The 72089-nt window shown below is 32.1% G+C and overlaps 4 protein-coding genes and 4 long non-coding RNA genes across 15 annotated transcripts; 5 read left to right on the plus strand and 3 right to left on the minus strand.

Annotated features, from left to right (window-relative positions):
- Nucleotides 1–2987: 2987 nt before the first annotated feature.
- Nucleotides 2988–11037, plus strand: LOC112796358 (small RNA-binding protein 11, chloroplastic). 4 transcript variants are annotated; one of them, XM_072235131.1, is made up of 7 exons: nt 2988–3360; nt 4192–4468; nt 4599–5742; nt 9417–9529; nt 10177–10245; nt 10340–10446; nt 10534–11037. In XM_072235131.1, the coding sequence occupies exons 4-7, from the start codon at nt 9436–9438 to the stop codon at nt 10621–10623; spliced, it is 360 nt and encodes a 119-aa protein (XP_072091232.1). In that variant the 5' UTR covers nt 2988–3360; nt 4192–4468; nt 4599–5742; nt 9417–9435; the 3' UTR covers nt 10624–11037. The 4 variants fall into 4 exon arrangements, 3 of the variants coding, with proteins under 3 accessions (XP_072091232.1, XP_072091233.1, XP_029153629.1); XM_072235132.1 differs by lacking the exons at nt 2988–3360; nt 4192–4468 and adding an exon at nt 8830–8923 and having other exon boundaries at nt 5055–5742; XR_011880999.1 differs by lacking the exons at nt 2988–3360; nt 4192–4468 and having other exon boundaries at nt 5211–5742; nt 9729–10245; nt 10534–10873.
- An 87-nt stretch (nt 11038–11124) lies between these two features.
- On the plus strand, nt 11125–13055 carry LOC140184401 (uncharacterized). Its single transcript, XR_011881000.1, has 3 exons — nt 11125–11837; nt 11954–11994; nt 12634–13055. It is a non-coding gene; the product is annotated as an uncharacterized lncRNA (long non-coding RNA).
- Nucleotides 13056–14698: 1643 nt separating this feature from the next.
- LOC112796360 (uncharacterized) lies at nt 14699–16264 on the plus strand. The gene is made up of 2 exons (XR_003199140.3): nt 14699–15019; nt 15943–16264. It is a non-coding gene; the product is annotated as an uncharacterized lncRNA (long non-coding RNA).
- A 459-nt stretch (nt 16265–16723) lies between these two features.
- On the minus strand, nt 16724–18654 carry LOC140184402 (uncharacterized). The gene is made up of 3 exons (XR_011881001.1): nt 17942–18654; nt 17785–17825; nt 16724–17145 (listed from the first exon to the last, which is right to left on the minus strand). It is a non-coding gene; the product is annotated as an uncharacterized lncRNA (long non-coding RNA).
- Nucleotides 18655–18741: 87 nt separating this feature from the next.
- LOC112796359 (small RNA-binding protein 11, chloroplastic) lies at nt 18742–25007 on the minus strand. 4 transcript variants are annotated; one of them, XM_025838776.3, is made up of 7 exons: nt 24398–24827; nt 22968–23115; nt 20855–20948; nt 20250–20362; nt 19534–19602; nt 19333–19439; nt 18742–19245 (listed from the first exon to the last, which is right to left on the minus strand). In XM_025838776.3, the coding sequence occupies exons 4-7, from the start codon at nt 20341–20343 to the stop codon at nt 19156–19158; spliced, it is 360 nt and encodes a 119-aa protein (XP_025694561.1). In that variant the 5' UTR covers nt 20344–20362; nt 20855–20948; nt 22968–23115; nt 24398–24827; the 3' UTR covers nt 18742–19155. The 4 variants fall into 4 exon arrangements, with proteins under 4 accessions (XP_025694561.1, XP_025694563.1, XP_025694562.1 ...); XM_025838778.3 differs by having other exon boundaries at nt 23355–24749; XM_025838777.3 differs by lacking the exon at nt 20855–20948 and having other exon boundaries at nt 24398–25007.
- Nucleotides 25008–33508: 8501 nt separating this feature from the next.
- Nucleotides 33509–34191, minus strand: LOC112796361 (protein transport protein Sec61 subunit gamma-like). Its single transcript, XM_072234657.1, has one exon. It carries the CDS (start codon nt 34189–34191, stop codon nt 33982–33984), a length of 210 nt encoding a protein of 69 aa, XP_072090758.1. The 3' UTR covers nt 33509–33981.
- A 19160-nt stretch (nt 34192–53351) lies between these two features.
- LOC112796362 (small ribosomal subunit protein uS13c) lies at nt 53352–57950 on the plus strand. Of its 2 annotated transcripts, none has more exons than XM_025838781.3 (5): nt 53352–53944; nt 55227–55374; nt 57035–57163; nt 57233–57457; nt 57537–57950. In XM_025838781.3, the coding sequence occupies exons 3-5, from the start codon at nt 57062–57064 to the stop codon at nt 57696–57698; spliced, it is 489 nt and encodes a 162-aa protein (XP_025694566.1). In that variant the 5' UTR covers nt 53352–53944; nt 55227–55374; nt 57035–57061; the 3' UTR covers nt 57699–57950. The 2 variants fall into 2 exon arrangements, with proteins under 2 accessions (XP_025694566.1, XP_025694565.1); XM_025838780.3 differs by having other exon boundaries at nt 53360–53944; nt 57032–57163.
- Nucleotides 57951–58635: 685 nt separating this feature from the next.
- Nucleotides 58636–59600, plus strand: LOC140184403 (uncharacterized). The gene is made up of 2 exons (XR_011881002.1): nt 58636–58703; nt 59391–59600. It is a non-coding gene; the product is annotated as an uncharacterized lncRNA (long non-coding RNA).
- Nucleotides 59601–72089: the final 12489 nt, after the last annotated feature.

Below are 72089 nucleotides of genomic sequence, written 5' to 3' on the forward strand. Positions count from 1 at the left end.
TCTCCCTAATATTACATTGTAGGCCGTAGAATCCTGAAGGACGACAAACTCGACCTATACTACCCTTATATTGACACCTTCCCCTATAGTGAAAAAGAGGTCCACAACCCCATAAGGCTTAATATAATGATTTCTGAGCCCAACAACCCTCGAAAGATGGGGTTTTAAATGTTGATCCTTCAACCCAGAGCATCGAATACATTTCTAAAGAGAAGGTTCGAGTCCACACCGATGTTGACGAGGATCCTTTTCACAATGCTATTACCCAATCTGGCCTTGATAACCAAGGGTTTGTCTTCATCCAACGCGGCGATCTGGAAGTCTTCTATCGTGAACTGGACTGCTGGGTGTTGGTTACTTTGAGAACTTCAGAGGTCGGGGCTTTAGCGTCCCTTTTGACAGCATTGTTGGATCTTGGCAAGCCATTCCTTCCAACCACCACGTTGACTATAACTAGGTCTCTGTCTTCCGTACTTTTTGGAGGTCTGGAGTTCTTTGAGTTTCTGATTTTTCGATCTTCATCCTCGTTATGTCGTCTTGGCGACCGTACGTGTTGGACGAATTCAGGAAGCTTACCATCCTGGATTGTTTGCTCCAAGACATCTTTCAAATCAATGCAGTCCTCAATCTTGTGACCATATAACTTGTGGTAGTCGCAATACTGGAATTTGTTTAATGATGCTTTAGGTCGGATCTGTCTTGCTTTTGGAAATATACCTCGATGAGAAACTTGCTGATAAACCTCGGCAAGTGAGGCCACTAAAGGGGTGTAGGAGGCAAACTTTTTGACCTGAAGAACTGGAGGTTTTGGGGATGAGGTTTGTCTCAAGCTCCTGCCTTTTTGAGGAGACGGTGCTAGATTCTTCCTTTTGGTGGAAATCACCTTTGAAACGTCTTCATCTCGCATGTACACCAAAGCAATTTGGTGGATTTCTTCCATGGATTTTACATCCTTGGAAAGTGCCTATGGAAGTCTCCTTCCAACAATCCAGCAATTAAGCACAAGCATACGATCTCTGAGGTTCGCGTATTCACCTCCAAGAGCGCTTTATTGAACTGATCCAGGTAATTCCGGATACTCTCACTCACCCTTTGTTCCACTCCCAATAGGGAGATTGAGTGTTTTACTTGAGTCTTCCTGGTAGTGAAGTAGGCTAGAAATTTGACCTTGATATCGACAAAGGAGGAGATCGACCCATAAGGTAGTGTATTAAACCACACCATGGCTAGTCCCGACAATGTTATCGAAAACGCCTAGCATCGAATTGCATGATCCCTTCTAAATTCATTCTAGTCTCAAAGGCGTCAATATGCTCCTAAGGATCCGTCTTCCCATTATACTTTAAGTCCGTAGGCTTGTCAAATGTTTTGGCAATCATACTTGAAGGGCATGGGAGGCAAATGGGGTTTGCCCCCATTATGACGTGTTTTCAGGATTCTATGTACCTTTTAGAAGCAGCACTCCTCTGCGAAGTCTACCTTCTTTTATACTAGGCAGAACGTGACTCCTCCCGTGTCCAAGAATCATTGTGACGTCGGGGGGGACCTTCTGTCGTCTCTACGACGTGGTGGAGAAAGTAAAGTCCGTCGGTGATCCCACCTTTATTTAGGGTTACCGAGATGTGGCTCCTCCTGTTCCCTGGCTGGACGACTTTGGGAACGAGATTGCCTAGACAATGAGTGTTTTTCCAACTGTCGTTTGAGCTCCAATTGGTAGCGCTCCAACTCTTGCACCTTATGTCGCATTTCTTGCATGGCATGGTAATAGTCATTTCCTAGGCCAGTGAAATGATGGGTTTTGGGGTTAATTGGTTCTTGATTTTTGTAACCTGGAGGGACTTCCTCTTGACTTGGTGTGACATCAATCTCATGTCCATCTTTTCATTGTTGATTTTTCAACAAGGTTTCTAATTGATTATAGAGTGGACCCGCCGTTCAGCCACAATTCCTGCCAAACTGGGATGCCCACAAACGATGCCAAATGTTCGTGCTCGAAGTGAGTTCACAAGCTGAAGAGGTGGAGATTGGAGATTCCAACTTTGTCAAGTGTAGAACCAGGTCAGGTAGGCAACCTACAAGACACTCTGATACTAAAGTCAATAATGTATTAGGTGGTGAAAGTCTTTTCTCGTGTGTGCTTACTTGTTGGTTGCTTTTCCCTTTTAACTTCGCCCTGTAGGGCTGCCGTTTTTCCAGCATTTAGTGCTTATTATAACGTATTATTGTCGAGATTCGATGGTTACTGACTTTGATGACATAACCGTTGTGGTATCTTCCCATTATCCCTTGAAATCGGTCATGGCCTAATCATTTCGTCGGTTATGTTCTCTTTTGTCTAAAATAAATACATCACTTAATAATATACTAAAAGATACAAATAATTTTAAAGTCTCAAACTATTATTATTATTATTATTATTATTATTATTATTATTTGTGGTGTTTGCAAATTTTTAGTCTTTATATAGGTCGATATTTCACGTGGATGTTGTTGAAATTATTAGTAATACTGACGGCATATTTTGCTGAAATTGGAGTTAATGTATTGTTTATTTTTTTTAAAATCAACGTGTGTTACAAATATTTTTAAGAATACAAAAATATAATTTTCTATAAAATTTACATCTAATAAAGTAATTTGTTTGACAAACATCTCTAATTTGTGCAATACACGGCTATTCTACTAGTTTAGTTATATATGGAAATGAGATTTAATTTTAAATAAAAGAAAAGCAAACAACATAGAATTAGAGGTGAATTTTTAAGAAATTTTTTTTAAAAAAATTATTATAAAAAATAATTTTATATTTAAATATTTTGTATAAAAATATTTTTATTTATTAATTATATTTGAGTATTTTTTGTGACTATATTTGAGTATAATAATGTAAAAATAATTTTTTGTTTATTTATTATGTAAAAAAATTTATTTAAAAAAAAAACCCCGCGCATCATCGATACCAACAGTCCAACACCCATAGAAAAATTTGGGAACTTTTCAATCTCATTTGCTTCTTCCAATCACCAAAACCCAAATCTCGATTCTGGGTTCTGGTTTCTTCACTCAATGAAATGAAGCTAGAAACAGAAACACGAACACGAACATGAACCAATGATGCTGATTATGTGTTTGATACAACAAAGTTAGCAGTGGTTCCTGTTCTTCAATTTGCGACAAAGGTTACAGTAATGGCGTGGAGAAATGGGTGTGAGGAAGTGGCCCAATCGAAGCCTCTGTTCCTCACGATCTACACCGTTGTCATAATTGGAATCGTTGTTTCCTTCTTCTATGTCTTCTCTGCAATTTACTCTTCCAACAACTTGCTCTCTTCACCTTCCACTGTCTCTTCTTCCTTCTCTCGTGAGTTCCTTTCTTACTTCTTTTACTTCTGCTGCTGTTACTCCTCCTTTTACTGTTTCTCTATGCACTCTCGATCATATGTGTGTCTTTTGCTTTCTCAATAAAGGTGTGTTTGGAAAAGCAATTTTTTAAGCTGAAGAAAGAGAGTAGATGATCATAGAAATCAGTTTTCAGTTTTTTTCTTCAATTATGTAGAAGATTTGTGAAGTAAAATTTCTTTTATGCCTCTCCAGAAATCATGCCTTTGCTTGTTGCCCTGCAAGGACTTGCTAGTTTTAGCTTGAATCTGCTGTACCCTTCTGAATTTTAGGACTGTAACAATGTTGCTGTGTGCTCATCATAGTGTGTAGTGTTCTTATTGTTGGAAGTCATTTTTCTGTTATCTATTGTTGACTTGTTATATGTATAAAAATTGCAGCTTTTTGTGGCCGTGCTTGGTAGTTTTAGCTTAAATCTAGTATACCCTTTTAGCATGAAAATTCATTCTTCCCTTAAAGAAGGTTTGTTTCGTGTTACATGGGAAAGGCTAAACCCCTACATTCTGGAAGAGCTTACTTATTGTTCAAAAAGACAAAGATGATCAAATCTATCACCTCTTTAGGCTCCGATTTGCATTTTTGTGCACAACAAACAACGTTTTTCATTATAGTTCATCAATGCAATTATAATCTGTGAACTTCTTTTAGTTGAGTTGTCTTTGTCTGCTAGTAACTTAGTAACCTTCCTATTTTTGTTAATGGTGTATTGTATAAGACATTTGTGAATTCTAGCCTTGTTTTTCTTCCATGATGTTTTCAAAGGACTTTGAAAGTTGATTTCTTACTTTTCCAGATGATAATCAGCCTCCTAGGGATCAAACACTCAACATTTCCCAGCCAGAAGTGATTCATAATGTGCCCCCACCTTCTCTGACAGTCTCTATGGGATGTTCCTCCATTCGACAAAAAGATGCTCGCTTTGGAGACTTTCCGACTGACCAAAGAGCTGGTTCAGCAAAGGGTGAAAGATAATGTTGTAATAATGACCTTTGGTAACTATGCATTCATGGATTTTATTTTGACTTGGGTGAAACAATTGACAGATATGGAAGTCACTAATTTTCTTGTTGGTGAGCCATTCAAGCCTTATTTTGCTTTCTCATGCTCCTTGCTTAGATGTGCAGTGATGCCTTGCGAGAAATGCATTTCTGGTATTTACACCATCAATTGATCTTTGTAAAATGTGTTTGATATCTCCAGTTTTTGACATGGGCAGCCATATGAGCAGAGTGGATGTCGGCTGGGGGTCTCCAACATTTCATAAAATGGGAAGAGAAAAAGTTATTCTAATAGATGCCATACCGACATGGTTTGGATGAAGATGATCTTCATTTTTACTTGGTCATTCCGTTTTGAATAATATTTTAATTCCAAAAGAAGTAAAATTTGTATTGACTAGAATCTTTTCCTTTCATCTACTTTGTATGCAATGACAGAGGTTTCATTCAGTTTATTTTCCAGGTTGCTATAGCATTTATTCAGTCCCTCATTCTGATGAAAATGATATGTTGGTGAGCCTACAACATAGGAATTTTCCATTGGAGACCCTCAGAGTCGTCAAAAAAGCTGGCAAAGTAATGGAAAGAAATGCTGCTAGCTGATGACAAGATATGGGATCAGAATGGCTTTAATGATTTCGTACGCAAAAGCCTAGGACCATCGGTTGGTGCATTTGATGGAAATCTGAAGCTGGGAATTTTGCCTGCAAGTATTTTCTGTAGTGGCCATACATATACAGACATACGCCCTTCATGTACTGCAGGCTATGTATCAGCAGCAACATTTCAATATGGAGGCACTGAAACCATGCTTTTCCATGATCCACCAGAATACTATAATCCTCCAGGTACTCAGTTGACGACGAGGTAGGAGCATCCAGCAGCGTTTGGAGAACAAGATGTCTTCCATTAGTTGATCCGCCTGGGGTGGGCTACCGGTAGCTTCTCGGGTCGGGTTGGATAACCTAACCCATGACCCCAAAAAAAAGAGCTGACATGTGAAGCAGATTCGGATAAGGAAGAGACTATAGCTTATCAAATAATGAAGAAATACCCCACCCCGTTTCTCTCACACTCTGGAACAGTGGAACCTGACCCAAAACCCAGCCAGCCACCATCACCGTCCCTCATCGCCGAACTTTTCTCCTCCGGTACAGGGTACTGTCGCCGCCGGTGGGGACAAAGCGTGGGTGCCGACGCACTCTTCTCTTCGCCACCGCACGAAGGACGCGTGCTCTCTCTCTGTGTCCGAGGCCAGCATCCCTCTTCGTGCCGTCTGTTGCTCTCTGTCCGAGGTCACTTCCCCTCCTCCGTTGCCATCACTTCCCATTCCTCTGCCGCCGCCAGTAAACACTGCTGCTTCAGTTTATTTTCGCTTGTTTTGTTCTTTTGTTTGGTTTTCTGATTTCTGATTGAGTTTGTTAATTTCTGCTTATTTTGAGTTACTGAATTTCTGAGATGCACCTTCATCCCTCCCCTGCTTCTTCAGTTTTCTTTTTGGGAGTTAATTGCTGTTCTCTGGATTTCATTATGTTGATTGACGATTGTTGTTTTTCTGGGTTAGTTGTTATTTTCTAAGTTAGTTTTTTCGTTGTTCCCTGACTGGATTGTTGTTATTTTGTTCTGACTAATGGGTTAATTATGGTTGATTATTGGTAATTTTCTGAGTTATTTTTTGTGCTATTGTTCTAATTCTCAGTTAATTTATTAGTTGTTAGCTTGTTTGTGAGTGAAATTAGTTAAACTTAAAAACTTGTTTGTTATTGTTGTTTCTTCTGGTGGCGGATAAGTGTTATCCTTTATGTGCTTCACTGCATTGTCAAGTTTTGTTATATTCATTCTGATTTCTGAGTTGTTTGGTTACTGATTTTTCTGATTCTAGCGTGTTAATAGTGTTTTGCTGGGAATAAGTGTGTCAATATGTAATTGAGGTACTTGTGCTCTTTATTGGATCCGGCTCTGATTGATGCTGTAAGAAGAAAAAGGCATCAACTGGTTAACCAAGCTTTTTAATGAAATTTTAAGGTTAAAGAAGATGCCTGACAAGTGGAGAAAGAGTATTTTGGTATCTATCTATAAGAATAAGGGGAATATATAAAATTGCGGAAATTATAGAGGGATTAAACTTATGAGTCATACTATGAAAATATGGAAAAGGGTGATAGAACGGAGGTTGAGAAAAGAGACACAAGTAACAGAAAACCAATTTAGATTTATGCTAGGCAAATCTATCACTGAAGCGATATACTTATTAAGAAGGATGATGGAGAGGTATCGTAGTAATAAAAGGGATCTACATATCGTGTTTATTGATTTTGAAAAAGCGTATGATAGGGTATCAAGAGAGGTCTTATGGAAGATTTTAGAAAAGATGAGAGTAAGGATCGCATATATTCGGGCAATTAAAGACATGTATGATGGGGTCACAATTAGTGTGAAGACTCAAGGTGGTGTGACAGAGGAATTCTCTATTGGTATAGGATTGCACTAGAGATCATCTTTAAGTCCATACCTTTTCACATTAGTCTTGGAAGTACTCACAAAACACATCCAATAGCCTGTGCCATGGTGCATGCTTTTTGGCGATGATATCGCCTTATGGGAGAGTCAAGGGAAGACCTAAATAAGAAGTTGGAGTTATGGAGAGAAGCTTTAGAAGTGTATGGTCTGCGCATAAGCCGTAGCAAGACGGAATATATGGAATGTATGTTCAGTCTGAGAAGGGAAAACCCCAATATAGAGGTGAAGATTGGAGAAAGCATCCTACGAAAAGTTAAAAGATTTAAGTATCTTGGGTGCATCATATAGGATAATGGAGAGATTGAACAGGATGTAAATCATAGGATCTAAGCAGGTTGGTCAAAATGGCGGAGTGCATTTGGTTTTATATGCGACAAAAAAGTGCATCTAAAACTTAAAGGTAAATTCTATCGCACCGCTATAAGACCGGCTATGCTGTATGGTACAGAGTGTTGGGCGGCTAAAGGGGAACATGAACATAAGCTGAGTGTGATAGAGATGAAGATGTTGAGATGGATGAGTAGTCATACGCGAGTGGATAAAATAATGAATAAAGATATAAGGGAGAGAGTTGGAGTAGCACCCATTGTGAAAAAGATGGTTGAATCGCGTTTCAGGTAGTTTGGACATGTGAGAAGAAGACCAATAGAACATCCAGTCAGGAGGGTGGATGAGATGGAAGATGGTCAAAGGACGAAAGGCAGAGAAAGACCTAAGAAGACCATCCATGAGGTGGTCAAACGAGATCTACATGTAAACGATCTCTCTGTAGACATGATACATGATAGAGCACAATGACATCGTTTGATTCATGTAGTCGACCCCACTTAGTGGGACAAAGTTTTGTTATTGTTTGTTTGTTTGATTGATCCGGCTCTGATATTTTTGGAAAATAATTTTTTTATAATAGAAAAAAATCTGTTTTCAAAACTGATAAGCTTTGCTGTGCCAATGTTGCAAAATACATAGCATCATCTAAAGCTGACAAGAAAATTGTTGAAAAGTCTTGAATTATATGAACCTGTGTTAGGTTTGCTTAGTAGCATATATGACTTAATGTTAGTTTCCTTAATAGTGTACTTTATATGGGAATGCCTTAATTAGTCCGAAGAATATCAAATAATTGATCTTAGCTAATAGTGAACACTTGTGTTAGTTTACTTTGTGATGATTATGATTTATGATGAGGAGCATATATGTGCATTTTGATTTTTTTAAATATAAACTTTGATGTTTAAACTAACTATCAGAAAAAATCAGGAATTGATTGTTGTTTTCGTTCAGCTTTAATTATTGTTGATTGTTGTTAATTTTTTTAGTTAATTTTGTACTATTGTTCTAATTCTGAGTTAATTTCTTAGTTGTTGGCTTGTTGTTGATTATAAATTAATTAGAAATTTTTTATTTTAACAATGAAATATAATGTTCATTTTAAAAATTTTAATTATTTTATTTTATTTTTAATTAAATCGGTTCAACCACAATTTGACTTTGGTTAGACTATTGAACTATTGAACCAATCACTCGACTGGTTCATTGACCGATTTAGGTCTCACAACTTTGGTTTTAGTTTAGGACTTGGGTTTTTGTGTTTTCTTCATTAACCTATGATAACCTTTCTTTCTTTTTTGGTCCACTAACCTTTTCTTGGTCATAACCTATAATAATCTACAAGGACAAACATGACTAATTTATAATTTTTAAAAGACAAATTTGATTAAAAAAATCTCTCAAAAACTAATTTAGAAGACTAATTTAAAAAACGAGTGATCTTTTAGGGACTAATTTGACCATTTATTCAACCCTATATTAGTTTGCTTTACCCATTATCCTCTTGCCCCTGGGCCCAGGCCCAGGCCCAAGCGTTGATCTGTTTTGTCTTTCTCTGAATGAGGCTTCTCGGCTCTTGCTAGCTGACCTCGCTTCCCTTCTTCTCCGCGGCGGCCTACTCTCTTTTCTGCTTAACAGCTGCCTCCTCTTCTCCCCTCTGCCGCCTCCTCTCCACCGGTCTGCTCCGCCTCTCTGCCTCTACCTCTGTTTTTTTGTTTTTGCTGCTACACTGTTTTAATTTTTATTGTTAATCAAGTGCTAATGTTGCTGCTGCTATCGTTGTATTGTTGTTGGTCCTGCTGTTGCTAAATTGCTGACTAAATTATTGATAAAATTTCTGATCACATTATTGATCAAATTAGGTTGTTATGTTCAATCCTTTTTTTTTTCTGGTCATATTATGGTATATACAATCTTTGTTGAGGGTGCCTAAATGCTTATGCCACAGCATTTGCAAAAATAGTAGATACAAAAGCTTTAGATTGGGATTTTGATAATAAAATTTAATATTAGCTTTGTTATTTATGATGGTTGATAATAAAATTTAGTATTAACTTTGTTTATTTTTTATTTGGTACTTGAGATTAGTTACATGAGATTTTGGTGGATAATTTTGGATTTTTTTTATGAATTGTAATAATTGAATATAAATTATTTTGTTGAGTGACAGTTGAAGTTGAAGCTGAAGCATGGAGGGTCTGCGGCAAATATGGTGTCAACAGCACCGGTCTCTTTCTCAGCTTCTTTTCCTCCGATCAATTTCTTCCAAGATTTTTGTCAAAGGTACATAGCTACACACACCCTTTTCGTTTTCCTGGGACTCTCCCTCTCTTGTGTAGTATCATTATTACTATTTGCAAACTTGAGTACCAAAAATTTAGTTTGATTTTTTCAATAGTCTGCTAATTTGAGCTGTTTTCTTGATTATCTTAAAGTTCTGTTCAAGCAATTGCTTTTACTATGGACATTTGAATAACTGCAGAGCACGGCTGGTTATTCCTGCTATTGGTTTTAGCATTGGATTCAAATGGATTGATTCAACATTGGGGGTTTATACTTAATGAAATCTGTTTTGCACATCATTGCTGTAAACGATGATTTCAGAAATAGAAGTAAAGCAAATGGTCCCAGAGCAATTAGAAAAAGGAAATAATAGCATATTACAATGCAACTAAGTAGTTGCAGCCGCCAGCCGCCTTTGAGTAGGAATCAAGCAATAACTTGCATTACTTTAGATTGTGGTATATGGAAAAAGGTTTAGTTTGAGTACAATTTAGCCATCTTAATGCCAATCCTGTTTAGCGTATATGATTTAATGATTTCTTTATTTATTACTGTTATAGAAGTGTTTGATTTGCCTTTGCCTCGAATTTTAAGTTCTCTCGTTTTGCTGTTGCTGTGACATGAACTGAATGAAAATCTTGGTGCAGGTTTAGCATTTTCTACCACAAAAGAGAAATTAGCTGAAGCCTTTTCAGAATATGGCAATGTCCTAAATGGTATGTTCTTCTTCTATTGTCACTACAAGCATTGAACATGAATGTCCCATATTAAAATCTTAATGTACCTGTAAATGTCATTTTCCTTTTCCAGCTGATATAGTACTGAACAAAGCCAAGAACAGATCTAAGGGTTTTGGATATGTGACCTTTGCTAAGGAGGAAGAAGCCCGCAAGGCACAAATGGCTATGAATGGAAAGGCAAGAATCTAGTACCTTTATTTTTCTCTTCTGTGAAATGCCAAAATTCATAAATGAATCAACCCTTTACTTTTTCTTTTGTTGCAGATATTGCATGGACGTGTTCTGTACGTGGATATGGAACCAAATAAGAAACCAGAAAAATCATCTTTTGACAAGGCAACTACTGATGGTTGATTTGATCCTCAGTGATGCTTTGCATAACCACTAATTATTCTGACTCACAAGGGGAAACTTGATACATTCCAAGCCTAAGATTAAATTGTGAATTTAGTAGAATTCTCTTTAGAGTTAGCAACTGGCTTGAACATAATGTATCAGAATGGGACCTTAAACATGAGAAGAAGGAGCTGCATCTCCTCTCAGTGTTTTGCATATAACAATGTTGTTTTGTTCACATTGTATAAGTTCTCTCTATTTTGATCCACCAATGATGTTAAGCGTGGTAGTGGTTACATTCACACCTAGTAACGGGTCCCTGGTTGCTAATCATGCTTGTTGAGAAGCAAATTTTTATGTAAACACCTTTGCAAAGCATGGCATGCTCGTAAAGGATGAGATCTCAATAAATCTCTGTTTATTTTCCTAGTAGTCATGCCTGTCACTTTAAAATTGACTTTATTTCACTATTATGCATACTAAAAAGTCGCTTGAGCAATTAAAATATATGTTTAATTTGAGAGACTGTATCGGTTATTATATGATGAGGTTAAAATACAATTTATTGTATCCGGATTGGGCGTTATATAATATGCTGAAACTTAAGAGAATTTTGTAAACTTATTTCCATACAATTTTGCGTGAGTAAAATTGTTACACTCGTTTTTCCGAGAAGTTTTACAAAACCAAAAAAGATAATGCATATCCAATTAAAAGGGTCTGTCTAAAATCAGCCCAACTCTTTTGAGCTTATTTGATGCACCATTAAATTTGAAGCGTTAGATTAAATTGATAAACGATCTAATGGTTTATATTTAAATTATTATTAATTTAATAAAAATTACACTTAAAGACAACAACTTTTTTGATATTTTAAATTGGCCCAATATAAAAGTTTAGAACCAAACCCTTCTTTGCTGCAGCTATGCGCCCCTGCCTCTTCCCTCCACCCACTTTCTCCGTCTTCTTCCTCAAACAATGAACCTCCGTTTCTTCTTCTACACCCTTTCGGTCTACCTTCTTCTTTTTAGCGATGTCCCTCCGCTTCTTTCTCTACTCAATGTCCTCTACCTTCTTCCACAACGACTCCATTTCGTTTTTCTTCTCAAATTTCTCAAACCTTTTTAGGGTTTTGGTCAAAATAGGTTGAACTTTAGTGGAGCCTCGAGTTGGGAACAAGTTCCGTATCGGTCGGAAAATTGGTAGCGGATCCTTTGGAGATATTTATCTTGGTGAGCTTTCTTTCCTCTCTCTTTTTATTTGTTTTTTCTGTGCATGTTTGAACTTCGAATTTCTGAAATTTCCGATTAAGTTTTTCAGATTAATTCATTTTAAAAATTTTGTGTAGGTAACAATATTCAGACAAATGAAGAGGTTGCAATTAAGTTTGTGAGTACTCTGATCAATCTTTTATTGACTCTGTTATGGTGTTGTGAAAATTGTTGGTTGGATTTAGATCTAATTGATTATTGAATACCCGTGAGCTATCAACAGTGAGTGGAATAGATTCAAAATGTATGTTGATGATAATATATATAACATTGATGTGACACTGAATGTGCAGAAACTAGTAGATGTATTGGGTATATATTTTGTGCAATATGTTGGCTCCTCATGTTGCTTATGTCTTGTACCTCTTTTTTGTTACAGTCACTATTAATATGTCTAATTTTATGGCGCCCCTTACCTTCTTGCAGTCCTTTTGGACTCCATTCGCATTGTTAATAACCAATTTTTTTTATCCATCAACCATGACTTCAGCATATTCTTGCTTTTCAGATGATCAACCTGTTACAAGCAATTGTGAAAACTCCTCATTGTATGTGTTGGAATGGTTATTACCAAGAATTGGATTTCTAGATAAGATTATAGTGAAGGATGTAAGAACATTATGTGTAAATCTTGATTTTAACTTTTAAATTAATCAGATTTGGCTTTTATTAGATTCATTTTTTACTTTTTGCTGAACTTGTAGGATGGTACTTTTGTTGATTCATGAACTATTGGGTATATATTTTGTTTGTGCAGTTAGCAGGTCTGGCTTGCAAAATATTCCTTAAGACTATTGCATTGGGTGGTCACTCAACTGAAGTGGTCAGGCTTCAATCAAACACTGACTTTAGCAAATTCCATGGGTGATATTCCAGCTAATGAACCTTATCTGAGAATTTCCGTGATCTACTGTGCTAGTCACATGAAAGTAATTGAGTTAGGTGAAGGTTGAATCCCAATGGTGGCTTTTGCAGAAGAATTTTGAATTGAGACCTTGTAGTAGAAACTCATAATTTAATGTACCAAGTTATGTAATAGAAACTCTGTTTTGTGTTGTAAATGGTTTGGTCTAATTTGACCAAAGTCAATTTACGTGTATGAGGCATAAGCTTTGCGCTATTAGCATGAGTGCCAACAGATACCAGAAAAAAAATTAAAGCAAAGAAGCTTTTGCAAAAGGGGTTTCAACATATTTTACTTGATACATGTGTCAATGAATCATTCAAATTTTCAAAACTTAACACTTGACCAAAATTACAAAAAAAATGCCACTAGTCACAACAACCACTACAATATGAGTGAATAAACATACTCTTGATTCAGTTAATTGCTTGTTGCAATTTATGTTATTTGATACTAATTTTCAGATTATTTAGTAGAAATAGAATATGAGCATACTTAATATGCAGAAAACACTTTCAGTTACATTTCTGTTTTATGATGGTTGTGAAGAAAATTGTTCTTGAGTGATCTCAAGACTCAAGACTCATTCTATATAAATTCTAAACTGCATATCCATAAGGATTATTACAATATTTTATTTGAAAACAATTGAACACATGCAGATTCTACCAGTAATATCTCTAAATCAATGAAAGTTAACAACTATTGGTTCTCCCTACTGTTACTTTTAAAAATTTAAGCAAGTAAACATCCTTGATATTATTTAGTAGATACACACAACCCAGAACCTCTCAGAAAATTACAGTACTACTCAGATCCACTTCTTCTTTAAGAATGGAAAACTATGTAGAATTTGTTTTTTTTCCACTTCATTCTCCCTAATTCCTCAGCAAAATACACATTAAAAATAGAAAAGAAAAAGAAACTATGGTTGCTAGCAATTGCTTTAGATAGAGATCACGGAGATCAGATCCTTTTGTAACATTGCAATGCTTAGACACAATAGGAACTCCAAAAGCCTTCCAATTTGGAGTTGATTTCCCATGAGTTTGCTGCCTGACAAGATTTGTTAAAATCCAAAGTTAACGATGATAAGGAGAAACACAAGTAAACAATAAAAGCCTATGCATGGCATACAGATTATAAGTGAGCATATGAACCCAATTTTTGTTTATAGTATGGCAGTGAGCATTAGAGTAGTTCAAACCGTCAATTGCAGAGGTAAATTAAAACCATCTAATTATGGGAGATGTCAAATAATGATGATAAACTTTAACAAGGTATTTGAGATATTATATGATGACATTTCCTTTTATTCTACCAACAAGCTTCATAGTTCAGTTCTGTTATGGTTTTCTATATCCCGTGAGTTTACGGTCAAAATTTGGCAACATATTTATAGAAAGAAGACATAAAAAATATATATTGGAAACAATATATCATGGATACCAACAATTCCTTAGCAAAACTGTTTTGATCAAATAACATAATGAAACTCAAAGAAGAAAAGAACTGGCTTCAAATTAGATTTTTAAACTGAACAGATATACCTCAGCTACCAATAAGATTTTTAATGAGACCAATTTATAATGAATAAGCAAAACTAACTAATAACCATTGAATTTTCAAAAACAATCACAATACTAATTTCTGAATTTACAAACACACTAAACTCAAAAATTATTTATTGAGTTTATTACAAAAGCTCAAAAGAGTTGAGCTTACTGCAGACAAATTCAATAAACTCTTTTGAGCTTTTGTAATAAACTCAATAAATAATTTATAAATATAACCCAAATGGGGTTTAATAATAATTATTAAAGTTTTTATTTTTATCACAAATATTTTAAAAATTCATTTAGCTACCTTCACCCTAAATTTGCTACCCTAAATTCATTTACCCACTAACACACTCTCTACCCTCGTTCTCTTCCCTACTATCAGCCATCAGCCACAGCAATAATCCCTATCCACTGCCATCAGCTTCTCTTTCTCTTCCCTTTTCACAGAACCCATTGCCATCAACAATAATCCCTACCCACTACCGGTCAGCCTCTCTTTCTTTTCCCTTTTCACAAAACCCACATCTACTGCCAATTTATTTGAGAATTCCCTTTTCAGCTTCAGAGTGTCGTCGTTCTTTCTGCCTTCATCGTGCACCATGTCTTCCCATCGTCCTCAGCGCCGTCTCCCCCTTCATCGCTACACTTCAAGAGTTTCAATGGAACCTCAGCCTCAGGTATGAACTTGTTTCATTTAGCTCATTTTATTTATCCCTTTATGTTCTGCTGCATGAATCTATTTTGATGAAGTCATTCAATTGAGTTTTGTTCTTATTTCATTCGATTAGTGGTTTTGTTCGGTTTACTTGATTGTTTAAAATTTCTGAGTTAGGGTTCAAAAATTTTGATATTTGTTTTTATGATTCTGATTTCAATTTCTGGGTTTGTCTCTTTTCATGATGTTTTATTTTTTATTTTCTATTGCTGCTTGATTTCTGGTCATTATTTCAATTTTCGGGTTTATTTGTTATTGTTGTTTATTTTTTTAGTGTGTTTGTAAATTCAGAAATTAGTATTGTGATTGTTTTTGAAAATTCAATGGTTATTAGTTAGTTTTGCTTATTCATTATAAATTGGTCTCATTAAAAATCTTATTGGTAGCTGAGGTATATCTGTTCAGTTTAAAAATCTAATTTGAAGCCAGTTCTTTTCTTCTTTGAGTTTCATTATGTTATTTGATCAAAACAGTTTTGCTAAGGAATTGTTGGTATCCATGATATATTGTTTCCAATATATATTTTTTATGTCTTCTTTCTATAAATATGTTGCCAAATTTTGACCGTAAACTCACGGGATATAGAAAACCATAACAGAACTGAACTATGAAGCTTGTTGGTAGAATAAAAGGAAATGTCATCATATAATATCTCAAATACCTTGTTAAAGTTTATCATCATTATTTGACATCTCCCATAATTAGATGGTTTTAATTTACCTCTGCAATTGACGGTTTGAACTACTCTAATGCTCACTGCCATACTATAAACAAAAATTGGGTTCATATGCTCACTTATAATCTGTATGCCATGCATAGGCTTTTATTGTTTACTTGTGTTTCTCCTTATCATCGTTAACTTTGGATTTTAACAAATCTTGTCAGGCAGCAAACTCATGGGAAATCAACTCCAAATTGGAAGGCTTTTGGAGTTCCTATTGTGTCTAAGCATTGCAATGTTACAAAAGGATCTGATCTCCGTGATCTCTATCTAAAGCAATTGCTAGCAACCATAGTTTCTTTTTCTTTTCTATTTTTAATGTGTATTTTGCTGAGGAATTAGGGAGAATGAAGTGGAAAAAAAACAAATTCTACATAGTTTTCCATTCTTAAAGAAGAAGTGGATCTGAGTAGTACTGTAATTTTCTGAGAGGTTCTGGGTTGTGTGTATCTACTAAATAATATCAAGGATGTTTACTTGCTTAAATTTTTAAAAGTAACAGTAGGGAGAACCAATAGTTGTTAACTTTCATTGATTTAGAGATATTACTGGTAGAATCTGCATGTGTTCAATTGTTTTCAAATAAAATATTGTAATAATCCTTATGGATATGCAGTTTAGAATTTATATAGAATGAGTCTTGAGTCTTGAGATCACTCAAGAACAATTTTCTTCACAACCATCATAAAACAGAAATGTAACTGAAAGTGTTTTCTGCATATTAAGTATGCTCATATTCTATTTCTACTAAATAATCTGAAAATTAGTATCAAATAACATAAATTGCAACAAGCAATTAACTGAATCAAGAGTATGTTTATTCACTCATATTGTAGTGGTTGTTGTGACTAGTGGCATTTTTTTTGTAATTTTGGTCAAGTGTTAAGTTTTGAAAATTTGAATGATTCATTGACACATGTATCAAGTAAAATATGTTGAAACCCCTTTTGCAAAAGCTTCTTTGCTTTAATTTTTTTTCTGGTATCTGTTGGCACTCATGCTAATAGCGCAAAGCTTATGCCTCATACACGTAAATTGACTTTGGTCAAATTAGACCAAACCATTTACAACACAAAACAGAGTTTCTATTACATAACTTGGTACATTAAATTATGAGTTTCTACTACAAGGTCTCAATTCAAAATTCTTCTGCAAAAGCCACCATTGGGATTCAACCTTCACCTAACTCAATTACTTTCATGTGACTAGCACAGTAGATCACGGAAATTCTCAGATAAGGTTCATTAGCTGGAATATCACCCATGGAATTTGCTAAAGTCAGTGTTTGATTGAAGCCTGACCACTTCAGTTGAGTGACCACCCAATGCAATAGTCTTAAGGAATATTTTGCAAGCCAGACCTGCTAACTGCACAAACAAAATATATACCCAATAGTTCATGAATCAACAAAAGTACCATCCTACAAGTTCAGCAAAAAGTAAAAAATGAATCTAATAAAAGCCAAATCTGATTAATTTAAAAGTTAAAATCAAGATTTACACATAATGTTCTTACATCCTTCACTATAATCTTATCTAGAAATCCAATTCTTGGTAATAACCATTCCAACACATACAATGAGGAGTTTTCACAATTGCTTGTAACAGGTTGATCATCTGAAAAGCAAGAATATGCTGAAGTCATGGTTGATGGATAAAAAAAATTGGTTATTAACAATGCGAATGGAGTCCAAAAGGACTGCAAGAAGGTAAGGGGCGCCATAAAATTAGACATATTAATAGTGACTGTAACAAAAAAGAGGTACAAGACATAAGCAACATGAGGAGCCAACATATTGCACAAAATATATACCCAATACATCTACTAGTTTCTGCACATTCAGTGTCACATCAATGTTATATATATTATCATCAACATACATTTTGAATCTATTCCACTCACTGTTGATAGCTCACGGGTATTCAATAATCAATTAGATCTAAATCCAACCAACAATTTTCACAACACCATAACAGAGTCAATAAAAGATTGATCAGAGTACTCACAAACTTAATTGCAACCTCTTCATTTGTCTGAATATTGTTACCTACACAAAATTTTTAAAATGAATTAATCTGAAAAACTTAATCGGAAATTTCAGAAATTCGAAGTTCAAACATGCACAGAAAAAACAAATAAAAAGAGAGAGGAAAGAAAGCTCACCAAGATAAATATCTCCAAAGGATCCGCTACCAATTTTCCGACCGATACGGAACTTGTTCCCAACTCGAGGCTCCACTAAAGTTCAACCTATTTTGACCAAAACCCTAAAAAGGTTTGAGAAATTTGAGAAGAAAAACGAAATGGAGTCGTTGTGGAAGAAGGTAGAGGACATTGAGTAGAGAAAGAAGCGGAGGGACATCGCTAAAAAGAAGAAGGTAGACCGAAAGGGTGTAGAAGAAGAAACGGAGGTTCATTGTTTGAGGAAGAAGACGGAGAAAGTGGGTGGAGGGAAGAGGCAGGGGCGCATAGCTGCAGCAAAGAAGGGTTTGGTTCTAAACTTTTATATTGGGCCAATTTAAAATATCAAAAAAGTTGTTGTCTTTAAGTGTAATTTTTATTAAATTAATAATAATTTAAATATAAACCATTAGATCGTTTATCAATTTAATCTAACGCTTCAAATTTAATGGTGCATCAAATAAGCTCAAAAGAGTTGGGCTGATTTTAGACAGACCCTTTTAATTGGATATGCATTATCTTTTTTGGTTTTGTAAAACTTCTCGGAAAAACGAGTGTAACAATTTTACTCACGCAAAATTGTATGGAAATAAGTTTACAAAATTCTCTTAAGTTTCAGCATATTATATAACGCCCAATCCGGATACAATAAATTGTATTTTAACCTCATCATATAATAACCGATACAGTCTCTCAAATTAAACATATATTTTAATTGCTCAAGCGACTTTTTAGTATGCATAATAGTGAAATAAAGTCAATTTTAAAGTGACAGGCATGACTACTAGGAAAATAAACAGAGATTTATTGAGATCTCATCCTTTACGAGCATGCCATGCTTTGCAAAGGTGTTTACATAAAAATTTGCTTCTCAACAAGCATGATTAGCAACCAGGGACCCGTTACTAGGTGTGAATGTGACCACTACCACGCTTAACATCATTGGTGGATCAAAATAGAGAGAACTTATACAATGTGAACAAAACAACATTGTTATATGCAAAACACTGAGAGGAGATGCAGCTCCTTCTTCTCATGTTTAAGGTCCCATTCTGATACACTATGTTCAAGCCAGTTGCTAACTCTAAAGAGAATTCTACTAAATTCACAATTTAATCTTAGGCTTGGAATGTATCAAGTTCCCCCTTGTGAGTCAGAATAATTAGTGGTTATGCAAAGCATCACTGAGGATCAAATCAACCATCAGTAGTTGCCTTGTCAAAAGATGATTTTTCTGGTTTCTTATTTGGTTCCATATCCACGTACAGAACACGTCCATGCAATATCTGCAACAAAAGAAAAAGTAAAGGGTTGATTCATTTATGAATTTTGGCATTTCACAGAAGAGAAAAATAAAGGTACTAGATTCTTGCCTTTCCATTCATAGCCATCTGTGCCTTGCGGGCTTCTTCCTCCTTAGCAAAGGTCACATATCCGAAACCCTTAGATCTGTTCTTGGCTTTGTTCAGTACTATATCAGCTGGAAAAGGGAAATGACATTTACAGGTACATTAAGATTTTAATATGGGACATTCATGTTCAATGCTTGTAGTGACAATAGAAGAAGAACATACCATTTAGGACATTGCCATATTCTGAAAAGGCTTCAGCTAATTTCTCTTTTGTGGTAGAAAATGCTAAACCTGCACCAAGATTTTCATTCAGTTCATGTCACAGCAACAACAAAACGAGAGAACTTAAAATTCGGGGCAAAGGCAAATCAAACACTTCTATAACAGTAATAAATAAAGAAATCATTAAATCATATACGCTAAACAGGATTGGCATTAAGATGGCTAAATTGTACTCAAACTAAACCTTTTTCCATATACCACAATCTAAAGTAATGCAAGTTATTGCTTGATTCCTACTCAAAGGCGGCTGGCGGCTGCAACTACTTAGTTGCATTGTAATATGCTATTATTTCCTTTTTCTAATTGCTCTGGGACCATTTGCTTTACTTCTATTTCTGAAATCATCGTTTACAGCAATGATGTGCAAAACAGATTTCATTAAGTATAAACCCCCAATGTTGAATCAATCCATTTGAATCCAATGCTAAAACCAATAGCAGGAATAACCAGCCGTGCTCTGCAGTTATTCAAATGTCCATAGTAAAAGCAATTGCTTGAACAGAACTTTAAGATAATCAAGAAAACAGCTCAAATTAGCAGACTATTGAAAAAATCAAACTAAATTTTTGGTACTCAAGTTTGCAAATAGTAATAATGATACTACACAAGAGAGGGAGAGTCCCAGGAAAACGAAAAGGGTGTGTGTAGCTATGTACCTTTGACAAAAATCTTGGAAGAAATTGATCGGAGGAAAAGAAGCTGAGAAAGAGACCGGTGCTGTTGACACCATATTTGCCGCAGACCCTCCATGCTTCAGCTTCAACTTCAACTGTCACTCAACAAAATAATTTATATTCAATTATTACAATTCATAAAAAAAATCCAAAATTATCCACCAAAATCTCATGTAACTAATCTCAAGTACCAAATAAAAAATAAACAAAGTTAATACTAAATTTTATTATCAACCATCATAAATAACAAAGCTAATATTAAATTTTATTATCAAAATCCCAATCTAAAGCTTTTGTATCTACTATTTTTGCAAATGCTGTGGCATAAGCATTTAGGCACCCTCAACAAAGATTGTATATACCATAATATGACCAGAAAAAAAAAGGATTGAACATAACAACCTAATTTGATCAATAATGTGATCAGAAATTTTATCAATAATTTAGTCAGCAATTTAGCAACAGCAGGACCAACAACAATACAACGATAGCAACAGCAACATTAGCACTTGATTAACAATAAAAATTAAAACAGTGTAGCAGCAAAAACAAAAAAACAGAGGTAGAGGCAGAGAGGCGGAGCAGACCGGTGGAGAGGAGGCGGCAGAGGGGAGAAGAGGAGGCAGCTGTTAAGCAGAAAAGAGAGTAGGCCGCCGCGGAGAAGAAGGGAAGCGAGGTCAGCTAGCAAGAGCCGAGAAGCCTCATTCAGAGAAAGACAAAACAGATCAATGCTTGGGCCTGGGCCTGGGCCCAGGGGCAAGAGGATAATGGGTAAAGCAAACTAATATAGGGTTGAATAAATGGTCAAATTAGTCCCTAAAAGATCACTCATTTTTTAAATTAGTCTTCTAAATTAGTTTTTGAGAGATTTTTTTAATCAAATTTGTCTTTTAAAAATTATAAATTAGTCATGTTTGTCCTTGTAGATTATTATAGGTTATGACCAAGAAAAGGTTAGTGGACCAAAAAAGAAAGAAAGGTTATCATAGGTTAATGAAGAAAACACAAAAACCCAAGTCCTAAACTAAAACCAAAGTTGTGAGACCTAAACCGGTCAATGAACCAGTCGAGTGATTGGTTCAATAGTTCAATAGTCTAACCAAAGTCAAATTGTGGTTGAACCGATTTAATTAAAAATAAAATAAAATAATTAAAATTTTTAAAATGAACATTATATTTCATTGTTAAAATAAAAAATTTCTAATTAATTTATAATCAACAACAAGCCAACAACTAAGAAATTAACTCAGAATTAGAACAATAGTACAAAATTAACTAAAAAAATTAACAAGAATCAACAATAATTAAAGCTGAACGAAAACAACAATCAATTCCTGATTTTTTCTGATAGTTACTAGGGGTGGGGGCATGGTTTGGATTTTTAAAAATCCAAACTGGATCCACTTCAAAACCAGTTTTATGGTTCAGGAAACCAAACCAGAACTGGATTGAAGAGCAAAACCGGTTCTAAACCGGTTTGAAAAAACAAAAACCGGTTCTAAACCGGATTTAAAATTTAAATCCAGTTTTATTTACAAACCGGTTTTAAATCCGGTTTTACATGCAAAACCAGTTTTAAATCTGGTTTTTTTAAAATCCAAATCTAAAATCCAGTTTTTTTATAAAATCCAGTTTTAAAACCAGATTTTTGGTAACCAAAAATCCAGTTTTAAAACCAGTTTTTGAAAATCCAATTTTAAAACCAGTTTCTTCAACCAAAAATCCAATTTTAAAACTAGTTTTTAAAAATTTATGAAAATTACTATCCTGTACCTCAAAAATAATAATATTTACTCTTCATGTATCATTGCTCATCATAATAATCATATCATATGTAATTTTATTTATTTATTTTGGTTCACCAAAAAAGAGTGGCTTAGCTAATAGCTACTACGGTATGGTACACCAATTTATATTAACTAATACTGTTACTACTTACTACCATTTAAAAGGTAAAGAGTTGAAAATTTATAGTTATTTATATGAGGATGACTAATAAATTAGCTAGTACTATATGCGCCTATGCACATTGGAAAATCTTGTTATTTATATATTTATTATTATTTATTATTATTATTATTTCATGGATTATGAAGCATATATATGCACAGCAAAAGTAGAACGGGTCAAAATACAACACTATATGCATAGTGTAAAAACTAAAGAAATAATTTTCTTAGTTGTTGATTTATGAAACTCATCAGATCAAAGCTGTGTTTTTTTTTTTAAATCAATTACAATATATATTATAGAGAGACAAATTGAAAAGATCACTATGCATAGATCTTATTAACTCTGAAGAAGCTAATGCAGCATTCCAAAAGGTTAAGGAATCTCATGAAAGGATTGAAACACTTAAGGAAGAATTTATTTCTAAACATTCAATTCAACTAGACCAAGGCACCGAAACAGATATGTCCCACACTATGACAGAATTGTTAGTGAGGGAAGGAATGATACAAGCTCATGCCCAAAAACTATCTAGACCTACCTAACTGTAATAAATTCATCTCGCTCTTCATTCCCCAAGATTATTGAGAGGTAGCAGCATGGCCAAACTAGAATCTATATCTAGGTATATGTGACAAGTTTATCAGTACTGGTTCTTCATTCCCTATACTATTGAGACAAGTCGCAGCACCAGTTAGTCTAATTGGATCTAGGCTTTCTATTGATTGAATAATAGATTCCACCACTTACAGTTCAGCTAGCCATAGATGATTCTTTAGATTTTTCTGTCGCCGTATCCTTTTCGGAGTTGGATGTCTCTGCAGTCTCTGTTTGACTAGTTTGTACCTGACTTGTAACCTGAGATTCTGATACAATTCCCAGAACAACCAGCACAGACCTGGACACAAATTCAAAATTTAAAATCAGTAACAAATTGGCAAATACAAGAAACAGAGATCCAACCTAAAGCAAAAAAAGGGGAACCCACACAATTGACAACCCCAAAAAGAAAAAAAAGAATCAAAACTATTAATCAGGAAATAAAGTAGAAAAAAAAGACAGGTTCAAGATGATATTTAATAGTGAATGTGAAACAAAAGTCAATTTCACAGCACTGTGCCAAGTGAACTCATGAACCTGGGAAGTGTAGACTGTATATCTGGCTGGCTAGCATAAGCAACCAATGGTGCACCGAAACAGATATGTCCCGTTAGATGATTCAGAAAGGTAAAAAGGCTAATGTTAGAAGCAGAAAAACTTGAGACAAATATAAAAAGCTTGGAAGAGGACAAGGAAATGCTGTTAGATGATTCAGAAAAAACCAAGAAGCTGCTGAAGGAATTGGAGGAGGAAATCAAGAGAGTTAAGCTTCTTAACAGGAATGTCAGAATGCAAGAAAATAGTATCCAATCAAACTTCACTGAAGCTAGCAATAATCTTGAGAATCTTTCAGAAAAATTGAAGGATGTGAAGCCAGAGGAACACTATACACCTTACAAGAAGAGAAGTGGTGATTTCTTAGCTGTCATGAAAGATGTTGAGACAACAAAGGAAGAAAAGGAAGATTATGCCACAGATCTAAGCAATATGACAGGGGAAGATAACAACAAAAAGGAAGATTATGCCACAGACCAAAGCGATTCGACATGTGAAGATAACAAGTCCAAGTCAGAAGATAACATCTCATATAAAAATATACATATGCCAAATCATACTTATTTTAAACATGAAAAGATCCAACTTCAACAAAGGAACCCACACTTATAACACTTGAATTTCTTCGTTTGTTTGTTTCAATGGAAAAATGTGTTAGGCCAAAATCCACTCTGTTGATTAGCATCTCCAAATACGTGTGGCTGATCCACATTAGCACCACTCATCAAATTGACAAACCAATTTTCCTTATAACATTAGCATTCAATCATCACAATATAAAATCACATATTCATGAAAATCAATTAAACATTCGCCACAACATAATCAAGCACAAATCCAGCAACACAAACTCAACCAATGCAGCTTCATAATTTCAGTTTATATATCATATGATTGAGCTTCTAACTACCCTAACCCTTATTCTTAGTAGCTGATTTCTCTTAGTATAATTCTCTTGGTCTTAAATCACAAAGAACCTGGAAATTAATCAAACTTAATAAAATAAAATGAAAATAGACAAAAACCTGGCACAGAGAACTAGAACAGGGGCTACTGCTTGTTCTGCTTGTGCTGGAACTAGATTCAGATATGTCCCACACTATGACAGAAATTGTAGAGTTGATTGATAAGCTTGATACAATGAAAGCTTGATACAATGAGTCAGCGACGGTGAAGAACTGAAGATGACGGGGGAGAAGACCAAAGGCAGAAGAAGAGAAACAGTCAAACAGAGGTGAGACCCGTTCAACGTTGAATGAGACGGTGCTGGTGCCAGTTGCCTGCTTCGGTGCCGGCTGCGGTGGAGAGTGGAGACTCCCCGATCGAAAGAGAAGAAGCGAAGGAGTAGAAGAGGAAAGTTCACCGAATCAGAAATCCGAAATTAGGGTTTTTTTAAGATTTGGATCTTAATGTGGATCTGGATCTGGATCCGGATTTAAAACCATTTAAATGGATTGGATCAAAAACTAAATTATAAAATAAATACAATTTGGTTTGGATTTTTTTTTTAAAACTGATTTTTTTTTAAATGGTTTGGTTTGGATTTGGATTAAAATCCAGAATTTGGATTTTTTTGCCCACCCCTAATAGTTACATGTAGTGACACAGACATAAATGCATGTATTTGAAAAACTCTCTTTATTGTTCCAGTAATAGAAAAGTTTAAGGAAGATAGAGTCTCGAACTGAACAACTATATCTGAGGTTTGAAGTGTTAAACAGCCCAATCAAAAGAGTGAGACTTCAGAAATAAAAACACTTCTATTCTATCACTAGCATAAATATCTTCATCAAGGCACATTCACATTCAATTAATAAAACGTATCTTCTGCTACAGGACCTGTAGATTTAATAAACAAAAAATATATCATGTATGCATTGTGACAATTCAGAAATGGCATAGATATTTAGAAGGACAATATATTAATATTAGCCTTAACTAATATGAAAGAGCAAAAGCTAACTTCCAACCCTGCTACGACATTTGCACATTTGGATGCTACGACCGTACTATCAAGAGGATTGGCTGCCAAAGGTATCTATCCAGCTGTAGATCCTTTAGATTCAACGTCAACTATGCTCCAACCTCGGATTGTTGGTGAAGAACATTATGAAACTGCACAAAGAGTTAAACAAACTTTACAGCGTTACAAAGAAAAACAAACCTGAATACCCTTCTTTCCAGCATTAAGTCATTAACCATAGAACCATAGCTATAGTCTGCTTGCCACTTGCAAAGAAAGAGCTTTTTAGAGTAAAGTCAGGGTAAAGCACAGACATGGCATGCGGAGAATCTATTTTTACAGCTGATTCTGTCAGACCTTATTCTGTAACAGCTCCTGAATGCTTTACCTCCTAGTCTAAAGTGTTCAATGCTTATGCTTATGTTAAAAGGATCTTAGGGGCTATCTTCCTATCATTCCCATTTTGGAATCCCTTGCTCAGATATAGTTGTTCAGTTCGAGACTCTATCTTCCTTAAACTTTTCTATTACTGGAACAATGAAGAGAATTTTTCAAATACATGCATTTGTGTCCGTGTCACTACATGTAACTATCAGAAAAAATCAGGAATTGATTGTTGTTTTTGTTCTGCTTCAATTATTGTTGATTGTTGTTAATTTTCTTAGTTAATTTTGTACTATTGTTCTAATTCTGAGTTAATTTCTTAGTTGTTGGCTTGTTGTTGATTATAAATTAATTAGAAATTTTTTATTTTAATGATGAAACATAATGTTCATTTTGAAAATTTTAATTATTTTATTTTATTTTTAATTAAACTGGTTCAACCACAATTTGACTTCGGTTGGACCATTGAACCATTGAATATGTCCCTCCTCATGTCAACATATTTTATTGTTTAGGAGGAATTACACTTACTTGCTTTTTAGTCCAAGTAGCAACGGGGTTTGCTATGACCTTTTATTATCGTCCGACTGTTACTGAGGAGTGGGAATAGCATTTCTCTTCTGCATGTCCATGGAGTTTTGAAAAATCCAAACATCTCAAAAATAGATAGAGAGGTAGGACCCATAGTAGCAGCATGTATAAGAGCAGAAATTGGAGTAGGCCCCTTCATAGCATCCGGTAACCATACATGAAGGGAAAATTGGGCAGATTTCACTACGGATTTTGTTATCATTTTTCTGTTTTTTCTAATTCTATTTATGTTTCCATTCTTTTTTTATCTGCTAATATGTATAAAAAAAAAGTAAAGGAGCAATAGAAACTGCGTTTATATTGCTCCTTTACTTTCAAAAACTCGTATCCCTTAAGACAAAAATATTATCCATTTAGAGATGGAGCCTCGACTGCAGCTAGGATCTTATCTTTTTCTTTTTTTAAGAAAAGAATACCGAGTCGGGTTCTTCTCCTACATGTATCGAATAGAACATGCTGAGACATATGATATATCGAGAGTTCAAGACCATAACGTAAATCATTTAGAGAATGCCGATGAGAAAGTAGATCTGGTTCCAAGATATGGAAGGCTGTGAATACAGTTAGCATCCCGAGTTGAATAGTGAAGTAGCCACGGGCTAATTAACATTTCATATTGAAGGCTGTTCTAAGAGCAACAGAGCTAAAGACCAGAATTCTGTTATGGTCCAATTCTGACCGATAATAGATACCAGGGCTTTCCAATATTTGATTGATTACAATTCTATAAATTTCATTTACTATAGAAGTTTCCAAGGAGTTCATTAGAGGAATATTTCCAATAAAAATTGTTTGTTCTTGGATATCCTTATTGAGAACAAATTACATACAATAAAAAAGAGGGGCCCGATTTTTCCGATTTTTTTTTCATAGAAATTCAAGAATTAAGTTAAACAACAAAGTTCTTTTTTATTATTATAAAAAAATTATTTTATTAATATTTTTTTTAATTCTTTAGCCATATTTCGACCCTGACGTTTACGGGATGCCCCTAATAACCAACGAATGGCAAGTGCTTTTCCTTGTGTGGATCCTATTTCAATGGGATCCGATAAGGGGCTTTGAGCCCGACCCTTTTTCATTCTCATAAAACAAAACTTCAGCAGTAGTATTGATCTTTTGTAGTTTTCTCTCACTGTTGGCATTTCTTGTATTTGGCATCAATTTTGGTCTTATTTGGGAGAAGGTTAAGTCAATGATACTTGGAAGGTGGATCTGCATTCACTTAAGTAGGCTTTGATCAATAACATTGCCAAAACTCATGGCGGTGTATCCGTATTTGGCGGAGTGGGGGAGCGTACTCGTGAGAGAAATGATATTTACATGGAAATGAAAGAATCTGGAGTAATTAATGAAAAAATTATTGGAGAATCAAAAGTTGCTCTAGTGTACGGTCAAATGAATGAACCGCCTAGAGCACGTATGAGAGTTGGTTTAACTGCCCTAAACATGGCGGAATATTTCAGAGATGTTAATGAACTAGACGTGCTTCTATTTATCGACAATATCTTCCGATTCGTCCAAGCGGGATCCGAAGTGTCAGCCTTATTGGGTCGAATGCCTTCCGCTGTAGGTTATCAACCGACCCTTAGTACCGAAATGGGTTCTTTACAAGAAAGAATTACTTCTACCAAAGAAGGGTCTATAACTTCTATTCAAGCAGTTTATGTACCCACAGATGATTTGACCGACCCTGCTCCTGCTACGACATTTGCACATTTGGATGCTACGACCGTACTATCAAGAGGATTGGCTGCCAAAGGTATCTATCCAGCTGTAGATCCTTTAGATTCAACGTCAACTATGCTCCAACCTCAGATTGTTGGTGAAGAACATTATGAAACTGCGCAAAGAGTTAAACAAACTTTACAGCATTACAAAGAACTTCAGGACATTATAGCTAGCCTTGGGTTGGAAGAATTATCCGAAGAGGATCGCTTAACTGTAGCAAGAGCACGAAAAATTGAGCGTTTCTTATCACAGCCTTTTTTCGTAGTAGAAGTATTTACCAGTTCGCCAGGAAAATATGTAGGTCTAGCAGAAACAATTAGAGGGTTTAAATTGATTCTTTCTGGAGAATTAGACGGTCTTCCCGAGTAAGCCTTTTATTTGGTGGGTAATATCGATGAAGCAACTGCGAAGGCTACGAACTTAGAAATGGAGGGAAAATTGAAGAAATGACTTTAAATCTGTGTACTGACCCCCAATCAAATTGTTTGGGATTCAAAAGTGAAGGAAATTATTTTGTCCACTAATAGTGGACAAATTGGAGTATTACCAAATCATGCACCTATTGCTACAGCTGTAGATATAGGTATCTTGAGAATACGCCTTAATGACCAATGGGTAACAATGGCTCTGATGGGTGGTTTTGCTAGAATAGGCAATAATAAGATCACCATTTTAGTAAAGGATACCGAGAAGAGTAGTGACATTGATCCAGAAGAAGCTAAACAAACTCTTGAAATAGCAGAAGCTAACTTGAGTAAAGCTGAAGGCAAGAGACAACTAATCGAGGCAAATCTATCACTAGCATAAATATCTTCATCAAGGCACACTCGCATTCAATTAATAAAACGTATCTTCTGCTACAGGACCTGTAGATTTAATAAACAAAAGATATATCATGTATGTATTGTGGTAATTCAGAAATGGCATAAATATTTAGAAGGACAATATATTAATATTAGCCTTAACTAATATGAAAGAGCAAAAGGTAACTTCCAACACGTAATATTCCATGATAGTTGTTTACAGAGTCAAAATGCTGGAGCCTTAAAATGAAAGATTTGTTGTGCTTCAGAGAAAAAAAGCAATACAAATAAAATTTCAATCTCAATCATTGTGTATCACTCAAGAGTATTAAGAAAAGTTTATTGTGTATCACTCAAGAGTATCAAGAAAAGTTTATTATAACCATTAAAAGGCTCACAAAATCCCTAACAGAGTAATAGATGATAATATCCAAAAATCAGCATGAATTTGGAAGCCTAGAACAAAAATTGAAATATGTTATCCTACTCACTCAGATTATAAATTTACTAGATTCACAAATATAAATAGTTCAAGCTAGAAACAATGAAGATAGTTTTTCAAAATACATGCATTTGTATCACTAACAGCATAACCTCAACATGTCAACCGCCATAGCAGAACAAGAATACAGGACATTCAACAAGAAAACGCTAAGGATTAAAGGACACAACAAAACAAAATTAACAAACTCAAGAATACACTAAACTTAGAGAAATTAACAACAATCAACAATAATTAACTCAACAAAAACAATAATCAACAATCAAGAATCAAGGAAATTAACTCAGAAAAACAACAATTAACTCGGAAAACAATAATAACAAAAAATACCTTCTAAGGCATAGAGCATAGAGGTGAGGGAGAGGGAGCACGATGGACACACGAAATGGAGCGCGGCAAAACTGGACAGAGGAGGGCTGGAGCGCGGCAGAACAGGGGCTGTACGACGGAAGAACGAGTGGTGACACGAGACGCGTTGCGACTGCAGAGACGAGCTTGAGCAGTGGGATGGCCACTGGAGCAGATGCGACGACGGCGGTGAGATAGCGGTGGACGTGAGTTTTCGGTGATGGAGAAGGCGGCGGGGGTGAGTGTGGGTAGTAGGGCTACTAAACTCTGATATTGGTTCTCCAGTGTATGCGAATTTGGGTGACGGAGGATTTTGGTTTCTCTTTCACTGGTTAACTACTAGTCTCATAATCTGTTACCAAAAAATAAAAAAAGTTCTTTTAAAACGTTATCAACAAAACTTTTTCTAAATTATTTAAAATACAATAAAAAAAATTAATAAATATTATATTTTTTATAAATAATAAAAAAATATATTTAATAAACAGTTTATTTATTAAATCTAAATTTATATAACAATATTTAAATAAATATTTACAAAAAATATAAAACAAAATTAATTTTTTAATTTTTTATTTATTTTTAAAAAATATATGGTAATTCACAATAATTTTTTAAAAAAAATATTTAACAAAAAATTATCAAAATTTTAAGGATGAAAGAATTTTATTTTTTAATAATGATCATAAAAATTTGCATCAAAAATTGATTTCTAAAATTGTTTTTTAGAATATATATTTAATTAATATTTACTTCTTTTTGACGTGTCTTTCAATTTTTTGGAGATTTATTTGTCGTTAATATTTTTTTATTTCTTTTTTATCAGTGATGTAAACTTTTGAATACCAACTTTTAACTAACAAAATCAAAATATCTAACTGTTTATAATGATATTCTAGTTTCGGATGTGTGGATAAAATACTTACATGAGTTTTTTATTTAAAATAGAGAACTTTACTATATGAGAGAACAATATGGTTTGCTATATGAGAAAACAATATGATCTCTACTAAAGAGAGAGAGTGTGAACAAGAGATTGGTGATGATGACGTTAAGAGAGAAGGAGAAAATAAAGGAAATGCTTTATTATAGTGATAAGAAATTAGAGACTCTTTAGTTAATAAAGTTTAAAATAAGAGTGGTTCCTTAAAAATAGGAAATTTGATTAATTAAAAAAATAAAATAATAAAATATTAGATTTAAAGACTGACTAAAGACTGATTTGTGTTGTACAAGTAGCATTTTCCTAATAAATTTAGGATTATAATTTAAAATTTAGCGCTTAAAATAAAAAAATATTTTTAAAATATTCAAAATTATACTTTAATTAATCGAAAAAAAACAAGAATAATATTAAACACATCCAAAATTATGATGCCTTTCATTAAGAACAATGCTAAGGAACCAAAAGGGTATTAGCCAAAAACCAGCCAAATACCTTTGGGTGAATTCAAAATATCTACAAGTTAATATATATGGATGTTTCTTCTGCTAAGTATCAGAATGTTTCTTTTTCATACTAAATGGATTTTTTTATATATTTTTTTGAATTTTTTCGTATTGCAAATGTGAATGTCTCAATTTCTTTAAGAATTTCATATTTTTTTAAAAAATTTATAGATATTTAATTAGTTTTACTAAAATATAACTGACTATTTCTTTTATTAAATATTAGAATGTTTTTTTTTTCATACTAAATGAATATTTTTTTATATTTCTGTAATTGTGTAGTTTGCGGTCTCTTTAATCATCAACCTCCTTACTCTTCTTCCTCGGATCCTTACTCGGAGAGCACCAGAAATACCCCGCTCTTCGAGGTGGCGAAGGAGAAGGTGAAGACGCTGAACCAGAATTCTTCATTTTCACTTTGATCTTGTTATTATTATTGTTACCCTTTTCTGCTGGTTTGAACATTGAAGACAATGAACTCTCTTCAGACCCATCGGAAGAGCCAGAACCAAATGAAATGGAGCCAAGTTTGGATTTTGACTTCAACCCATTTCTCCCATACGAAGAATCGGAAGGAGAAAAGACACACCGCTGTTGATATTTCGGTAGCAGCGCGGTGGGTGGTGGCCGGAAAAGACTTGAGCTTGCGGAAGCGAGATTCGAGGTGAGAGGGGAAGAATGAAAGAGGTCAGTATGTGTGATTGTTGGAGGTGGGTAGATTAATGTGAGAGAGAAGAGGAAGATTTTTATAGGGTTTAATTAAGTTTACTTAATTAATTTTAAATTTTTTAAATTTTGAATTTAAAAAATTTAAAATTAATTATTAATATAAATTAATATGGTTTTGTTTAGTTTTTGGCTGGTAACCTCTTAGTTCCATATACTTTTCCTTTCATTAATCGTGAAAAAAAAGTCAGCAAGAACAACATAAACACGTTTATTAACAGAAAAAAGACAAAACAGGAGAGAGAAAGCACTACAAATCCTCTAGAATAGTGAACAAACATTATCAATACAGTCGCATCCAAATACCCGATGAGTATTTTCGGCGCGGGAGGAGCGGCATGGAGGAGAAAGGCGGCCCGACTGAGAAGCGACGTGGTGGAGGAAGGCGGCACGACAGAGCTGCGCAGGGGGAGTAGCGCGGCGTGACGAAGCTGCACAAGGGGAGGAGCGCGGTGTGCGAGGGCTGCGCAGGGGCAAGAGACTGACGCGGGAGGAAGAGAGTGCGGGCAGAGACCGGTGACAGTGGTGATGAAGATGAGCTTGGAAGGAGAGGAACGCAACGTTGTGGATGAGCCGAGGTGGAGGAAGGCAGCGTCGAGGATGAGGGCCGAGGAGGACGGTGGCGCGGACGAACAGAGGATGACTTCTTTGGTTTTCAAAGTGCGCCATTGAGTTTTGGATGTGATCCTCTGAATTTTGGATGTGGGATAAATGCGAATTCTCTACTTCTATGAGAGTTTTGAACATGTTTAGTTAATAATTAGATAGTTTAAGGTTTATTTTAGAATTTTAAAATTAAAATTTTGAATTGTGAATAATTTGATTTTTAGATGTGTATTTAAATTATAATATATTAATAATTAAATATATTAAATTTGAAATAGAAATTTAAATTTTAATTTTTAAATTTTAATTTTATTTGTTTATATTTTAAATATGTATTTAATTTTAAAAAGATACTAAATTTATTCACAATTTTTAGAAGTATTTTTTTTTAAATTATAATAAAAAATTGAATATTATACCATTTTAAAACAATACCTAGTTGAATTAAATTTATTAATATTGACTAATGAAAAGTTAATTTTTTTTATACTTCCTCATACGTCTCATATAGCTAGTACTTCATGCAGATTATGGTTGGATGGTTATTCAGCTGTGTCGTTGAGAATACGTGAAATTCTTGGTCGAGCATGATTGATTTCTTTGTCGCATTTTGAATTTGACTGGAAAGATGCTCATACCCATCCTGCATAAATTAAAGACAAGACTTCAAATTCATACATAAATTGACATTGATATACATGAATTCTGGGCTATTGTTGGGTGCAGGGGCCTCATTATGATTACAATCGAAGTAACGAAAGGGTACTCTAGTTTTTACATTGTACTTCTTACAGAAAGGTACCCAAAGCTTTGCAAACTTTGAAGCCTCCACAAAAGCATACAAGTTAAGGGGGAAGCAACCATCTTCCGAGACATAGCAATCATTAATAAAACTATAAAAAAATGAAAAAATAAAGATGAAGAATTTTTATTATATGTTATTTTGTTGTATATAGAAAAATAATGCTATTTATTTATACTAATTACTAAATTAATTTAAATTTTAAAATAAGATAAAATAACCAGAATCACAATAATTCCATTAAAAAAAATAAGCATAACTAATTTAGAAAAAAATAAACATACTAAATTTTTTTTTCTAAAAAAAAAATAAGATAACAAGTTAAAATAACACTAAAAATTTAATATTTTTTTGTTAAATATGTAACGGACCATTTTGTCTATCAAATTAAACTTTCAGCTTCAGAACGTGAAAACAAAAAAAACAAAAAAGCATAACACTAATATTAATGTTATATGTAAATCAATCAACTATTTTGTATTTTCCCTTCATCAGCGCTAAATTAAACGGTGCCAACTCTTCTAACACATGTAAAAAAAAATAATAAATTTAAATTAAAACTGTAATATTTCCAAAGATACGAAGGATGGAAAAATAGAAAGTGATATACAGCAGAACTATGATTAATAAAAAGTTGATGTGGGAACAACTCCTGCTACCATTTGCTTGAAAACTCTCCTTGTGTGATTGTGGCTATCATCATCCTAACCAGATCCGACGATGATGTTGTTAATAGGAATGAAGATGAGCTTGACGAAGAAGCCAACGAATCCCATAACCGTAATTCCGATTGCAGTATGAACAGCAACCTTGAAATATTCTTTGTGATCGGGTTTATGACAGCGCTTGACGAGCCTTACGCTGTCCTTGGAAAACTCTCTGAGAGGTTCGAACACTGAATTAATGGCGTCCATTGTCAGTCTTGTGCTTTTGAATCTGAGATTTAATTTTTATTAAAAGTTGTTGTTGTATACAGAAGAATAATGTTATTTATTTATACTAATTACTAAATTGATTTTAAATTTAAAATAAGATAAACTAACTAGAATCAAGATTTTAGATTCTGTTAGAGAAAAAAAAAATATAACTGACCGTTACAAATCCGATGTCATAATTCGGCATTATATACAATAACTCGGCATTATGCACCATAACTCGGCACTTTACATTATAACTCGGCATTATACGTTACAATAAGACATTATCACTTGTTAAAACCTATTAATTGCTCTTCAATTCAGATGATCAATAGAAACGTAACCGACCTATTTTATCTCACCTATAAAGGTATGATATTTTATCTTCAAATGGGACATTGAATTCTCAATACTGACTTAATCTTCGGAGTGCCTTTGCAGGTACACTCCCCCTTGTTCCTTGCTCACGCTCTGCGCAATTGGACATCTCCTTGGAGAAAAGCTCGGACTTCCACAAAAGCTCAAAGGTCGGCACCAAAGATAACAACTCGGCGTCGACTCCCAGAGACTGAGCTCTCCCTTCAGGTAATGTTATTTATTTATACTAATTACTAAATTGATTTTAAATTTAAAATAAGATAAACTAACTAGAATCAAGATTTTAGATTCTGTTAGAAAAAAAATATAACTAAATTAAAAAAATAAATATAACAATTTTTTTTTAAAATAAATAAATAAATAACAACGAGCTTTTGTTGTAGTTATTGTAATCAACGAGCTTAAGGGAAAGTCAGCATTTTAAAGACAGAGAACACTTCCCCTGCTCGGCTGCCATTTTTTTTTTTTTTTTGAAATATTCAGGTATTGATATCTTCACATAAAATATAGTATAGGTAGAGAATTCAATTAAATATATTTAATCAAATATATCAAATCATCTAAAAATTTATAATATTATTTTTATGTAAAGATGTTATTGCAAAATTTTTTATATTTTTTTAATTATTTTTGGTCTACAAAAATGATGTTATTAGTTACTAACATTTAATACTCGTATTCGCTTTTTGTTTTTTATTTAGAAATATTGTTGCAATTTTTCAGATAATTTTTCTTTTACAATATTGTATTTGTTATTGAAAAATATTAAGGGTCATCAAAATTTATTATTTTTTATTATTATTTAGTCATCAATTCAATTTTTTAATCTAATTTTTTTAGTCTAATAATCTAATATTATATTTTATCTTATATTTTAAATATTGATAGTTAACTATAGATAAAAACAATAAATTTTAATGATTCTCTAACAATTTTTTATTATTATTAACTCTCTGGGTTCTATTTTTTTTTGTTTTTTAATTGATTTTTTTTTTATTAGTTGAGAGTAGTTGATTATACTATTGGAAAGTTTTAAAATGATCCAGTCACTTTATTGGAACTCTGCTGATCCATGTACGGATAAGTTATCAGTTGTTTTTTTGTCGTGTAGCATGTTATGAAATATCGTGAATGTCCCTCGAATAAAGTAAAAAATGACCACAGGGACAGTGTACAGATATAAGCTCAAAGCAAAAATTTAGCCAAGTTGCAACTCAGCCAGCTGAATTAAGAAGTGCATCGGCTGTACTGATTAGATCTAAGTTCGTCCCCTGTATCGGAGCTTTTGCATGGGTCTTCGGCAGTGTCACTGTAACTCTGTTCAACGCTCCCCCTCCATCTCCGCTTCCTTGAAATGCCAGCCCGAAGACGGGAAGCGCGCCTACACTTGGCCTTCCTCCGATGTCATCCTCTCGGGGTAAGTTGCCACCAGCCGCCCTATCTGACTCGGTTTCCTGGTTGTGTTGCCGTCATAGCTGACTTCTCACACCGGGAGGATCCGTTTCTCGCTGAAGGTTGGCAGAAACTCATTCCGCGTGAACGTCGTTGCGGTTGTTGGTCACCCTTCCGAAGGTCAGCCCCTCCCTTTCTGCTGTATTTTTTCTGGCAGCTGCTGAAGACGAAACAACCCCCGGTCCTTGAGGTGGGGAGAGTTTATATGTCATTGCCCCTACCGTCACTTGAGTAGCTCATTAACTTTCACCGTCAATACGACCCTGGAACAACAACTCGCCTTTTCTGCCTTTGGATATAAACATGGTAGGCTTTACAGGGTTGCTTTCTTATTCAACAATGGGGTTGGATGAACAAGTGAGTCGATAAGGGGGTGACCGTGCGTTTATATGCATAGGGTTTCTTTGCTCCAAAACATTAGTAATAATATAACCATAAATACTTAAATCTTACATAGCCCAATCAATGCCAACACTTGTCAAAAAAATTCAAAGGCCCATGCCTTTTAGTCCAGAAAAAACCCAAGTCACTCCAACAGCTCCATATGTGAGCTGAGTTCGCAGTTGTGACTTCTTAAATTGACAACACGGGACACCTAGCATTTAGCATCAACGCCAATACCCCTGCTGCTTTTTAGGTCACCCTTTGAACAGGTTTAAGAAACACCTTACACCATTCTACTTTGTTTCTAGCCCATAATAATTCCCATAAATCTAAACCGTCAACATCTTTAATTATATATCTCTACGGTACTGCAGCATGGAACAACAATGTGCCAGTTAAAGTGACTGGATCATTTGAAAACTTTTCTATACTATTATTTGATCCTCTATATCTTTTCATTTAAATATACAATGTACTTTGTATGTTGTAATTATTAAATATCAAATTGTAAAGTAATTCTAAAATAGAAAAATATTAAGAGCCCGTTTAGGAAGTAGAAAAAGCTACTTTTTTTTTACTTTTGGATTATAAAAAGTCACAATCTATGTGTTTGGCACTATTTTAAAAAAAGCTTTTAATTTTTCGAAAAGTTAATTTGCAGCTTTTTGAAGAAGTAGAAATACATGACTTCTTGCTTCTCGAGAAGTCATTCTACCACTTACTTAAAAAATTAATTTTAAAATAAAAAAATCTACTTTCCTTCTTAACTCTATGAAAAATACTGACCCTTCATTACCATTTTCACACAAGGTCTGCTAGAAGCACTGGCCTTCCACTATCATTTTCACGCAATGTTCCAAGTCTCACCATTTTCAGATGGAAGTATTGATCCTCCACCACATTTTCAGACAATATTACATCTGAACAACTTACTGCATATATTCCTTCTAAGTATTTTTTTATCATTTTATCACTATTTTTTATTATTAAATTTGTATTCAAGTGTGGTATGAAATTTCAGTTTTAATTTTTTTTCATATGTAATTTTATAACTTATTATTATTTTCATAGTTAATTATAACAAGTTCTTGACCTCAATAAAGGAGAAGAGAGTTCTAATAGGAGTAAAAATAAAAAATAAAAAACAACAATAAAATATACATTGACACACATTTTATATTTATTTTTTATTTTTACCTACTATATCATACACAATATTAATGATTAGGTTATGTAAAATCAACATTTAATATTGGAAAATATTTGTTATCATGGTTATTTTAATATTCATTCTCCTTTATAAAAAAAATTTATCTTTTGCGTTATTTATCCAAACGCTACAACTTTAAAATAAGTACTTTTATAACTAAAAAACCAAACACAAAATAACTTATTTATAAGCTGCTTTTAATAAAAGTTCTTATATTTTAAGCTCATTTTCTAAAAGAACTTATTTAAGTTATTTACCCAAACTGGACGTAAGTTCATTCACAAGTAGTGCATGCTATGGTATAGAGGGTTGAAAATTATCTATACTTGTATGACTGTGCTGTTTGTAATCAGTATGTGAGAGGAATGAATAAAATTCACTAATAACACATCATAATATTTTGCAGTGTTTTCCTATTAATCTCACCGTTGCAGCCTTCAGCAGCCTTTACACCATAATTATTATATCTAGGCAAAAAAAACAAAGCTCAAAAAGTCTATGATGATAGTTAATCTTGGTTATATGAAATTTAATGGTTAGTAAGTTTAATCTCTTAGTTATAACACTGTGTATACATACTTATTATAACCTGATACTAATAACACACTTTTACATGTGTAGATGATTTCCAACTTTTACACAGGAATGGAACATTTTCTGAATCGCTAATAGTAACACATGAGACATGTTCTCGTTCCAAGCTTTTTCATATCATACTATCGATAGTTTTCATATGTGTCGCCTTCTTTCGCATGGTTCACAAGCTCACCTGTATGTTTCTGCTCCTGTGTGCAAGTAGCATGAATCTAGCTGAAAAGAGTAAAATTTTCATAGGTAAAATTATTGAAAACTTCTGAAAAGTAGTCATAATTTGATAAAATTGTGAAAGAATAGGAAAAGACGAGAAAAGAACTTTTATTGATTGTTGAGTGATTGAATTGAATTGTAAATTATGAAGGTAAAACTAAGTATATATAAAGTATTGGCCTATGAAAGATAAAAGTAAATAAAGATAAGATAGAGATAAAGATAAAGATAACTATAAGATAAGATAAAGACTAAAATTACAATTGAATTTGTGTATTCTGTTGGGCTGAATTTGTGGACCGTGAGACGTCTTTATTTTTGTCATGGGCTAAGGTGGAAGAGTGGTTTAATACACTCCCGCAAGCTGGAGGATGAAAGATGTCAAGAACACTAAGCTTATTCAAATTAAGATGGAAGGGTTGAGGAGACAAATGCTTGGTGAAGATGTCAACTAGTTGCCCAGAAGAGGAAATTGGGAGAAGTTTCATCACTCCAACTTGAGCTTTTTGTCGAACCAAGTGACAATCAACCTCTAAATGTTTGGTCCGTTCATGAAAAACCGAGTTAACAGCAATATGAAGAGCAGTCTGATTATCACAATATAAAACTGGTGAGCGGATAGGAGAGATGCATAAAAATTGTAACACATTTAGTATCTATTGAAGTTCACAAGTTATGTTGGTAAGTGCACGATATTCTGCTTTCGTGGATGAGCGGGCTTGTTTGTTTCTTGGTCTTCCAAGAGACTAAAGAACTGCCTAAGAAGAAACAATAACCTGTTAAAGATCGTCGAGTGTCAGGACATCCGGCCCAATCAGAGTCACTGAAACCGAGAAGCTGGATTTCTGATTCCCTTGGAAAGAAAAGTCCTTTACCGGGACTAGTTTTCAGATATTGTAACACATGCTTGGCAGCTTGAAGATGAGATTCAGTAGGAGATGCCATGAATTGACTTAATTGTTGAGTGACATACATGATGTCCGGTCGAGTAGTGGTGAGATAGATAAGACGACCAACCAAATGGTGATATACAAAAGGGTCGGATAGCAGGGGACTTTTGTCTTGATATAGTCTTGTGGTACTATCTATTGGAACAGAGGCAGGTTTAGCACCTAATAAACCAGAATCCTCCAAAAGATCAAGACAATATTTTCTCTGAGATAAGCAAATTTCCTTCTCTGATTGAGCAACCTCAATACCCAAAAAATATTTTAATGGGCCCAAGTCCTTAATTCGGAAGTGTTGATGCAAAATAGACTTAATGGCAGCAAGTTCAGAAATGGAATTACCACTGAGAACAATGTCGCCAACATAGACTAAAAGGATAGAAATTTGATCACCAATGAATTTAACAAATAAACTATAATCAGATGAGGTCTGCTGATATCCATGAGATAGCAAAAGATGAGAAAGTTTGTCATACCACATACGACTAGATTGTCGTAAACCATAAAGTGACTTTAGTAACTTACAGCATTGATTCGGTTGAGGAGATGAAAATCCGGGTGGCAGAGTCATATAAACATCCTTAGAAAGATCCCCATGTAAGAAAGCATTATTGACATCCAACTGATGTATGGGCCAATGCTTCATAGAGACCAATGCCAAAACTAATCTGATGGTGGCAGGCTTGACAATAGGGGAGAAAGTTTCCAAGAAATCAACACCTTCAGTTTGAGTGAACCCTTTAGCCACAAGGCGTGCTTTATATCGATCAACTGAACCATCAGGCTTGCGTTTGATGCGATAGACCCATTTACAGCCAACCGGCTTAACCCCTGCAGGGCAATCAACAAGACGCCAAGTTTTGTTCTGCTCATGAGCATCCAACTCATCTTTCATAGCACTACGCCAATTAGAGTGTTGATTGGCATCCTTAAAAGACTTTGACTCAACGTCAGAATGTAGAGATAAAAAAACTTTTTATATGAAGATAAAAGAGAAGAAAAAGACATGACTGAAGATAAAGTATACTTGCACTTTGAGGGAGATTGATTTGTAGATATGAGAGAGGAATTACACAAGTAATCAGAGAGATATGCTGGAGGTCGGCGAGGCCGGTCGGGGGTTGCTCAGGTGGTGAAGAAGATGATTGTGGACTGGTGTCTAGTGTTGAAAGTGATTCGGTGGTCATGAGTTCAACTTGGTTAGAAAACGATAGTGAGGAAGAAGGAGAGGTTATTGGAGAAAATAAAGAACTAGGTGGAGTTTGGTCAATGGGTATAGGTGAGGGTTCAACTGTAAGACTAACTGAATCTTGTTTTTGAGAAGGTGTATTTGGCAATGTTGGGTTGAGTGTATGAAATTGGACATTTTTTGTGACTAAGGGCAAGATCATTTCATAAAAAATCACGTTTCTAGAAATCTCAATTCTTTTATCTTCTAAAACATAAACAATATATCCTTTAAAACCTTGTTGAAAGCCAATAAATACAGCCTTTTTGGCTCTTGGATCAAATTTTGATCTGTTTACCATTAGGATAGAAACAAAACATAAGCATCCAAAAACTTTAAGGTCATGATAATTTGGTGGATGATTGAATAAAATCTCAAATGGTGATTTAAAATTAATTGCGGATGATGGAACTCTGTTAAGTAAATAAACAGCATGTCTAACAGCATAAGACCAAAAAGATGATGGTAAATTAGATTGAAACATAAGAGCACGAGCTATATTCAAAATATGTTGATGCTTGCGTTCTACCCTTCCATTTTGTTGAGGAGTTTCAACACAACTACATTGATGAATAATGCCTTTTGAAGCATAAAAATCAGGTAAAATAAATTCCGGTCCATTATCGGAACGAATAGTTTTGACTTTGGAGTTGAATTGTGTTTCAATTAAAGTAATAAAATTTTTTATTTGATTTTGCACTTCTCCTTTTGATTTTAATAAAGTAACCCATGTAAAGCGACTAAATCATCAACAATAGTAAAAAAATATTTATGATTATGAATAGAATTTTGTCGAAACGGACCCCAACTTTAAAGTGTAATAAATCAAAACTTGCATTGGTTTTGTTAAAACTTTGAGAAAATGAAAGTTTTTTTTTTGCTTAGAAAGATGACAAATGTCACAAGCCTCGTCATGATGCATAGAGATAAAAGGAAATTGTTTATGTAAATGATTAATTCTTTGCCCAGAAAGGTGTCCTAAACGAAAATGCCATATATTGGAAGGTGTAATGGGTGGAGATTGGATGGAATTTATGGAGTGTGTAATGGATGAATTTTTACCGAAATTGGGTTCAAAGACATATCCTTCTCTCATTCTGGCCAAATCAATCGTCCCCAAATTGTTGCTCTGTAGAGTGCAAGAAGAAAATAAAAAAGTGAGTTCACATATGAGTGCTGGAGTAATTTTTGAAACAGAAATAATATTAAAGTTGAAATGAGGTAAATAAAGAACATCATGAAGAACCAAGAATGGTGAAAATTGAACAATACCTTTATAAGAAATAGTAGTTCGAGAACCATTTGGTAAATGAACAATAATAGGAGAAATTTGTGTGTAAGAAATAAACCAAGACAAATTTGATGCAATGTGATCTGTGGTACCAGAATCAATGATCCAAGTATTCAAGAATGAATCTCAATTTGAAGAATTGTTAACCGTAGAAAAAGTATTAAAAGAACAAAGATAATGAGTAGTTGGACTTGACAAAAGTTCAGGTTGGTTTGAAGGACGAGCTTCTTCATTGAAAGGAAGTGCCATGAAAGAAAAGTGTTGGGCTGACGAAAGGTCCAAAAGAGGCTCCAGATGAAGTTGCTTGTGTGCCCTTTCTCCTTGATCCATGGATGTCAGCAGAGCTCAAGAGGAGCTCTGATACCATGATAAAATTGTGAAAGAATAGGAAAAGACGAGAAAAAAACTTTTATTGATTGTTGACTGATTGCATTGAATTGTAAATTATGAAGGTAAAACTAAGTATATATAGAGTATTGGCCTATGAAAGATAAAAGAAAATAAAGATAAGATAGATATAAAGATAAAGATAACTATAAGATAAGATAAAGACTAAAATTAAAATTGAATTTGTGTATTCTGTTAGGCTGAATTTGTGGACCGTGAGACGTCTTTATTTTTGTCATGGACTAAAGTGGAAGAGTGGTTTAATACAATTCAATATTAAAATTATGAAAAGATTGAAAAATAATTGAAAAAGAGGCTATATAAAGACCGAAGATAAGGTTGGTTTGGAGCATGAGAAAAGAAAAGTTTGTTCTAATTTGAAAAAGCACAGGCAAAAGGTTTTAGTGAACACAAGAAAGAAATAGTTTTAAAAGAGTAGAGGCATAGATTGATTTTAGGTTTAGTTGCGAGAATGTTTTATATTTAATTAAAAGAGAAATGATAGAATACTATTAGAATTTATTATTTTTGTAAGTTATTAATATTTAAAAAATGAGTTAAAAATATATTATTAAATTATTAAACTAAACGAATTGAATTAATAAAAAAAATAATGACAAAAAATAATAAATTTTTAGATGTGAATATCATATGCCATTTTTTTCCTGGGCTAGAGAATGGCCGAAGACCTGACTCATCCAAACAAGATCTAGCAACTATTACAACGCATGTAAAAATCTATCTATTAATATATAATGAGAATATAGTTGTGGTCTTTGCTTGGCAAGTGTTGAGTCTCATACAATAACAAATGTATAGACTAAATGTTTGACAAGTGGTAAAGCAACAAAAATTAATAAAATAATAAAAACTAAGTTTTTATAACATAGAAAAGTATTGGACGGGAGTTTAATGGAATTATGTAACATAGAAGAGTATTGAGCCGGAGTTTAATGAAGTTCAAATTTAAAATAATTGAGTTCTAAACTTCCAACTGTCTATCACTTCTAAAATCATTCTCTACTCATCCTCGTATATATGTTTGTTTCTTTACCTTTTTTATTAAAAAAAATTTAAGAAATGAGAAGAGATGATCAAAGACAGATATGCAGCGAGACGCTGGTTGTCAACGAGGAGGAATTAGATCTGACAATAACAAGCTTCAATGCGTTTCTTGAGAATGACAATAAAGAGGGCGCATGCAGCGGAGGAGGAAGGGTGGGGGAGACGGTTGTTGACATCGAGATGAAAGACAGAACGAAGCAGAGAAAAAAATATGACAGAAAGAGAAGGAGAAGGTACCGACGAACCCGCATCCATTACAAAATCGCATCGCAACCGCTCTTTCGCAGTTGGACAGCAGGTGCTGCGAATGTGATATTATGACATTATTGTACGTTGGAGATTTGGACCCTGAGATCGACAAGAGTGATTTTGATTCAACCAGAAATAAAGTACTTAAAATTTTTTTTGTTCCCTCTCTGTAATTTTTTATCCAAATATTTGTAATTAAGTATTTTATTTAAAATATTATATATAATATTATTTTAATAAAATTAGCTATTATATAATAATATATTTTTTAATGTGCATAAAGTTATTTGATATTAATATATGTTTCAAAATATTAAATATAATACATAAAAATATTGGTTTTTTTCCACACTTTTAAACAAATATTCTTGAATTTATTTATATACATTCTTAAAACATAAAAATAAAAAATAAACAATCCACATTATTTTGATTTTTTTAAATAAAGATAAAAATTTACTTCTAAAAATTACATATATAAAGCACACGTAATTAGGAACCTTTACATATGTAGAAACACTAGTTTTGTAATCTTCATTAGCCTATATATGTAGGTGCAATAATTTTTTGTTCTCTGCTAATTCTCATATCAATCACGGTAAATAGTATTTACAACAAATAAAAAAAAAGAGTTGAATGGATGTATTTTAACTTTATTATATCTATTATTTTATTCATTGATTACAATTTGTATTCGTTGTCACATCTAAAAAAGTTATTTTTATGCTTCAAATTTTTTCAAAATTAAGTTTTATCGTTAATATTATTTGTTTTTTTAGTATATAATTTAATGAGTTATATACTAACAACACAGATGAAATTGTCAATTTATTAGAGACGGATAATCTTAAAACTAGTAAAGGGAGCAAATCAAATTAGTACTTTAATTAAAAAGAGCAGTTTGAAGAGATTCTTATTTTTCTTTTATTGGCATTTTTTTTGTGGTGACTTCTTTTGTTTGTATTTTGATAAATATGTATAGTACAATGTTAACTGTTTTATAAAATATTATTGTTGATAGATCAATTTATTTTTAACGTGGTAATACAGATAGTACTTATAATACTCTGACTTCATTTGAGTTTTTATTAATCTTGTATTTGATAAAAGATATTATAAAAATAATTAATATTCTTTGTTAAATTTTACAAAAATATTCTTAGGACATAATAAAATTTGTTGTGCTTCAGAGAAAAAAAGCAATACAAATAAAATTTCAATCTCAATCATTGTGTATCACTCAAGAGTATTAAGAAAAGTTTATTATAACCATTAAAAGGCTCACAAAATCCCTAACAGAATAATAGATGATAATATCCAAAAATCAGCATGGATTTGGAAGCCTAGAACAAAAATTGAAATATGTTATCCTACTCACTCAGATTATAAATTTACTAGATTCACAAATATAAATAGTTCAAGCTAGAAACAATGAAGATAGTTTTTCAAAATATATGCATTTGTATCACTAACAGCATAACCTCAACATGTCAACCGCCATAGCAGAACAAGAATACAGGACATTCAACAAGAAAACGCTAAAGATTAAAGGACACAACAAAACAAAATTAACAAACTCAAGAATACACTAAACTTAGAGAAATTAACAACAATCAACAATAATTAACTCAACAAAAACAATAATCAACAATCAAGAATCAAGGAAATTAACTCAGAAAAACAACAATTAACTCGGAAAACAATAATAACAAAAAATACCTTCCAAGGCATAAAGCATAGAGGTGAGGGAGAGGGAGCACGATGGACACACGAAATGGAGCGCGGCAAAACTGGACAGAGGAGGGCTGGAGCGCGGCAGAACAGGGGTTGTACGACGGAAGAACGAGTGGTGACACGAGACGCGTTGCGACTGCAGAGACGAGCTTGAGCAGTGGGATGGCCACTGGAGCAGATGCGACGACGGCGGTGAGATAGCGGTGGACGTGAGTTTTCGGTGATGGAGAAGGCGGCGGGGGTGAGTGTGGGTAGTAGGGCTACTAAACTCTGATATTGGTTCTCCAGTGTATGCGAATTTGGGTGACAGAGGATTTTGGTTTCTCTTTCACTGGTTAACTACTAGTCTCATAATCTGTTACCAAAAAATAAAAAAAGTTCTTTTAAAACGTTATCAACAAAACTTTTTCTAAATTATTTAAAATACAATAAAAAAATTAATAAATATTATATTTTTTATAAATAATAAAAAAATATATTTAATAAACAGTTTATTTATTAAATCTAAATTTATATAACAATATTTAAATAAATATTTACAAAAAATATAAAACAAAATTAATTTTTTAATTTTTTATTTATTTTTAAAAAATATATGGTAATTCACAATAATTTTTTAAAAAAAATATTTAACAAAAAATTATCAAAATTTTAAGGATGAAAGAATTTTATTTTTTAATAATGATCATAAAAATTTGCATCAAAAATTGATTTCTAAAATTGTTTTTTAGAATATATATTTAATTAATATTTACTTCTTTTTGACGTGTCTTTCAATTTTTTGGAGATTTATTTGTCGTTAATATTTTTTTATTTCTTTTTTATCAGTGATGTAAACTTTTGAATACCAACTTTTAACTAACAAAATCAAAATATCTAACTGTTTATAATGATATTCTAGTTTCGGATGTGTGGATAAAATACTTACATGAGTTTTTTATTTAAAATAGAGAACTTTACTATATGAGAGAACAATATGGTTTGCTATATGAGAAAACAATATGATCTCTACTAAAGAGAGAGAGTGTGAACAAGAGATTGGTGATGATGACGTTAAGAGAGAAGGAGAAAATAAAGGAAATGCTTTATTATAGTGATAAGAAATTAGAGACTCTTTAGTTAATAAAGTTTAAAATAAGAGTGGTTCCTTAAAAATAGGAAATTTGATTAATTAAAAAAATAAAATAATAAAATATTAGATTTAAAGACTGACTAAAGACTGATTTGTGTTGTACAAGTAGCATTTTCCTAATAAATTTAGGATTATAATTTAAAATATCAACAGCGGTGTGTCTTTTCTCCTTCCGATTCTTCGTATGGGAGAAATGGGTTGAAGTCAAAATCCAAACTTGGCTCCATTTCATTTGGTTCTGGCTCTTCCGATGGGTCTGAAGAGAGTTCATTGTCTTCAATGTTCAAACCAGCAGAAAAGGGTAACAATAATAATAACAAGATCAAAGTGAAAATGAAGAATTCTGGTTCAGCGTCTTCACCTTCTCCTTCGCCACCTCGAAGAGCGGGGTATTTCTGGTGCTCTCCGAGTAAGGATCCGAGGAAGAAGAGTAAGGAGGTTGATGATTAAAGAGACCGCAAACTACACAATTACAGAAATATAAAAAAATATTCATTTAGTATGAAAAAAAAAACATTCTAATATTTAATAAAAGAAATAGTCAGTTATATTTTAGTAAAACTAATTAAATATCTATAAATTTTTTAAAAAAATATGAAATTCTTAAAGAAATTGAGACATTCACATTTGCAATACGAAAAAATTCAAAAAAATATATAAAAAAATCCATTTAGTATGAAAAAGAAACATTCTGATACTTAGCAGAAGAAACATCCATATATATTAACTTGTAGATATTTTGAATTCACCCAAAGGTATTTGGCTGGTTTTTGGCTAATACCCTTTTGGTTCCTTAGCATTGTTCTTAATGAAAGGCATCATAATTTTGGATGTGTTTAATATTATTCTTGTTTTTTTTCGATTAATTAAAGTATAATTTTGAATATTTTAAAAATATTTTTTTATTTTAAGCGCTAAATTTTAAATTATAATCCTAAATTTATTAGGAAAATGCTACTTGTACAACACAAATCAGTCTTTAGTCAGTCTTTAAATCTAATATTTTATTATTTTATTTTTTTAATTAATCAAATTTCCTATTTTTAAGGAACCACTCTTATTTTAAACTTTATTAACTAAAGAGTCTCTAATTTCTTATCACTATAATAAAGCATTTCCTTTATTTTCTCCTTCTCTCTTAACGTCATCATCACCAATCTCTTGTTCACACTCTCTCTCTTTAGTAGAGATCATATTGTTTTCTCATATAGCAAACCATATTGTTCTCTCATATAGTAAAGTTCTCTATTTTAAATAAAAAACTCATGTAAGTATTTTATCCACACATCCGAAACTAGAATATCATTATAAACAGTTAGATATTTTGATTTTGTTAGTTAAAAGTTGGTATTCAAAAGTTTACATCACTGATAAAAAAGAAATAAAAAAATATTAACGACAAATAAATCTCCAAAAAATTGAAAGACACGTCAAAAAGAAGTAAATATTAATTAAATATATATTCTAAAAAACAATTTTAGAAATCAATTTTTGATGCAAATTTTTATGATCATTATTAAAAAATAAAATTCTTTCATCCTTAAAATTTTGATAATTTTTTGTTAAATATTTTTTAAAAAAATTATTGTGAATTACCATATATTTTTTAAAAATAAATAAAAAATTAAAAAATTAATTTTGTTTTATATTTTTTGTAAATATTTATTTAAATATTGTTATATAAATTTAGATTTAATAAATAAACTGTTTATTAAATATATTTTTTATTATTTATAAAAAATATAATATTTATTAATTTTTTTTATTGTATTTTAAATAATTTAGAAAAAGTTTTGTTGATAACGTTTTAAAAGAACTTTTTTTATTTTTTGGTAACAGATTATGAGACTAGTAGTTAACCAGTGAAAGAGAAACCAAAATCCTCCGTCACCCAAATTCGCATACACTGGAGAACCAATATCAGAGTTTAGTAGCCCTACTACCCACACTCACCCCCGCCGCCTTCTCCATCACCGAAAACTCACGTCCACCGCTATCTCACCGCCGTCGTCGCATCTGCTCCAGTGGCCATCCCACTGCTCAAGCTCGTCTCTGCAGTCGCAACGCATCTCGTGTCACCACTCGTTCTTTCGTCGTACAGCCCCTGTTCTGCCGCGCTCCAGCCCTCCTCTGTCCAGTTTTGCCGCGCTCCATTTCGTGTGTCCATCGTGCTCCCTCTCCCTCACCTCTATGCTCTATGCCTTGGAAGGTATTTTTTGTTATTATTGTTTTCCGAGTTAATTGTTGTTTTTCTGAGTTAATTTCCTTGATTCTTGATTGTTGATTATTGTTTTTGTTGAGTTAATTATTGTTGATTGTTGTTAATTTCTCTAAGTTTAGTGTATTCTTGAGTTTGTTAATTTTGTTTTGTTGTGTCCTTTAATCCTTAGCGTTTTCTTGTTGAATGTCCTGTATTCTTGTTCTGCTATGGCGGTTGACATGTTGAGGTTATGCTGTTAGTGATACAAATGCATGTATTTTGAAAAACTATCTTCATTGTTTCTAGCTTGAACTATTTATATTTGTGAATCTAGTAAATTTATAATCTGAGTGAGTAGGATAACATATTTCAATTTTTGTTCTAGGCTTCCAAATCCATGCTGATTTTTGGATATTATCATCTATTACTCTGTTAGGGATTTTGTGAGCCTTTTAATGGTTATAATAAACTTTTCTTGATACTCTTGAGTGATACACAATAAACTTTTCTTAATACTCTTGAGTGATACACAATGATTGAGATTGAAATTTTATTTGTATTGCTTTTTTTCTCTGAAGCACAACAAATCTTTCATTTTAAGGCTCCAGCATTTTGACTCTGTAAACAACTATCATGGAATATTACGTGTTGGAAGTTACCTTTTGCTCTTTCATATTAGTTAAGGCTAATATTAATATATTGTCCTTCTAAATATTTATGCCATTTCTGAATTACCACAATACATACATGATATATCTTTTGTTTATTAAATCTACAGGTCCTGTAGCAGAAGATACGTTTTATTAATTGAATGCGAGTGTGCCTTGATGAAGATATTTATGCTAGTGATAGATTTGCCTCGATTAGTTGTCTCTTGCCTTCAGCTTTACTCAAGTTAGCTTCTGCTATTTCAAGAGTTTGTTTAGCTTCTTCTGGATCAATGTCACTACTCTTCTCGGTATCCTTTACTAAAATGGTGATCTTATTATTGCATATTCTAGCAAAACCACCCATCAGAGCCATTGTTACCCATTGGTCATTAAGGCGTATTCTCAAGATACCTATATCTACAGCTGTAGCAATAGGTGCATGATTTGGTAATACTCCAATTTGTCCACTATTAGTGGACAAAATAATTTCCTTCACTTTTGAATCCCAAACAATTTGATTGGGGGTCAGTACACAGATTTAAAGTCATTTCTTCAATTTTCCCTCCATTTCTAAGTTCGTAGCCTTCGCAGTTGCTTCATCGATATTACCCACCAAATAAAAGGCTTACTCGGGAAGACCGTCTAATTCTCCAGAAAGAATCAATTTAAACCCTCTAATTGTTTCTGCTAGACCTACATATTTTCCTGGCGAACTGGTAAATACTTCTACTACGAAAAAAGGCTGTGATAAGAAACGCTCAATTTTTCGTGCTCTTGCTACAGTTAAGCGATCCTCTTCGGATAATTCTTCCAACCCAAGGCTAGCTATAATGTCCTGAAGTTCTTTGTAATGCTGTAAAGTTTGTTTAACTCTTTGCGCAGTTTCATAATGTTCTTCACCAACAATCTGAGGTTGGAGCATAGTTGACGTTGAATCTAAAGGATCTACAGCTGGATAGATACCTTTGGCAGCCAATCCTCTTGATAGTACGGTCGTAGCATCCAAATGTGCAAATGTCGTAGCAGGAGCAGGGTCGGTCAAATCATCTGTGGGTACATAAACTGCTTGAATAGAAGTTATAGACCCTTCTTTGGTAGAAGTAATTCTTTCTTGTAAAGAACCCATTTCGGTACTAAGGGTCGGTTGATAACCTACAGCGGAAGGCATTCGACCCAATAAGGCTGACACTTCGGATCCCGCTTAGACGAATCGGAAGATATTGTCGATAAATAGAAGCACGTCTAGTTCATTAACATCTCTGAAATATTCCGCCATGTTTAGGGCAGTTAAACCAACTCTCATACGTGCTCTAGGCGGTTCATTCATTTGACCGTACACTAGAGCAACTTTTGATTCTCCAATAATTTTTTCATTAATTACTCCAGATTCTTTCATTTCCATGTAAATATCATTTCTCTCACGAGTACGCTCCCCCACTCCGCCAAATACGGATACACCGCCATGAGTTTTGGCAATGTTATTGATCAAAGCCTACTTAAGTGAATGCAGATCCACCTTCCAAGTATCATTGACTTAACCTTCTCCCAAATAAGACCAAAATTGATGCCAAATACAAGAAATGCCAACAGTGAGAGAAAACTACAAAAGATCAATACTACTGCTGAAGTTTTGTTTTATGAGAATGAAAAAGGGTCGGGCTCAAAGCCCCTTATCGGATCCCATTGAAATAGGATCCACACAAGGAAAAGCACTTGCCATTCGTTGGTTATTAGGGGCATCCCGTAAACGTCCGGGTCGAAATATGGCTAAAGAATTAAAAAAAATATTAATAAAATAATTTTTTTATAATAATAAAAAAGAACTTTGTTGTTTAACTTAATTCTTGAATTTCTATGAAAAAAAATCGGAAAAATCGGGCCCCTCTTTTTTATTGTATGTAATTTGTTCTCAATAAGGATATCCAAGAACAAACAATTTTTATTGGAAATATTCCTCTAATGAACTCCTTGGAAACTTCTATAGTAAATGGAATTTATAGAATTATAATCAATCAAATATTGGAAAGCCCTGGTATCTATTATCGGTCAGAATTGGACCATAACAGAATTCTGGTCTTTAGCTCTGTTGCTCTTAGAACAGCCTTCAATATGAAATGTTAATTAGCCCGTGGCTACTTCACTATTCAACTCGGGATGCTAACTGTATTCACAGCCTTCCATATCTTGGAACCAGATCTACTTTCTCATCGGCATTCTCTAAATGATTTACGTTATGGTCTTGAACTCTCGATATATCATATGTCTCAGCATGTTCTATTCGATACATGTAGGAGAAGAACCCGACTCGGTATTCTTTTCTTAAAAAAAGAAAAAGATAAGATCCTAGCTGCAGTCGAGGCTCCATCTCTAAATGGATAATATTTTTGTCTTAAGGGATACGAGTTTTTGAAAGTAAAGGAGCAATATAAACGCAGTTTCTATTGCTCCTTTACTTTTTTTTTTATACATATTAGCAGATAAAAAAAGAATGGAAACATAAATAGAATTAGAAAAAACAGAAAAATGATAACAAAATCCGTAGTTAAATCTGCCCAATTTTCCCTTCATGTATGGTTACCGGATGCTATGAAGGGGCCTACTCCAATTTCTGCTCTTATACATGCTGCTACTATGGGTCCTACCTCTCTATCTATTTTTGAGATGTTTGGATTTTTCAAAACTCCATGGACATGCAGAAGAGAAATGCTATTCCCACTCCTCAGTAACAGTCGGACGATAATAAAAGGTCATAGCAAACCCCGTTGCTACTTGGACTAAAAAGCAAGTAAGTGTAATTCCTCCTAAACAATAAAATATGTTGACATGAGGAGGGACATATTCAATGGTTCAATGGTCCAACCGAAGTCAAATTGTGGTTGAACCAGTTTAATTAAAAATAAAATAAAATAATTAAAATTTTCAAAATGAACATTATGTTTCATCATTAAAATAAAAAATTTCTAATTAATTTATAATCAACAACAAGCCAACAACTAAGAAATTAACTCAGAATTAGAACAATAGTACAAAATTAACTAAGAAAATTAACAACAATCAACAATAATTGAAGCAGAACAAAAACAACAATCAATTCCTGATTTTTTCTGATAGTTACATGTAGTGACACGGACACAAATGCATGTATTTGAAAAATTCTCTTCATTGTTCCAGTAATAGAAAAGTTTAAGGAAGATAGAGTCTCGAACTGAACAACTATATCTGAGCAAGGGATTCCAAAATGGGAATGATAGGAAGATAGCCCCTAAGATCCTTTTAACATAAGCATAAGCATTGAACACTTTAGACTAGGAGGTAAAGCATTCAGGAGCTGTTACAGAATAAGGTCTGACAGAATCAGCTGTAAAAATAGATTCTCCGCATGCCATGTCTGTGCTTTACCCTGACTTTACTCTAAAAAGCTCTTTCTTTGCAAGTGGCAAGCAGACTATAGCTATGGTTCTATGGTTAATGACTTAATGCTGGAAAGAAGGGTATTCAGGTTTGTTTTTCTTTGTAACGCTGTAAAGTTTGTTTAACTCTTTGTGCAGTTTCATAATGTTCTTCACCAACAATCCGAGGTTGGAGCATAGTTGACGTTGAATCTAAAGGATCTACAGCTGGATAGATACCTTTGGCAGCCAATCCTCTTGATAGTACGGTCGTAGCATCCAAATGTGCAAATGTCGTAGCAGGGTTGGAAGTTAGCTTTTGCTCTTTCATATTAGTTAAGGCTAATATTAATATATTATCCTTCTAAATATCTATGCCATTTCTGAATTGTCACAATGCATACATGATATATTTTTTGTTTATTAAATCTACAGGTCCTGTAGCAGAAGATACATTTTATTAATTGAATGTGAATGTGCCTTGATGAAGATATTTATGCTAGTGATAGAATAGAAGTGTTTTTATTTCTGAAGTCTCACTCTTTTGATTGGGCTGTTTAACACTTCAAACCTCAGATATAGTTGTTCAGTTCGAGACTCTATCTTCCTTAAACTTTTCTATTACTGGAACAATAAAGAGAGTTTTTCAAATACATGCATTTATGTCTGTGTCACTACATGTAACTATTAGGGGTGGGCAAAAAAATCCAAATTCTGGATTTTAATCCAAATCCAAACCAAACCATTTAAAAAAAATCAGTTTTAAAAAAAAATCCAAACCAAATTGTATTTATTTTATAATTTAGTTTTTGATCCAATCCATTTAAATGGTTTTAAATCCGGATCCAGATCCAGATCCACATTAAGATCCAAATCTTAAAAAAACCCTAATTTCGGATTTCTGATTCGGTGAACTTTCCTCTTCTACTCCTTCGCTTCTTCTCTTTCGATCGGGGAGTCTCCACTCTCCACCGCAGCCGGCACCGAAGCAGGCAACTGGCACCAGCACCGTCTCATTCAACGTTGAATGGGTCTCACCTCTGTTTGACTGTTTCTCTTCTTCTGCCTTTGGTCTTCTCCCCCGTCATCTTCAGTTCTTCACCGTCGCTGACTCATTGTATCAAGCTTTCATTGTATCAAGCTTATCAATCAACTCTACAATTTCTGTCATAGTGTGGGACATATCTGAATCTAGTTCCAGCACAAGCAGAACAAGCAGTAGCCCCTGTTCTAGTTCTCTGTGCCAGGTTTTTGTCTATTTCCATTTTATTTTATTAAGTTTGATTAATTTCCAGGTTCTTTGTGATTTAAGACCAAGAGAATTATACTAAGAGAAATCAGCTACTAAGAATAAGGGTTAGGGTAGTTAGAAGCTCAATCATATGATATATAAACTGAAATTATGAAGCTGCATTGGTTGAGTTTGTGTTGCTGGATTTGTGCTTGATTATGTTGTGGCGAATGTTTAATTGATTTTCATGAATATGTGATTTTATATTGTGATGATTGAATGCTAATGTTATAAGGAAAATTGGTTTGTCAATTTGATGAGTGGTGCTAATGTGGATCAGCCACACGTATTTGGAGATGCTAATCAACAGAGTGGATTTTGGCCTAACACATTTTTCCATTGAAACAAACAAACGAAGAAATTCAAGTGTTATAAGTGTGGGTTCCTTTGTTGAAGTTGGATCTTTTCATGTTTAAAATAAGTATGATTTGGCATATGCATATTTTTATATGAGATGTTATCTTCTGACTTGGACTTGTTATCTTCACATGTCGAATCGCTTTGGTCTGTGGCATAATCTTCCTTTTTGTTGTTATCTTCCCCTGTCATATTGCTTAGATCTGTGGCATAATCTTCCTTTTCTTCCTTTGTTGTCTCAACATCTTTCATGACAGCTAAGAAATCACCACTTCTCTTCTTGTAAGGTGTATAGTGTTCCTCTGGCTTCACATCCTTCAATTTTTCTGAAAGATTCTCAAGATTATTGCTAGCTTCAGTGAAGTTTGATTGGATACTATTTTCTTGCATTCTAACATTCCTGTTAAGAAGCTTAACTCTCTTGATTTCCTCCTCCAATTCCTTCAGCAGCTTCTTGGTTTTTTCTGAATCATCTAACAGCATTTCCTTGTCCTCTTCCAAGCTTTTTATATTTGTCTCAAGTTTTTCTGCTTCTAACATTAGCCTTTTTACCTTTCTGAATCATCTAACGGGACATATCTGTTTCGGTGCACCATTGGTTGCTTATGCTAGCCAGCCAGATATACAGTCTACACTTCCCAGGTTCATGAGTTCACTTGGCACAGTGCTGTGAAATTGACTTTTGTTTCACATTCACTATTAAATATCATCTTGAACCTGTCTTTTTTTTCTACTTTATTTCCTGATTAATAGTTTTGATTCTTTTTTTTCTTTTTGGGGTTGTCAATTGTGTGGGTTCCCCTTTTTTTGCTTTAGGTTGGATCTCTGTTTCTTGTATTTGCCAATTTGTTACTGATTTTAAATTTTGAATTTGTGTCCAGGTCTGTGCTGGTTGTTCTGGGAATTGTATCAGAATCTCAGGTTACAAGTCAGGTACAAACTAGTCAAACAGAGACTGCAGAGACATCCAACTCCGAAAAGGATACGGCGACAGAAAAATCTAAAGAATCATCTACGGCTAGCTGAACTGTAAGTGGTGGAATCTATTATTCAATCAATAGAAAGCCTAGATCCAATTAGACTAACTGGTGCTGCGACTTGTCTCAATAGTATAGGGAATGAAGAACCAGTACTGATAAACTTGTCACATATACCTAGATATAGATTCTAGTTTGGCCATGCTGCTACCTCTCAATAATCTTGGGGAATGAAGAGCGAGATGAATTTATTACAATTAGGTAGGTCTAGATAGTTTTTGGGCATGAGCCTGTATCATTCCTTCCCTCACTAACAATTCTGTCATAGTGTGGGACATATCTGTTTCGGTGCCTTGGTCTAGTTGAATTGAATGTTTAGAAAGAAATTCTTCCTTAAGTGTTTCAATCCTTTCATGAGATTCCTTAACCTTTTGGAATGCTGCATTAGCTTCTTCAGAGTTAATAAGATCTATGCATAGTGATCTTTTCAATTTGTCTCTCTATAATATATATTGTAATTGATTTAAAAAAAAAAAACACAGCTTTGATCTGATGAGTTTCATAAATCAACAATTAAGAAAATTATTTCTTTAGTTTTTACACTATGCATATAGTGTTGTATTTTGACCCGTTCTACTTTTGCTGTGCATATATATGCTTCATAATCCATGAAATAATAATAATAATAAATAATAATAAATATATAAATAACAAGATTTTCCAATGTGCATAGGCACATATAGTACTAGCTAATTTATTAGTCATCCTCATATAAATAACTATAAATTTTCAACTCTTTACCTTTTAAATGGTAGTAAGTAGTAACAGTATTAGTTAATATAAATTGGTGTACCATACCGTAGAAGCTATTAGCTAAGCCACTCTTTTTTGGTGAACCAAAATAAATAAATAAAATTACATATGATATGATTATTATGATGAGCAATGATACATGAAGAGTAAATATTATTATTTTTGAGGTACAGGACAATAATTTTCATAAATTTTTAAAAACTAGTTTTAAAATTGGATTTTTGGTTGAAGAAACTGGTTTTAAAATTGGATTTTCAAAAACTGGTTTTAAAACTGGATTTTTGGTTACCAAAAATCTGGTTTTAAAACTGGATTTTATAAAAAAACTGGATTTTAGATTTGGATTTTAAAAAAACCAGATTTAAAACTGGTTTTGCATGTAAAACCGAATTTAAAACCGGTTTGTAAATAAAACTGGATTTAAATTTTAAATCCGGTTTAGAACCGGTTTTTGTTTTTTCAAATCGGTTTAGAACCGATTTTGCTCTTCAATCCAGTTCTGATTTGGTTTCCTGAACCATAAAACTGGTTTTGAAGTGGATCCAGTTTGGATTTTTAAAAATCCAAACCATGCCCACCCCTAGTTTAAAGTTGTTTGTGAACTTTTAATAGTAAATTATAGATAATTTATTATGTGAAATTGTGAAATTTTAAATTTTATTAGCTTACAATTCATTGGATTTAATATTTGAAATTGTATAAAATTTTTAATAATTTTATTTTATATTTAATTAAACCGGTTGAACTACTAAATTATTAAACCAGTTAATCTACCGATTTATTGTCGGTTCTCGCAACCTTGGTTTTTTGTTCTTGTTTTTGTTCATAGCTCTTGTTGTTTGTTTTGTTTTTGCTTATCAGAATTATTTTTCTATTCTTTTTTTTTTTTTTTCTAGCAGCAGAGAAAGAAGAAGAACAACTCGAGCATGGCACAAATAGCAATGCCCGTAGCTCCCTCTCTCGCCCTAATCTCAAACCCTAGACCTCTTTCCAGAGCCGTCTATTTCCCTGTTCTCAACCCTCCCAAGGTAACATAAAACAAACTCTACCTAACATTTCTGAAATTTCTTTGTTTAATTTTGAATTTGTGTGCTCAGGCGAGAGGGTTAAGCATAGAGTGCGCTCGTGTTGGCGGAGTGGAGATTCCGAACAACAAGAGAATCGAGTTCTCGCTACAGTACATCCATGGAATCGGAAGGAGCAGAGCTCGCAAGATTCTCTGCGATATAAGCATGGACAACAAGGTCACTAAGGATCTCAGTGAAGAGGAACTCATCACTCTTAGAGATGAAGTCTCCAAATACGTCATTGAAGGGGATTTGGTTAGTTTCCTTTCAGTTAAACCATTCAATTAATTAAGAAGAAAGTTTACTTTATTGATGTGTTTATTGATTTTCTCAGAGGAGGTTTAATGCGCTGAATATAAGGAGATTGAAGGAGATTCAATGTTACAGAGGAATAAGGCATATTCAGGGGCTTCCTTGCCGAGGACAACGTACGAAGAACAATTGCCGGACCTTGAAGGGTAAGAAGGTTGCTATTGCTGGCAAGAAGAAGAAGTAATCGACTCCGTGAGTACAATTCAATTCCTTGTAATTTCTTATTAGCAATGCTGCATTCTGTGTAATCTGTGCTTATTTTGTAAAATACTTATTACTAGCTTATATACCTGATCTGCATGGGCAATTGAGTAATTTGACTTCATTCTTCAAAATGCAGTTTTACTATTGGAGTGTGATTTGTATAATCAATTATTTAATGCATCAGATTATTTGATAATAAGCATAATGAGAAAGTAATTTCCCTTCTAGTTTATTCAATGTTTCAGTTAGCACATTTGCAATTGTTCTCTCCTCTGTTTCTGTTCTTAGTCTCATCTTGCAGCTTGATAGTAACTCTGAAAATAATGTAATTTGTTAATGTTTGCACCAGTTCAGAACATAATGTTGTACCTTTGTAGCGAGACAAAACAATTTGTTGAAATTCTTAGTCATACCTTTTTAAATTATGTCCTCAAAATTCCTTTTTGAATGTCAATTAATCTAGCTAGAGGAGTTTTTCCCAGTATGGTTTTATATGCCTTTTGTATTCCTTTCTAGTAATATGGTTTAATCTCTCTAAATAACTTGGTCATTTTTCTTCTCAATTGATTTTGTCACTTTGATTTCTTTTATTGTTGTTTCTTTGATTTATAATTTAATTCCAGTGAGTTCAGTTTATAAGTAAACACTTCTACCATGTTTCACCAAAAGTAATAAAAGAAAAAGAGAATGAGAATACTTTTACCATGTGGTACATGGTGTTTCCTGTTGGAAAGCAAGAATATGTTATTTAGTTGACACTTGAAAAAGTGTTTTACTGCATAAAGAACGGTGTATAATTCTGTAACTTTAAGTTGGTTTATACTTTTTTTTGACAATTACATTGCTTTAGCTGACTCAATGATGGAAATTTCCCTAGGAATACAAGCCTGACACATGACTCTTTTTCTTATCTGTAGACTTTAAACATGCAAACTGAGGGTGTGAAAAAAACCTTACTTTTATTCCCCTTGCTCCAGCATCTGTGGTAATCATAAATGTTTTAAATGCTGCATTTCCTATCTGCTAATTTGCTATTTGTTGCTAATTTAATGTCAAAAAGAAATTGGTGTATTATGTCAAATTCTATCTCTGGAAGGACAAAATGCCAACCAAAATATCATTTGTTTCTTTAGAAGGATATTTTGTCAAAAAAATAAATCTTTTGGAAGCTAAAACAGTAAATTACTATATTCGGTACGATTCTTAATAGAGACAAACTAGAATCAGTGATCATAGAATAAAAATTTCTTTGCTCTCATGGTCTTTACAACATGTAAATGTAATGTTGCTGATCAGGTAAAATTTCATTTTTTAACTTAAAAGTGTAGGATTTCTTTGTAGATCAAGATCCGGGTAGTTGGTTTCTATCTAGAGCATGAATTCTGTCTAAGTAGATATCTATTATGTCCTTAGGATTGGATAGAAAATTGATTACTGTGCTAAATTAGATTGTGGATTCAGTTTGTAAGATTTTCCAAAACAATGATTTTCCTAATGGTTTTCCCAACATCGATCTCTATAGTATGTATGTATAGAAAAGGTAAAGTTTAAAATCAGATATATGAGATGTTTTGTTGTGTTGTTAAACTTGTACATTGTTGCTGAAGTTGTTTATCTCAATAAGTATTTGTTGAAGTGAATCCTAAATTCGGTTGTTTAATAATATGCATAGCCTGCTGCACTTTTCATTGCAATGGCTGGCGCTATTATACTTGAACACTTGATTCCTCAGGTAATCTATGAATTAGGTTTATGATTTATAGTTTTTTTTTTACGGAAAAAAATATTTTTCATTCATAGAGAAACCAAATGGCACATACAAATGTCATAGAAATATCAATTCTACATTGATAATAAAAAGATAAATATTCTATGTATTAAACTATAATCTAATAGGAGGCACAATATTTGATTACTAAAAATCTTAAAAAGTAAAAACAGAAACAAATATAAGTCTCTTTTATTTCTATAGATTTATACACACGTGATGCAAGACAGGAAGATACATCTTCTTTTCCATATAAATTTGAATATTTTTAAGATTTGAAAGTTTTTTTATGAACAAAAATATTTTTTCGTGGAAAAAGATCTGTAGCTCAAATTACTACTAGCATTCATAAAGGGAATCAAGAGCACCACTACAAAAGAGGAAAAAAAATACTACGGATGGGTTATTAAAATTAAAACCAGGAACATAGAGCTAAATTCAGGTTTGATAATGGTCTACAATGAGAACCTTAGAAGGAAAGTGAACAATCACAACGGGGTTATTATAGATCTAGATTTGAATCTCTAAAAAGAAATAGAAGCACAAACAAAAATCACAACCAAGAAAAGGGGCGTGCAGGAGAAAGGAGGGAGAGGAGGCGGCAGCAACGACAGCAGCAGCGGATGGTGTGGACGGTGGAAGAGTGATGGTGGTGTGGGTGATGTGAAAAGTGAAGAGAAAAAATAAAACTGTAGCTGTAAAAACAAAGAAGATGATGGATGGTAAGGAAGGGAGAGAAAGAGAAGAAGAAAAAAGGAGAAGGTTAAAGGGAAGGGAGCAGGGGAGAGCCACTGCAATCCAGATTGAGGCGGCAGCAGCGGTGACCCTTTGGGAGGCCTTGTGTTTTCCCTCACGGAAGAGAAAGGGCCGTATTTGTGTTTTTGCAGTAGCTTGAGATTTGTAGTTGTTGTACCATAGTGATTAAAACTAATTGTTTGCTTAATTCATCCGGTTTACATGCTTAGTTCAAGTTGATATTATCAAATACTAGCAAGAGTTTTAGTTTTTCTCCCAATTTGTTTGGTATTATGACAGAGTTAAATTTTAAAGTGATATCTGAGATTAATTACCTGGATTAAAATAGTCTTTAAGATCTTAATTGCATTAATTACATTCTTAAAATTAGCAAAAATGTACTACACTAGTTTTTAACGACATAATGAGACATTTGATAAAAGAAAAATGCTAGTTGTACAACACTAATCAATCTTTAATCAAATTTAAATAATATTTAATTATTTTTTTATTGAAATATATTCTTATTTTGTAGATACATATCTATAAATGAATTTAATTTAAATTTTAAAAGCCATCCACTTCATATCATAGTTAGTTAATGTGACTTTGTTTTTTTTACTTAACTTCACCTAACAAATAAAATTTTTTTATTTCTTATTCTATAGGATATTCACACTACATTAGTGAATCCAAAACAAAAAAAAAGTACCTTTCTACTAAGTTCTCCCTCTCGTCTTCATTAGTGAAGACGTATTACCACCTTCCAGTTGAAGTACTTTCTCGTTTTGTATTGGTGAAAGGTGTCATTATTTTTCACACATGTGTTTATGTAATTTGTTAAGAAATATCATGTTTAACATTTTTAATTATATTTAAAATAAATATAAAAATTCTATTCTTATTTAATTGGAACATTCTTATTTAATTTTATTAATAGAGTTGTTACAAATAAAGTACTTTGTACGTAAGTAGTTTGAATAAAGAAAAAAAAATCTGAAGTTTAAGAGGGAAGATGTAGATGGTATGGTCATATTTTTTAATTATAACATATCTGATAGTATGATATTTTATTCAAAATATTTTTAAAACACATCTAAAATTAAACTTAAATACACATCCAAAATTATAAGAATGCACTCTAAATATTTTATCTACACATCCAAAATTCATGTAAAAAAATTTATATATGTACATAAGAACATAATGAACAATATAAACACATCCAAAATTAAGTATTGACACGTCTAAATTAGATTAACATTACAACTCTAAAAAAAATACAGACACTTCTAATATTATACATAAATTTAAAAAAATAGAACATTTTATTAAGTGAAAAAAGAAAGATAACATATTTTCACGGATAAACTCAACCAAATTTTTTTAGAATTTTGCAAGTAGAATTACCAAATTTTGAATTCTAACTAATTTAATTTTTGGATGTGTATTTAAATTGTAATACATTAATAATTAAATATATTAAATTTGAAATAAAAATTTAAATTTTAAATTTTAAATTTCAGTTTTATTTAGTTTGTATTTTGAATGTGTATTTAATTTTAAAAAGATATTAAATCTATTTAGAATTTTTAGATGTGTTTGTTTTATTTTTCTTAAATTATTGTAATAAAAGACTAAATATTGTACAACTTTTAAAGGATTCTTAGTTTAATTGTTGCTAGAAAAGGATTGGTATTTTTTGCCAATTTCAAAAACGATATGTAATCGGTAGAATTGAAATTTAAAGAACTATTTTGATTTATATTGCTAATATAAAAAACTACCTTGAAGTTTAACTCGAATCATAGGTTATAGGTTTCTTTTTTCATGATATTGTAGCTGATAGTTTGATGTAGCCAGTATGCTAGCTCAATTACTTAAAGGACCTAGCCGATCCAATGATAATTGGGCCTCTTAACTAATAGTGTCATGATTGAGGTAGGTTGCACTTAAATATTTTGAGTTGCCCAACAAAAAACCAATAGCTTGAATTTTAGGATCCACATTCTGAATAGTACTGTATCTAAATATTGAGCTGTTATTCTCTAGGCTTGAACTAGTTATAAAATTTGAAATTGAAACTGAAGAGTAACCTTTTAATCATCTTTTAGAATTTTTTTGTGCTGCTTGATGCTAATATACTCAAATAATGGTGCTTTCTTTTTAATCAGTGGTGCTTAGCACAATAGTTAATGTTCGAACCAACTAGCTGAATCATAATCATGTTCTTCAGGTCCAAGATGAGCAAGTTGTAATTAATTTGTGGCATTGAGGATCATGTAATTAAAAAATAAAAGAATGGTTAGTTCTTGATCTTGTTTGTGACATGACATGTGTGACTAGGACTGTTGTATGTTAATGTGTGGTTATCCATAATAAAATGGTTATGATGATTTTGGACAACAAAACCTTAAAGCCTTATCCAAAATTATCTTCTTTGTTGGGCCATAAACATTGGTTACTTGACTTAAACGGAACTGAAATTTGGGCCCTACTAGACAAAATGCAAGACATTTTCTTGATAGGCTTATCAGCATAATCCTATTTTCCCCCTCAAATTCTCGGATCACATGTCGGGGACAATTACTAATAGAACTTATTGGCTTAAATGGAATTAATTCTTAAGGTACTAAAGAAAATTAAATATCTTAAAACGAGTTTTTCCGTGGATATTTAAAAACATGTAATACTAGATGTGCACTAAAATCAGCTATTAAAATTAATTAGTAATATAAAATAATATATAATAATAATTAATTTTGGTAACTAATTTTAATATACACCTATATTTTTGTTTAAGGATCAAAATGACACTTTAATATAACATCGTTATTCAAAGGCTGTAAATAACCTATGATCCAAAAATCAAGATTGATACTTCTAGTAGTAATATATTTGAATGCATGGTTTAAAGTTATATGAAATTAGTCTTGTATTAAACATAAGATATCGCTCGGGTTTTTCCACTATATAGATTTTTTATGCAATTTTTTTTTTTAAGAATTTATGCTCGTTATGAAATGGTGCTTTCATTTAGAATTAACCGATCAAAGAGGATTATTGGTGGAGGGTTATAGGCAAAAGAGGAATTGTCTATAATTGAATTAATCGTTACCAAGTGAAATATTTCGTAGAGTGCAAGTCTTACAATAATATCTTAATATTTTATTAATACTAAAATACAAACTAATTTTTTAATATTTTTAATGATATTTTTAAATATAAAGATTATTTAAGATATTATTTATTTTATAAATAATAATATATACTAATCCTACACTTATTTTAAGAATATAAATTAAAAATATTAATAAGTACATAATGTTATTTGAATGTATCAAATGATATTCAAAAAAATATTTTTTAATTTTTATTAAAATAAATTAAACATAAAAATATACGTGTATCAAATAAATATCTCGTCTAAACTGTGTCTAATACATAGACAAAATAATTCATTGAAGTTGTAACAAATTTTAACGCAGTGATTCTTTCTATTAATTTGCTAGGTGAGAATTCAGGTGTAGTCGACTTTACGTGAAGTTGATAATTGAGAATCGTTAGATGAAAATTTAGTCAAATAAATCAAATTATCTAATAACTCTCAATTTTAACATCACGTAAGTCTACTGCATCTGAGTTTTTTCACCAATTTATTATTGATGTTCTAAAATATCAAGGCATGTCTGAATACATGAACATATAACAGATGAATATCGAAAGGCTAAAAAAGAATTGATGATCCAAAAGTTAGGGTTGGTGATAATAAGGAGTGATAACGTTCTATACATGCACATATAACAAAAGAAATCATGATTATTGGAAGGACGCAAAGAATGATCCACAAATTAAGGTTTGCAGTGCACATACACACCAATGGATTATTGGTCTGCCACTATCTATATATTCAAGGATTGAATTTGTTATAACATCGAATCAAATCGTCTATTTGTATATTAAAAAGCGTTACCATATCCTCTATGCAAGAATCTTGGACTTATATACATATTTATATAATTTGTTAATACATTCTTTGTTTTGTGGTGATCAGAGCAATGACCTGTAACATCTAGAAGCTCGGATTTTTTATTTATTTATTTTTGAGGGAAGAAAATGAAGGTGGCGTAAGATAAAATCGAACTACCTGCAGGATAATGCAAATTAAAAGAAATTCTCGCAAATTGGTCATTCCAAGTAATCCTCTTGGTATAATAATAATAATAATAATAATAATAATAATAATAATAATAACCATTAAATTTTTGAAGATTTTAATTTTAAATTAATTAATTTTAAATTAGTTTGATATTTAATGATATGGGAGTAAAATTTACTTTTTTTTTTATTTTGAGTATCAATTTTTCAAATATACACCAAAAATTTCTCTTTAAACAGAACAAAAGAAACAATAAAATGTAAATTGAAATTTAAAGACTTAAATTATAAGAAAAGGGTTACATGATAAAATGAAATAAAAAAACTTCTACAAAGTTAAAAGACTTTTCAAAAATAAAATGAATAATTCGAAAGCTTTAAGAAAAAGACAAGATTACTTTACTAAAATGAAATAGCTTGCATAAAAAAAGTATAGAGAAATTTAAAAAAAATGTAAAGACATATAAAGAATTTTATAGAAAAAAAGTTTGTAACAGATTCAGAAAATTATTGAGATATATAAATGTGCAAGAGTATCTTTTGAAAATAAATTTTAGCTTTTATTTTTTCTAAATTTTGTACATTTATAAATTTTTTTAACTAATCATATCTTGCCACATGTTCTTCATAAAAAATCTTAAAAATAGTTATTTCTGCCAGATGCATAAATTATGTAATTATCTTCCGCTTTTTAGACGATCAAATCTAACATTAGTTAACCGCTCTGTTTTACTTTAACGACAAACCTCATCGAATTAATTACCTTTTTTCTATCGGTAACCTTTCTTCAACAAAAATTCATCACACTCAACAAAACTTGTCACATACAACTTTCAACGCCAATTGCAACATCTTCAACTTATAATTTATTTTATTTGATGTAACACTATATGATAATAAACAATAGACATGTATGTTCTTCTGCCAATTGATAGTGCGAAACAAAACAAAATTGCACATGTATTTTATTATCTACAGTGGTGTGTGTCTTGTTACTGTCATATGAATATGAAATAATGTAGTTTTATACTGTAAAATATTCATTATCTTTTGAATTTTTATACAACTTTTATTAATTATTCTCTATTTATTATGAATCTTTATCAAAACAAGTAAAATTTTGTTCAAAAAATTAGTATTTATATAATAATTTTTCATAAATAAACACATCACAGTAATTAATAGTATATATAAGCACTACAATTAACTTTTACGTAATAAATTAATAAAAAAACATAATGTGTCCATCATTTATTATTATAGAAAGTTAAATTGATATTTTTTCTTTCAAAAATTAATTAGTCCAAAATTAAAATTTTTAAGTCTTAATTGTCTTTTTAATCTAATAATAATAATAATAATAATAATAATAATAATAATGGATACTACATTTTCAATATTATAACTAACATGATTTGATTGAAGAAGTTTCTTGCATTGCATATTATTCCTAGACTTGGTTCCAACTTTCTATCAACATGGGCCCCACTTCATATTCTCTTGTGGATGTGAAACCAAACCAAATAATAATTCATTCCTCTACACCCTGAGTTATACTGTGATCTTTATTTATTGTAGTTTGGTTTGTATAATAATATTAGTAAGGACATACATGATAAATATTCAACGAATCATACTCTAAATTTATTCTTTAATAATTATTATTTTAAATAAATTAATCTTTAATAAAATGAATAGAAACTTATTCTCAAATCTTCTAAAATATTATAATTTATAATAAACTAATGATAATAAATTAGTCTCTATTTTTTTAAAATATAACAATTAATCTTTAATTTTAAAATAAAAATAGTACGAAAAATGGATTAAATTATAAAATTTTAAAATATAATAAATATATTTTTTTATTTTATTAGAAACTAATTTATCTAGTATTCAAAAATATCATAGACTAATTTGTAATTATTTTATTAGATTAATTTATTTAGAGTGATGATATATAGTATAAACATATATGCTAATTGACAACATAACATTGAACACAAAGATACATAGCTTCTAACAATAAATACTAATTGAGTTAGGTGCCGCAACTTTGTGTAAGTCAAGCTGGATGTGTTGGACTAAATTAAAGAAAACTATATAATTGACAAATCAAAGCATGTTATTAAGCGAGCATAACATGACTTTAACTTCATCATGTAAGAAAACTCCCAATTGGTTAATTATAGTTCAATTATTTTGCTTCATCTCTTAAGAAAACTACTCCTAATAATTAATCCATTAGGTTCATTTTTATTTAATTTTTTGAGGGAAAGCTAAGCAAAGCAATGTCTTCACGTCACTACTAACTATATGGTATAACTTATTAAGGATAAGAATGTGTACATGCATAACATAAATACCCCATACTCATACCATGCATATACCATTATTTGTATTTGTACTTTGTATATTTGTACATTATTTATACTGTTGTATGTAGCAGCTTCTCCATGATGTGCTGCTGAGGTGGTTCTTCATCAAACCTATCTCATCATGAGTCATGAACCAACAAGTAGGGTCAATTATTAGCCATGTTTTCTTCTTTTTTTTTAAAAAAAAAAATATTTCCTTTAATCAAAGATCAGATAGGTATGTCAATTAACCACATGCTAAGTTTTCTTTGTCTTAAAAATATGTATTAAATGTATTTGGTAAGCATGTAAGAAATTTTTGTAGGAGTGGTGATATTTGCGTATAAGCACAATCTAATAGTAGAAACTTAAAATACTAGAATAAGGATCACATCAACATTCAATTAATAGTTAAAAAATAATCAACGTCGTCGCTACACAATTTTAAAAGGTCTAGTTTTAAAAAATCATTTTCTCTTGGATTTGGAATCTGAGTATGAAAAATTGACACCAAAATTTCATGTCTTTCTATCTATAGAATTTCAAATACTCGAATATAATATTTTTAATAATAAAAAGTTGGTTTAATTACTTTCTTGATTTCTATAATTTTTACTAAATTGTAATTAAATTATATTTTTATATTTTTTTAATTGATTTCTACACTTTTTTTTAGTTTTGTAATTAGATAATTTTTATATCAAAAACCGTTAAAATTAATAATATTTTAATAAAAAAATATGTGATTAAAGATCTAATTAAGTCTGTAATTTGTAAAAAAATATTCAATTGATTTTAATACGTTTTACATTAAAAGTGACCTAATTACAAAATAAAAAAAAATGTGTAGAGACCTAATTTTTTTTTAGAAAAAAGTATAAAGACCTATTTATAAATTTAGTAAAATTATAAGAACCAATATAGTAATTAAACCTAAAAAAATTTCAAACTAACATTTTATCTAAAAAAATCTAAAAGTTGAGTATTGTGTATGAAAAAATCAACACTACAAAATCATATCTTCTATAAAATTTTAAATATTCCAATAAAATATCTTAGAAATCAACACTACAAAATCATATCTTCTATAAAATTTTAAGTATTCCAATAAAATATCTTAGAAAGAAGATACCTAATTAGGAATTAGAATTTCATTTTAAGAAAGAAAACGATTGGATGTATTTTTTTATCAGATAAATTAAACTGCCCCGAATTCTATGTATTAGGTTATAAATTCATCCAATTTTACACATTAGATCATAAACTCATTCACTCAATATTTAAAAGAATTTCTATCTATTCCAAATTTTAAATCCAAATACAACATATTACAAAATAGATGATTTGTCACTTCAATTAAGCCTTCGGCTTGATTGGAGTGCATATAGATTGTCATAGCGTTCTGATCCAAAAGAATGAGAGTGTTGAAAATGAGAAAGCCCCACAAAAGAATGTGATATATGTATGTGGGTCCAATTAATTTATGATCCAGTTGGAGTGTGTTTCGGCCTTTGCCACCTCAACAATCCATCCTCTCTCTATCTCTTTGGACACTGTTTTTAGCACGTAGCCAACACATAATATAAGCTTGCATGCAACTCCTCCAATAATCAAACGAGAATCTCATACATTATTAATTTATTATTGTCCAAGTCTGGCAGCCACCACAATAATATTAATATTCATATCAGTTTATGATATTCAAAAATATTTCATCTACCTTAAATATCGGTCATTATATATTATTTATTATATTATTCGTGCAATTAAAGATATGTATGATGGGGTCACAATTAGTGTGAAGACTTAAGATGGTGTGACAGAAGAATTTTCTATTGGTATAGCATTATACCAGGGATCATCCTTAAGTCCATACATTTTCACATTAGTCTTCAAAGTACTCACAAAGCACATCCAAAAGCCTGTACCATGATGCATGCTTTTTGCCGATGATATCGTCCTTATGGGAGAGTCAAGGGAAGACCTAAATAAGAAGTTGGAGTTATGGAGAGAAGCTCTAGAAGTGTATGGTCTGTGTATAAACCATAGCAAGATAGAATATATGGAATGTAAGTTCACTTTGAGAAGGAAAAACCCTAATATAGAGGTGAAGATTGGAGAAAACATCCTACGAAAAGTTAAAAGTTTTAAATATCTTGGGTGCATCATACAGGATAATGGAGAAATTGAACAGGATGTAAATCATAGGATCCAAGCAGGTTGGTCAAAATGGCGGAGTGCATCTGGTTTTATATGCGACAAAAAAGTGCCTTTAAAACTTAAAGGTAAATTCTATCACACCGCTATAAGATCGGCTATGCTTTATGGTACAGAGTATTGGGCGACTAAAAGGGAGCACAAATATAAGTTGAGTGTGGCAGATATGAAGATGTTGAGATGGAAGAGTGGTTATACACGATTGGATAAAATAAGGAACGAAGATATAAGGAAGAGAGTTGGAGTAGCACCCATTGTGGAAAAGATGATTGAATCGCGTCTCAAGTGGTTTGGACATGTGAGAAGAAGACCGATAGAACATCCAGTTAGGAGGGTGGATGAGATGGAAGATAAATAAGGGGCGAAAGATAGAAGAAGACCATCTATGAGGTGGTCAAATAAGATATACATATAAACGGTCTCTTTATAGACATGATACATGACAGAATACAATGACGTCGTTTAATTTATGTAATTGACTCCACTTAATGGGACAAGACTTTATTGTTGTTGTTGTACATAATAATTCAGATTTTTTTAACTAAAAAATAATCAATTTGTCATAATAGAATAATTAAATATATAATAGAAGAAGAATAAAAAAAGTAGTGTAATAACTTTTTTATAAGATATCAACTACATATTTTTATATATGGTAATTAATTGAAGATTTTTTTGTATAAATTACATGGTTGTATATATATATATACTTCATTTTAATAATATCTTCGCTGCATTTAAAAATAGTAATATTATAAGTGATGTATTATAGTAAAATGAATAATATCATATCATAAGATAATGAATAAATAAATTTAGATCATAATAAAATCAAATGCTAAAAACTAAATCCTAAAATGTTAAAAATTAATTAGAAAGTCATATAATTATATAAAATAGTTATAAGATTCTTTCTACTTTTTAATCTTGATTATTGTTATTAATGTAAAATGTTCTAATAATATTTGGTCGAACTTGCCAATCTCAATCTCATATAAAATTATTCCTCTATCTCGCCTAGTTCAAATTAAATTAAAAGAATGGATCATACTTGGAAATTGAAGAAATATTTTTTCTTTTATTTAATTCACTTATTTTTGTTTATATATGTTTTCTCCTACTTAAGAATCTGATTCATATTTGATATTCCTACAACTGCATTAAAGAAGATTGCGAATCATATGTTGAAATTTTGGATTATTGCTTTTCAATTTGGATCAGTATGAATTTACTTGGTAATAAGCAGGCCAACTGATGATAAGATAATATATATCATCACAACCAATAATAATTAGCCTATTTCTTTATTTGCCATTTTTTATTTAATAATTAATCTCATATTTTATCCGAACTTTTAGAGACACACAAAATGTAAAGGAATTCAATAAACAACTCCAAAAATAACAAAAGGAAGATTTAGTTTCAGATAATGAACAACATTACAAAATAGTTGAGAAACATAAAAAAAGTGAGTGGGGGAAACTCTATCTATTTAATTAGTTCTAATAATAAAAAGGGAGAGAAAACTAATAACAATCAAAATATAGGTATTAAAAATATATAAAATAATATATATTTATACATAATAAGTGATTAATAGAAAACAAGTTAATAATAATCAAATTAGTTATTTTTTATAAAATATGTATATATTAAAATATAAAATAATATATATTTATATACAAATATATAACATAGAAAATATTTTTTTATCAATAAGTTAAAAAATTACAACTAATTAATAATAGAAAATATCATATATATCTTCTTCTTTTAGAAACATATGAACATTTCTATTATTTAAAAATAGTTTCCAACGAACTGATGTTACATTTGGGAGGCTGCGTAAAATAAAAACTAATAGAAAAAGAAAAGAAAAGAAAAAAAGAATTTCTCTAAAAATTGTGTTAAACATTTAGGTCCCACAGGGACAAGAGGTGACCCATGAGCTTTTATTTTTTGGTGCAACAAAAAGATAAACAAAGGCACTAATGGATAATCATTATCTGTACTTTGTTCTTCCACAGAATCATTGGTAGTTTGGAATGTATCCGTATAAATATTTTACATATAATTATTCATCACGACAACCATTTTTTAACTGAAATAATATTTAAAAAATATCGTCTAAAAATTGATAGAGTTTCTTTCTTTTGCAGATACAATCATTGTATTAGATGAGAGGAATATTTTTTTCTTCAAAATTAAAGAACCGTTTTAATTTTATTTGAACGGAATCTCTGAGAAGTGTTGTCTATTTTTGAAAATTATAGGGGCTTATATTAGACTTTATTTTTTTTTAAATATTTTTATGTGACACCCATATCTAATACGTTAGTTGATTATCTATCGTTTTGCAACCGATTAAACGGGATAATTTGATAAATAATTTTGATGGATAAAGACCTCAATAAAATATTTTAAAATATTTTATTATATTGTAATTTCACTTCATAGAAATTTAATATAGAGGGGTCAATACTTAAATCCTAAATCATACTCGTGGGTGCACAAATCCCCATTTTTACATAAACTTGACAATTTTTTTTTTTCTGTAAAAGGTAATCTCTAGATATTCGTTTTAATGGTTTTTTGTCACCCCTAGACTAAATACATATATATTTTGTATAATTGGGAATATATTTTGGCATTTACAAATGACAATAGAAAGTATTTGCAAATAAAAAATATTCTACATACACTAAAAATAATCACTAAATCAATTAATACATAGTGTATATTTATACTCTTAATTTATATATTTTTTAACTAAATAATCAACTAACAAAATAAATAATTAAATATGTCATAATAGAATAATCAAATCTATAATAAATGAATAATCGATCATCAAACTTGTTTACAGTACTATAATAAAAAAAATTTGAGATATCATCAAAAGTATAATTTCATACATATATAGGGATTGATTCTTGTCGAATTTTTTCTAAATATATGGGATATTATTTAATTTATCTCCATCAACTTTTTTTGTTTAAAAAAAGTAATAGCATTCACATATTTCTATGATAAAAATTGATGAAATCATATAATGTGTTTCTAGCAAGATTATGTTATGAATGCACAAAGCTATTTGAAGCCAAATAGCCAATAATGTTATGAAATTTTAATTTGG

Source organism: Arachis hypogaea, chromosome 4 (assembly GCF_003086295.3).
Source record: "Arachis hypogaea cultivar Tifrunner chromosome 4, arahy.Tifrunner.gnm2.J5K5, whole genome shotgun sequence".
NCBI classification, from domain to species: domain Eukaryota; kingdom Viridiplantae; phylum Streptophyta; class Magnoliopsida; order Fabales; family Fabaceae; genus Arachis; species Arachis hypogaea.

What these genes read in the sequence shown, in the direction of transcription:
- LOC112796362 (XM_025838781.3), top strand. Translation starts at nt 57,062, where the DNA reads ATGGCACAAATAGCAATGCCCGTAGCTCCCTCTCTCGCCCTAATCTCA. An exon ending in CTGTTCTCAACCCTCCCAAG is followed by an intron (nt 57,164 to 57,232) that starts GTAACATAAAAC and finishes TTGTGTGCTCAG; the next exon opens with GCGAGAGGGTTAAGCATAGA. An exon ending in ACGTCATTGAAGGGGATTTG is followed by an intron (nt 57,458 to 57,536) that starts GTTAGTTTCCTT and finishes TGATTTTCTCAG; the next exon opens with AGGAGGTTTAATGCGCTGAA.
- LOC112796361 (XM_072234657.1), bottom strand. Translation starts at nt 34,191, where the DNA reads ATGGACGCCATTAATTCAGTGTTCGAACCTCTCAGAGAGTTTTCCAAG.
- LOC112796359 (XM_025838777.3), bottom strand. Translation starts at nt 20,343, where the DNA reads ATGGAGGGTCTGCGGCAAATATGGTGTCAACAGCACCGGTCTCTTTCT. An exon ending in TTCCAAGATTTTTGTCAAAG is followed by an intron (nt 19,603 to 20,249) that starts GTACATAGCTAC and finishes ATCTTGGTGCAG; the next exon opens with GTTTAGCATTTTCTACCACA. An exon ending in AGATGGCTATGAATGGAAAG is followed by an intron (nt 19,246 to 19,332) that starts GCAAGAATCTAG and finishes CTTTTGTTGCAG; the next exon opens with ATATTGCATGGACGTGTTCT.
- LOC112796358 (XM_072235131.1), top strand. Translation starts at nt 9,436, where the DNA reads ATGGAGGGTCTGCGGCAAATATGGTGTCAACAGCACCGGTCTCTTTCT. An exon ending in ATATGGCAATGTCCTAAATG is followed by an intron (nt 10,246 to 10,339) that starts GTATGTTCTTCT and finishes TTCCTTTTCCAG; the next exon opens with CTGATATAGTACTGAACAAA. An exon ending in AAATGGCTATGAATGGAAAG is followed by an intron (nt 10,447 to 10,533) that starts GCAAGAATCTAG and finishes CTTTTGTTGCAG; the next exon opens with ATATTGCATGGACGTGTTCT.